We start from the raw sequence: 71,805 nt of genomic DNA on the forward strand, positions 1-71,805 counted from the left end.
TCCCTCTGGTTCCTCTTTAAGCTCAAACTCCTCAGTGTCAGAGGTTGTGGCAGCGTTTGGCTCTGGGGAAACAGGCTCATCTTCGGCCTGCTCATAAGCATCATTGTCACTTTCCAGATCTGAGAAGTCGTCTGAGTCGTGGCTTTGAGGTGGACTGGAGTTTAAACTCGATGGGGCTGATTCTTCTTCTAAAATCTCTTTGTCGTTGCTAATTCCCTCTGGTTCCTCTTCAAACTCAGCTCCCTCATAAATGTCCTCCACGTTGTCGTCAGCTTCCTCTGGATTGGCTTCAGGCTCAGACTCAGAAGCTCTGTCTGCGTTTGGCTCTGGGTAAACAGGCTCATCTTCGGCCCGCTCATAAGCATCATTTTCACTTTCCAGATCTGAGAAGTCGTCTGAGTCGTGGCTTTGAGGTTTTGGGCTGGAGTTAAACCTCGATGGGGCTGTTTCTTCTTCTAAAATCTCTTTGTCATCACTGATTCCCTCTGGTTCCTCAAACGCCTCAGAGTCAGACGTTGTGGCAGCGTTTGGCTCTGGAGAAACGGGCTCTTCTTCGGCCTCATCATTTTCACTGTCCAGATCTGAGTAGTCTTCGGCCCGCTCACAAGCGTCATTTTCACTTTCCAGGTCTGAGAAGTCGTCTGAGTCGTGGCTTTGAGGTTTTGGACTGGAGTTAAACCTCGATGGGGCTCTTTCTTCTTCTAAAATCTCTTTGTCGTTGCTAATTCCTTCTGGTTCCTCTTCAAACTCAGCTCCCTCATAAATGTCCTCCACGTTGTCGTCAGCTTCCTCTGGATTGGCTTCAGGCTCAGACTCAGAAGCTCTGTCTGCGTTTGGCTCTGGAGAAACGGGCTCATCTTCGGCCTCATCATTTTCACTGTCCAGGTCTGAGTAGTCTTCGGCCCGCTCATTAGCATCATTTTCACTTTCCAGACCTGAGAAGTCGTCCGAGTCGTGGCTTTGAGGTTTTGGACATGAGTTAAACCTCGATGGGGCTCTTTCTTCTTCTAAAATCTCTTTGTCGTTGCTAATTCCCTCTGGTTCCTCTTCAAACTCAGCTCCCTCATAAATGTCCTCCATGTTGTCGTCAGCTTCCTCTGGATTGGCTTCAGGCTCAGACTCAGAAGCTCTGTCTGCATTTGGCTCTGGAGAAATGGGCTCATCTTCGGCCTCATCATTTTCACTGTCCAGATCTGAGTAGTCTTCGGCCCGCTCATAAGCATCATTTTCACTTTCCAGATCCGAGTAGTCGTCTGAGTCGTGGCTTTGAGGTTTTGGGCTGGAGTTAAACTTCGATGGGGCTGTTTCTTCTTCCAAAATCTCTTTGTCATCACTGATTCCCTCTGGTTCCTCAAACGCCTCAGAGTCAGACGTTGTGGCAGCGTTTGGCTCTGGAGAAACGGGCTCTTCTTCGGCCTCATCATTTTCACTTTCCAGATCTGAGTAGTCGTCTGAGTCGTGGCTTTGAGGTTTTTGTGACGACAGTGGACTGGAGTTGAATGTTTCGTCATTTGTTTCTTTATCTTCATCGTCGCTAATTCCCTCTGGTTCCTCTTCGAACTCAAACTCCTCATTGTCAGAGGACGAGGCAGCGTCTGGCTCTGAAAACACGAGGCCATCTTCTGCTCCGTCATGAACATCGGAGTGGAGGTCGGAGTCTTCGTCAGAGTCAGGGATCTCCTCAGTTTCATCCTTGATTTCTTTCTCTCTGAGGCCGGACCTGAGAGCGGAGGTGGACGTGGAAGGTTCATCGGCGCCGCGTTCTGCGCCTGGAGTTTCTAGAAACCTTTGAGTGTGAAGAGAGTTGTCCTCGAGAGAGTCGTCATCAGATTCCGAGAAAGAGTAATCTTCCACAATATACTTAGACATAGAGCCTGTCTTCTTGTCTTTGGAGGTGTTGGCCGAAGGAAGGGCATCAGGGCGGCGGTTTGGAAGACGGCTGAAGTGTGGTGTGGATGGAGCCGACTCTGTTTCCGAATCTTCGCTGATCGGGCTGAGTCTGGGTTTGAAAGCAATATTTTTCCACCTTTTCGTGCTGGATGATGTTAATTTCATTGAAATCATGAGGGGTTTGAAGTCTTCTGTAAAGTCAGCTTCTTCTGCTGGGGGTTTGTGGTCGACGACAGATAAACTAGCTTCTGCAGACAGTTGTGTCATGGAGGTCGGGCTTTGTGCTTTTGCGTTCGTCACTTGAGTCAGGTTCCCGGGATCGTTGACATCAAAGTCAGCTCCTTCATTCAGCAGAAGCTGAACTATCTCCACGTGACCTTTTCGGAAGGCCAGATTCAGAGGGGTCAGTCCGTCCTGGTTGGAGGCGTTGATGTCCACGGGGCAGTTCAGGATCAGCTGTGCGACGGTCACAGACGGGAGGTTAGCGCTGAAATGTAGCGCTGTGTTTCCTTCTCCGTCTGCCAGGTGTGGCTCAGCGTGTTTCTCCAGGAGAATGCGGACACAGGCTTCGTGCTGACCTTGAACTGCTTTCATCAGTGGCGTTCTGCCTTCTCCGTCCAAAAGGTTCAGTTCTGCGCCAGAGTTAGCGAGGAACTGCACGATGTCGAAACAGCCGACAGCGCAGGCGACATGCAGCGCCGTCCGGAGCTGCTGATCCGTCTGGTTGATGTCGCTCCTCTGTTTGATCAGCTGTTTGACTTTAGCGAGGTCTCCCACTGATGCAGCTTTGTGGAGCTTCCCCAGGTCACTGTCCTTCAGGTCATAACCCGCGGGCCGTCCTGGGGCAACGTCACGGCCTCCAGACGAACCGCTCCTCTCCCTGCCACGCCTTCGGAAGTTAAAAATTTTCCTCACGGTCTCCATTTTGCAAACGGTGTGAGTTTATAGTGTTTAGCCGTGAAACACTAGTGTTTTACACGCGCTGACGCAAATATAAGCGTTTTCTGCGAAAGAACGACGTTCTCGAAGCACTAACGCTCAGAGAAGTTGAAAATGTGTCTGTTCGGCTCAACGCAGCTCTCAAAGTGCTGAGCTGGGTCTGACGTCGCTAAGGGCAACCAACAGAATGTCATGGAATCTGGCCCTATCGCTACGGAAACGGACCTGCATGTAGATGACATCATTCCGGACACGTCATTTGAAAGTTCGGGGGAGGGGCAAAGATAGATACAGACGGCATCTCTGGAATTGCCCATATATGGTCATGTTTGAAAACAGTTAAGGGGAAAACAATTTTGGAAAAAATCTAAATTTTCTCTAATTATTCAAAAACTACTGTAACAAATGCTGAATTATGAATATAGTTTCTACTAAATGAAGATACAAAGACTGGAGGAGCAAAGTGGTTCAACAGTCCATGAATACATAAAAAACTGGAGAATGCTAACATGATGCTACATGCTAGCATCGGGCTAATGTTAACAGTTAGCTAGTGCTAGCTACAACTGCCTTTTTTTCACTTCTACAGAGCAATCCACTGTGAGAAAATATCCATACGGGCCAGATTTACACTTGACTTTATTTATGTGATAAATAAGTTCATATTCCACCAGAAAATTGCTAAAAAGAGTGAAAAATTGCGTTTCCTAAAAGATTCTATTTTCCCCCTCGGCGAGGCCACGCCCCCTTCTACGACGAGATGCCGTCTGTATCTATGTTTAAAGTGCATATAACAGGTTTTAATGCTTTTGAACATATTATAACTTATTCAGATGAATAACATCAGCTCTAAGTTAATAATTAGCATTTTATTTCAGTGTGTTAGCATGTGTGCTAGCGTGTGTGCTAGCGTGTGTGTTAGCGTGTGTGTTAGCATGTGTGCTAGCGTGTGTGTTAGCGTGTATGATATTCCTTGTTTTCAGAAGACGCCCAGCCGTCCTTTGCCAAATGCTCATCAAAGACACACTCTCTGCCAGGGCTAATACGACTGCAGCCACTACGGGATGTAAACAAACCTACACACTGCTCCACTAAAGTCTCCCAAACAATCATCTGATGCATCTGCAGAAAACGTGACGGTGAATAAGCATCAGCAAACTTAAAAAAAAAAATAGCCCTTTGTTTAAAGTGTTACTTTGGATAATAAGTTTTTCATTTGTTCATAATAGTACATTTTATTGAACCTTAGCAACTTGTAAAGGCATTACCAAGTACAAATGTACCATAAACAAACCCTGTTTTTACTTTTTAAATGTAAAACACGCAGTTAAAGTTCAAAGGCTGAGAGAGAGACTGCTCTGACAATTAGAAAAGAGTCTGAAAATAGTCCTGACATCGAGCCCTCCAGGAATTACAGAAAACTACGACTAAACGACAGGAAACGTTTTGTACCGTTAATACCCTACAGAGAAAGTAAGTTACAGCAAGTGAGTGTTTATTTTAGACTATACTGTTCATCAGGAGTAGGGACTGGAGCAAATATCCTCTGGCCCCAAGATGATGATTTGAAGATTCGAAGAGTATATTTAGTATAGTATAGCACTAAATAAAACACTCAATCTAAAATGTTTGCTGTGTCCAAACTCATTCCTATAACTTTCCAAACATCCCAATTCTTCACAGGGACGAGTTTATCAAGGCTCAAATGTGGTAAAGTTTGCAAATTGCTCCATTATTGGAATGTCTTATGCTTCTGCCTGGGACACGTCTCACACACCAGGATGAAACAAACAATCCTTTTATTAGAAAAATATTAAAAAGACCAAATGCAATGTTGGAGTGAAATGTCATTTGGATTTTGGCTTAACATTTACTCAGACCTACTTATTATTATACTTTCACTCATGTCCTCTATTAATGGGAAACAGTGACACTGGGAATATGCTAGGCTACAATTGATTGTATTTTTTACTTAAACATGTAGCCTACCATGTTATTTAAGCTACATGTTTTAACTTTAAAGGAGCTATATCATGCTATTTTAGCCATTCCAAAGTTAAGTATAGGCATGTATATGATATATTGTACCTCTACCACTATGGAGCACTCATTTTTGTGATAAATATAAGTGTTTTCTGGAGGTATTTTTCAAACCCGTTAGACAAAACGCTTCGATTCAGTTAACTCCGCCCCCTCTCTCCGCTCATACAACTTTACCATAATATAAATAAACAACAATAAGTGAAAATGCTTCACGATGCAGTTATACGGAGTTGACATCTGCAACACAGCTTCATAAATGGCTAACACACATGCTAATATGCTAACACACAAGCTAATATGCTAACACACATGCTAATATACTAACACACAAGCTAACCCGCGTTTGGATTGACTCATCCTCTGGTCCATCGTTGTTTACATTATGGGACTCGCGTTGGTTACAAAAGTTAATCCACTTTGGTTCTGGTGAAGGTTCACCAAACATCCATCAGTGACAGTCACAGAAAAACAATATTTTGGTGAAAGTCGCTGAATTCCGGAGAAAAAAACAACTTCTGATGACGAGTGGCCTCTGCTTGAAAAAGGTTGAATAAAGTCCTCGTAGCCAAACGCGCTTCTTTTTCTCCGTGACATGATCGTTAGGTAAGAATAAAGAACAGGTGTGTCCAGTTATACCGAGCTCCATCTTCAGCTGCAGCGCAAACATGACTGATCTGTTCAGACGCTCAGAGGAAGTGTTTGTTTTGGCCTCAGCTGACCTGGAAGCACCTCGGGCACATCCTTTTTATTTATTTTTTCCCCTTCACTTTTTTTTTGTCTCTTTGTTTCTCTCTTACAACAGAAATAATGAAAAAGCTGTTTTACAAATTAAAATCAGGCCGTAAGCATAGAATTAAGACATTACATTACAGACGTCGAGCACTTCCGTTCCTCTGTTACGACACAACTGAACAGGTCAGTCGTTCACCAGGAGAGGGCGGAGCCTCAGAGAGCAGGATTCAGGAGGATTACTGAGAGCTGCGTGAATGAAGCCACAAACCACTCTGGGGGTGTTTTTGATAAGGAAATAGCATAACAACAGGGCTAAAAGCTCCAAAAAGTCGCTTTTGCATAATATAGGACCTTTAAACAAATCTGATGAACTTGTCTGTGGACACACTGCTCTGTATGAAGCTTTGGAATTGCAAAAAATAGTCACTTTAACAGCACCTTATACTGAACTAATGAGGCCAGACTGAAGATTTAGAGTTGGTTTAGAGCTGGCAAAAGCAAACAGTAGATTTACAAGATTAGCATGAGCTTTGATCTGCTTTGTTTTCAATGATAAATGCGCAAACGATCGCAAATGCGTCTAATTAAATATGCGCGAAAATGCGGACATAACGCCTCGTTTTCAGGGTCATTAACATGACAAAAGTGGGCAGAGTAAACGTGAATACAGACATTATCATCACTGTGGTTAGACTTACATGATGACAAAAAGGTCATGTTTACGTGTTGTAGCCTTTAGCCTGTTAGCAGCTATGCTAGCGCTAACAAACAAAGCTATAAATCTGGCGTCAGGACGGAGAGACTTTTGCAACATTCACCTCAGATGTAGCAACAAATAATCCATCAGAAAATGATTCCTGTTAATCCTGACTCAGAATAATGTCCATGAGGCAGATTTAGTCCAGTTTGTTACAACAGTAACTTGTGGCTCTGCATCTCTGTGGCGTCCAAGTGTCCGCTCCACTTTGTTTAGACTTAGTAAAAACATCTTCTTTTGGAGACGTGTGAATTTATGCTGGAGGTTCTTTATTTTTAGGAGCCACTGTTTATTTTAGATAATTTGAATAAACTGTTGCCCCAGTCAGGTCAGTGCATTTTTGTCTTTTTTTTTTAACATTTATATGGTTAGTCTGGTGTTATAAGTGATTTACCTCAGGTGCACTTTGCTCGGGTCAGACTGTTTTTAATGCAGGCTACTAGTTACCATGGACATGCACTAGCCTAGCACTAGCCTAGCACCACGAAACTCTTCAAATATAAGGAAATCAGCAACACTCTGGATAACTAGGAAATGAGGCCCTATGTCAAAAATGCTGAAATATCCCTTTAAGCAACTTTTGGCCACATGTGCGTCAAACACAACGTTTTCTTATTGACTGAACCAATGAACCTCCAACCCGCCGCCTTAAAGTGCATATGACACATAAGACAAAATTTTCGCAGATATGTAGTTAACACAATTGCTTTCAAGATTCATGTTAACATTTTCCCTAAATCTGGCAAAAAAACAACCTTTTTATTCCCAAAACAAAAAACACTTCCGCATTAGCCATGGAGCACCGGAAGTGACGTAGAACAAAACTGAAAATTGTTAACGGGGCTGAAATGCATTGAAGTCAATGGGATAATTTGTCGAAATAAACTGCAAACTGTCTCTCTCAGACAAACATTTAGTGAACCACAACTATCTCACCATGAACCTGGGACTAAATGTGACAGACTGAGGACCAACGAGAAGAACAAATGTTGAATTCTGACATTTAAAAAGGTCTTGATGCAATGAATGGAGATCAGTGCTGATAACGCAAAGAAGCTAGCAGGCTAAAGCTAACTAGCCCGCCGGCTGCTCGCAGATTCATTCAGGATCAGTTTCTTCACGTCACACCACTTTTATGTTGTGCTTTGCGTTAACGGGAGAGCGATTCACTCACGGTAGGGATGTACAATGACAGTGGCTGATAATAAACTTGGCCTCTACCAAAGCTAGCCACAGTAGCCATTACCAAAGCTAATCACAGGAGCCATTACCAAAGCTAACCACAGTAGCCATGACCAAAGCTAGCCACAGTAGCCATTACCAAAGCTAGCCACAGTAGCCATTACCAAAGCTAGCCACAGTAGCCATTACCAAAGCTAACCACAGTAGCCATTACCAAAGCTAACCACAGTAGCCATTACCAAAGCTAACCACAGTAGCCATTACCAAAGCTAACCACAGTAGCCATTACCGAAGCTAACCACATTAGCCATTACCAAAGCTAACCACAGTAGCCAATTCCAAAGCTAACCACATTAGCCATTGCCAAAGCTAACCACAGTAGCCATTACCAAAGCTAACAACAGTAACCATTACCAAAGCTAACCACAGTAGCCATTACCAAAGCTAACCACAGTAGCCATTACCGAAGCTAACCACACTAGCCATTACCAAAGCTAACCACAGTAGCCATTGCCAAAGCTAACCACAGTAGCCATTACCAAAGCTAACAACAGTAGCCACTGCCAAAGCTAACCACAGTAGCCATTACCAAAGCTAACCACAGTAGCCATTACCAAAGCTAACCACAGTAGCCATTACCAAAGCTAACCACAGTAGCCATTACCAAAGCTAACAACAGTAGCCATTACCAAAGCTAACCACAGTAGCCATGACCAAAGCTAGCCACAGTAGCCATTACCAAAGCTAGCCACAGTAGCCATTACCAAAGCTAACCACAGTAGCCATTACCAAAGCTAACCACAGTAGCCATTACCAAAGTTAACCACAGTAGCCATTACCAAAGCTAACCACAGTAGCCATTACCAAAGCTAACCACAGTAGCCATTACCAAAGCTAACCACAGTAGCCATTACCAAAGCTAACAACAGTAACCATTACCAAAGCTAACCACAGTAGCCATTACCGAAGCTAACCACATTAGCCATTACCAAAGCTAACCACAGTAGCCATTGCCAAAGCTAACCACAGTAGCCATTACCAAAGCTAACAACAGTAGCCATTGCCAAAGCTAACCACAGTAGCCATTACCAAAGCTAACAACAGTAGCCATTGCCAAAGCTAACCACAGTAGCCATTACCGAAGCTAACCACATTAGCCATTACCAAAGCTAACAACAGTAGCCATTGCCAAAGCTAACCACAGTAGCCATTACCGAAGCTAACCACATTAGCCATTACCAAAGCTAACAACAGTAGCCATTGCCAAAGCTAACCACAGTAGCCATTACCAAAGCTAACAACAGTAGCCATTACCAAAGCTAACCACAGTAGCCATTACCAAAGCTAACCACAGTAGCCATTACCAAAGCTAACCACAGTAGCCATTACCAAAGCTAACCACAGTAGCCATTACCGAAGCTAACCACATTAGCCATTACCAAAGCTAACCACAGTAGCCATTGCCAAAGGTAACCACAGTAGCCATTACCAAAGCTAACAACAGTAGCCATTGCCAAAGCTAACCACAGTAGCCATTACCAAAGCTAACCACAGTAGCCATTACCAAAGCTAACCACAGTAGCCATTACCAAAGCTAACCACAGTAGCAATTACCAAAGCTAACCACAGTAGCCATTACCAAAGCTAACCACAGTAGCCATTACCAAAGCTAACCACAGTAGCCATTACCAAAGCTAATCACAGTAGCCATTACCAAAGCTAACCACAGTAGCCATTACCAAAGCTAACCACAGTAGCCATTACCAAAGCTAGCCACAGTAGCCATTACCAAAGCTAATCACAGTAGCCATTACCAAAGCTAGCCACAGTAGCCATTACCAAAGCTAACCACAGTAGCCATTACCAAAGCTAACCACAGTAGCCATGACCAAAGCTAATCACAGTAGCCATTACCAAAGCTAATCACAGTAGCCATTACCAAAGCTAACCACAGTAGCCATTACCAAAGCTAACCACAGTAGCCATTACCAAAGCTAACCACAGTAGCCATTACCAAAGTTAACCACAGTAGCCATTACCAAAGCTAACCACAGTAGCCATTACCAAAGCTAACAACAGTATCCATTACCGAAGCTAACCACATTAGCCATTACCAAAGCTAACCACAGTAGCCATTGCCAAAGCTAACCACAGTAGCCATTACCGAAGCTAACCACAGTAGCCATTACCGAAGCTAACCACAGTAGCCATTACCAAAGCTAACCACAGTAGCCATTGCCAAAGCTAACCACAGTAGCCATTACCAAAGCTAGCCACAGTAGCCATTACCAAAGCTAACCACAGTAGCCATTGCCAAAGCTAACCACAGTAGCCATTACCAAAGCTAACCACAGGAGACGACATCCACGCGACTTACAAACGCGGTACAAAGGCTCACAAACACAAACCGATACATCAGGTCAAGTCAGTATATGAAATCACACGTAATCTGTGCCATAAACAGCAGGATTTGACTGTGGAAGTAAAAGCACCGTTAGCATCCGTTAGCTCCGTTAGCATGCAGCCGCACACGTCTGTAGCCTGATATTGAAAACATTGGTCGTGACCACAATTCTCTCTTTGAACCACTGCACACTGGAGACAAAGCAGCTCACGATTTTACAAACCCAACGTCATGCAACGTGACATCTAAAATCATAGACAAATCGCTCAGTGAACACCAGCCCTAACAAGTTAAGAAGCAAAGAAGCTAACCTCCACAAAACAGGTATCTTATACTTGTGCCACTTGTTGATTCACTAAACATGCAGAAAAACAAAAACTTACAGTACTCACCAAACGCAGACTCTTCCATTGTGTAAAAGCTTCAAAAGTCCTCAGAGTCTCCCATAAAGAATGTCCAGGTTTTGGAAAACATCTCCTCCTTAGCCACAGATTAGCCTCTGCTCCACACGCAGCTAAAGTCTCCATCCTGGTGTGGATACAGAAAAGCTTCTCCACTAGCGCACTAAACGAAAATATAACTCGACCTGTTAAGATGTTTCTGATTGAAATATATTTTATTTCAGTAAATATGACCTGAATATGACCATGAATAATTTGGAACAGTAGATCTGGAGTTTGTTATTATATTTATTTTGGAACAAAATACTGCTATCACTGAGAGATTTTTTCACAATCACATTTAAATGATCCTCGACCAGTTAAAGACTTGACAGTTTAGAAAATCAGAAAAATGTCATTTGCATAATAATGTGGTGCAGAGGCTGTTTTGTCATAGTTTGTCGTCGGTGAGGCACGTTCTTCAGGGGAGGAGTTTAAAAGAACTTTTCTTCCTCCTGTTCTTCTGGTCATGGACTGTATTATTAATTATTGATTATTGCTGTTGTTTGATGGATTGTTGTAGTGTTAGGGTTAAAAAAGAGAATAAATGAATTACATGAAAAATATGCAATAAGAACTAAAGGGAGAGAGTAAAGCCTTTATTGAAAACTACAGGAGAAACTGTTTTTGTTTGTTTGTTTGTTTGTTTTTGCTCGGGCCTAATAATAATAATAATAATAAAAAATAATAAAGATAATAATAAAAATAAACAGGAATGGGCTGAGACTTACTGTTTTTTTACATACTTTATTTATTTATATGTTTATTTGATAGGGACAGAACAAGAAGCATTGTTACAATAACCGATGCCATGCTCATAGGCCGTATAGCTAAAAGCTAGTTCGCAGACCTGGTCCCTAAGACTCAGAAACTACTCAGAAATCTGCGCTCTACAAGTCAGGGGCCGGATTGAATCATCTCGCGGGCCGGATTTGGCCCACGGGGCGACTGTTGGAGACCCCTGTAATAGCACATCATAAGTGATTATTTTTAACTGACTTTTTCAGCCGATGCTTGTCCTGAAATGTCTCTGTCTCACAACAGGTGAAACTGTTTTTGCAGCTGATCCGAAGTTCAGGCAGAACGGACGCAGAGTTGAAGCATTTCTGTGATTCTAATGAGTGACCGTGGGCCACATGAGCAGTGTCCACGTGGTTCCAGCAGGACAGTAAGATCAGTGCTGTCCTTCCTCTCCCTGATCTCTTACATCCACCATTAGCAGGTCTCACACACATGAAGAGACGGCTCAGGGTCTGGTGAAGGACGGAGAGTTCCAGATGGACAGACACTGTAGCATGTTACAAACATCATGTCCCGTGTAAATCCTCCCCCAAAGGAAACTCCAGTGCTGTAAGGGCGGAGCTTTGATCCTGTGAGCTGAAGGCAGAAACAACTCAATACAATTTAAACTACTTACAGACCGATTCCTTTCAGGCTCAGTCAAAACTAGTTTTAATTTGTATTTTGTGTTCGCCTTTAGCCTCAAGACAAAACCCAGCGTTTTGAACACAGAGGTTTCCTCCAGTGAAGTCATTACACGTCACCTAATGTTTTGAACCTGCTCCAGTCACATCCAAACCTTTACTTTCTGTCCTTCACCAGATCCCGAGCTGTGTCTTCATTTGTGTGAGACCTGCTAATCGTGGATGTGAAGGATCAAGGAGAGGAGGTACAGCGGCGATGATACTGTCCAGCTGGAAACCACAGGGGGCACAGTGCATGCAACCCTTTAAGACTAAAACATTTCTGTGATTCTACTCAATCACAGATATGCATGTAACCCTTTAAGACTAAAACATTTCTGTGATTCTACTCAATCACAGATATGCATGTAACCCTTTAAGACTAAAACATTTCTGTGATTCTACTCAATCACAGATATGCATGTAACCCTTTAAGACTAAAACATTTCTGTGATTCTACTCAATCACAGATATGGATGTAACCCTTTAAGACTAAAACATTTCTGTGATTCTACTCAATCACAGAAATGGCTGTAACCCTTTAAGACTGAACACATCTCTGTGATTCTACCCAATCACAGAAATGGCTTCCGTTCTGTCTGACCGGCTGTTTGAGGCGAGTGGATGGAACGTCGCCTCTCCTGTTTGATTCTCTGTTCTTTACATCGGCGGTCCTGTCCAGCTAGATTGCCGTGTTGGCGTGAGACTCCCCCACAGAAGAGTCCAGACCGCTGGTGGCGATCAGATACTTGGTGCGTTCGGTCAGCAGTTGGGTTTGGGCGTCCGTCAGGCGAGCGTTGCTCCGCTCCAGTCTGGCCGCCAGGGACTTGCGCAGCAGGCTCTCCTCGGAGTACATGCTCCTGTACCTGTCCAGCTCCGACCGGACTGCGAGGCCGTCCGTCGTGGCGGATCGAACGCGGGACACCTCGTTCTCCAGCTCCCGGATCCTCTGCTCCAGTCGGGACTGCATCGAGGCTGCGTTGTTGGCGTTGATCTGGTCTTGGGCTTTCTGAGAGGCCGCCTGGGTCTGGAGGAAGAGGTTGACCTGCTCCAGTTTGTGCTTGAGCTCGTCTCTGCTCCTTTCCTCGGTCAGAGAACGCTCTCTCTGTGCGAAGTCCGTCTGCCTCCTCAGCTCCTGCAGCTCGTTCAGACGCCTCTGCTCTGAGCATTTCAGAGACGACAGCTCCTCTCGCAGCTCGTCATTGTCCTTCACCAGTTGGCGGCGCTGGATAGTCTCTCGGTCCAGCAGCTCCTGAAGGTCCATGTTCATGATGAAGTCTCCCGTCTTGTCTTGGTCACGCAGCCTCTTCTCAGTCGTCTTCACCATCGTCTGCAGACAGTCCAGCTTCCTCTGCAGATCAGAGTTTGAGCTTATCTTTTGGCTCAGACTCGTTTCCACTTGCTTCAGACGGGTTTCCACTTGTTTCAGACGGGTTTCCCCTTGTTTCAGACGGGTTTCCGCATCGTTTTTCTGCTCTCTGATATTCAAAGCTTTTCTCTTTAACCTCTCATGCCGCATCTGCAGATCTGCCTCCTTTTCAGCAAAGCGCTTTTCCGCTTGCACACACTCATCTTCTCTCTGTGAGAGCTTCTGTTTGAGCTGGTCCAGGTCCTCGAGTGCACAGGCCTTCTGCTCCTCTAAAGTGCAGACCTGGTCCTGGAGCTCCTTCTGTGCATTCATCAGAACCTTTTCTTTGGCGTCGCGGTTGTCGTTGGCGTCCTGCAGTTGTCGCCGTAGCTCCGCGGCGTCGCTCTGGGAATGGGACAGTTTCACACAGAGGCCGCTCACTTCTTCATAATGGCGGGCGGCGTCAGCAGTGAGTCTGTCTTCAAGTCTTTGGCTTTTCTCCACCCACCGCTCGACCTCCTGTGCGCCTGCAGCCAAGCGAGCGCGAGAGAAGTCCACCTCTTTCTCCAGCGTCTCTCTGGCTTTCTTCTCGTGCTCAAACTTGTTTCTCATGAGGCCTAGGTGGGACTTGAGCGCCGCCAGCTGGTGTGTGCAGTCGATGGCGGTTTGGGAGAGGGCGTCGCTGTTGGCCTTGGCTTCTCTCTCGGCGTTTTGCAGCTGCTCTTTCAGGCTCTCGCTCTCCTCGAAAAGGAGTTTCTCTTTGAGGCTGCTGTTGGCCTGGAGCCGCTCCAGCTCTGCCGTCAGACTCCGGATCTGCTCTTGTAGTGTGGATGTCTTCTGCAGGAGGTCAGCGTTCTCCTCCTTCACCTCCTGCTGTTTGTGGAGCAGCTCGTCCTGGAGCGCCCGTGCACTGCGCTCGTGAGCCAGCAGCTTCTGCGTGGCGCCGTGCTCCTCCTCCAGCTGCTTCATGCTGACGACCAGAGTCCGCATTTCCAGCTCGCAGTTCCTCAAAGTGAATTCCATCTGTTGCTTCTCCTGGACCTGGAGCTGGTTCTGCTCCTCAGTCTTTTGGAGCTTGTCTTTCATGGCGTTGTGCGACGCTGTGACCTGGCGCCGGTTCTCCTGCTCCTGCTTCAGCTGGAGTTTGAGATGATCCACCTCCATCTGTAACTCCAGCTGAGCGCTCTGCAGCTCCGGCTTGATTCCGCTGACCTCATCCAGGGAGTTTTTCAGATCCGCTTTCTCCGTTTCCAGCTGCTTCACTTTGTTCGACAGGTAGCTGTTCTTGTTCTTCAGCTTCTGAACGGCACGCTCGTACCCACGGAAAACGTTCTGAACTTTCATCGTGCTCGCGGAGTCCAGAGAGCTCGAGTCCAGCTCCTGCATGAACGACTCCAGGTCGTCTGAGGCCGTGTCCGAGGACTGGGTCAAATCCTCCATGAAGTTCAGCTCCTCCAAACTCTGGTTTTCCTTCATCTCTCCATCGTCGCCGCAAAATGTCTCTTGTTCATCCTCTTGTCCAGATTCTGGCTCCTCTTGTGTTTGCTCATAAACCTCGCTGTCACTTTCCCAGCCTGAGTCGTATTCTGGGTGTTCATGGCTTTGAGGTTTTGGCGACAGTAGTGGACTGGCGTTTAAGCTCGATGGGGCTGATTCTTCTTCTAGAATCTCGTCCTCGTCCTCCACGTCGTCACTTAGACTCGAGTCTAAGTCGCTGTCAGTTTTTGAGCTACTTCCCTCTGGTTCCTCTTGCAGCTCAAACTCCTCAGAGTCAGAGGTTGTGGCAGCGTCTGGCTCTGCGATCATGTGTTCATATCCTGCTCCATCATAAACGTCATTGTCCTGGTCTGACTCGCAGTTTGGGTCTGCATGGATTTGAGGTTCTGGTGAGGGCAGTGGGCTGGAGTTGACGCTCACTGGTGGTGTGTTGTCAATTGTTTCCTTCTCTTCTAGAATCTCTTCATCGTCGCTAATTCCCTCTGGTTCCTCTTTAAGCTCAAACTCCTCAGTGTCAGAGGTTGTGGCAGCGTTTGGCTCTGGGGAAACAGGCTCATCTTCGGCCTGCTCATAAGCATCATTGTCACTTTCCAGATCTGAGAAGTCGTCTGAGTCGTGGCTTTGAGGTTTTGGGGACAACAGTGGACTGGAGTTTAAACTCGATGGGGCTGATTCTTCTAAAATCTCTTTGTCGTCGCTAATTCCCTCTGGTTCCTCTTCGAACTCAAACTCCTCAGTGTCAGATGTTCTGTCTGCGTTTGGCTCTGGATAAACAGGCTCATCTTCGGCCTGCTCATAAGCGTCATTGTCACTTTCCAGATCTGAGAAGTCGTCTGAGTCATGGCTTTGAGGTTTTTGGCTGAAGTTAAACCTCGATGGGGCTGTTTCTTCTTCCAAAATCTCTTTGTCGTTGCTAATTCCCTCTGGTTCCTCTTCAAACTCAGCGTCTGGCTCTGGGAATACGAGGTCATCTCGTGCTCCCTCATAAATGTCCTCCACGTTGTCGTCAGCTTCCTCTGGATTGGCTTCAGGCTCAGACTCAGAAGCTCTGTCTGCGTTTGGCTCTGGGGAAACAGGCTCATCTTCGGCTCGCTCATAAGCGTCATTTTCACTTTCCAGATCCGAGTAGTCGTCTGAGTCGTGGCTTTGAGGTTTTGGGCTGGAGTTAAACCTCGATGGGGCTGTTTCTTCTTCTAAAATCTCTTTGTCATCACTGATTCCCTCTGGTTCCTCAAACGCCTCAGAGTCAGAGGTTGTGGCAACGTTTGGCTCTGGAGAAATGGGCTCATCTTCGGCCTCATCATTTTCACTTTCCAGATCTGAGGAGTCTTCGGCCCGCTCATAAGCGTCATTTTCACTTTCCAGATCTGAGAAGTCGTCTGAGTCGTGGCTTTGAGGTTTTGGGCTGGAGTTAAACCTCGATGGGGCTGATTCTTCTTCTAAAATCTCTTTGTCGTTGCTAATTCCCTCTGGTTCCTCTTCAAACTCAGCTCCCTCATAAATGTCCTCCATGTTGTCGTCAGCTTCCTCTGGATTGGCTTCAGGCTCAGACTCAGAAGCTCTGTCTGCGTTTGGCTCTGGGTAAACAGGCTCATCTTCGGCTCGCTCATAAACGTCATTTTCACTTTCCAGATCTGAGTAGTCATCTGAGTCGTGGCTTTGAGGTTTTGGACTGGAGTTAAACCTCGATGGGGCTGTTTCTTCTTCTAAAATCTCTTTGTCATCACTGATTCCCTCTGGTTCCTCAAACGCCTCAGAGTCAGAGGTTGTGGCAACGTTTGGCTCTGGAGAAATGGGCTCATCTTCGGCCTCATCATTTTCACTTTCCAGGTCTGAGTAGTCTTCGGCCTCATCATTTTCACTTTCCAGATCTGAGAAGTCGTCTGAGTCGTGGCTTTGAGGTTTTGGACATGAGTTAAACCTCGATGGGGCTGATTCTTCTTCTAAAATCTCTTTGTCGTTGCTAATTCCCTCTGGTTCCTCTTCAAACTCAGCTCCCTCATAAATGTCCTCCACGTTGTCGTCAGCTTCCTCTGGATTGGCTTCAGGCTCAGACTCAGAAGCTCTGTGTGCGTTTGGCTCTGGAGAAATGGGCTCTTCTTCGGCCTCATCATTTTCACTTTCCAGATCTGAGTAGTCGTCTGAGTCGTGGCTCTGAGGTTTTTGTGACGACAGTGGACTGGAGTTGAATGTTTCGTCATTTGTTTCTTTGTCTTCATCGTCGCTAATTCCCTCTGGTTCCTCTTCGAACTCAAACTCCTCATTGTCAGAGGACGAGGCAGCGTCTGGCTCTGAGAACACGAGGCCATCTTCTGCTCCGTCATGAACATCGGAGTGGAGGTCGGAGTCTTCGTCAGAGTCAGGGATCTCCTCAGTTTCATCCTTGTCCGTCGAGATTTCTTTCTCTCTGAGGCCGGACCTGAGAGCGGAGGTGGACGTGGAAGGTTCATCGGCGCCGCGTTCTGCGCCTGGAGTTTCTAGAAACCTTTGAGTGTGAAGAGAGTTGTCCTCGAGAGAGTCGTCATCAGATTCGACGACAGATAAACTAGCTTCTGCAGACAGTTGTGTCATGGAGGTCGGGCTTTGTGCTTTTGCGTTCGTCACTTGAGTCAGGTTCCCGGGATCGTTGACATCAAAGTCAGCTCCTTCATTCAGCAGAAGCTGAACTATCTCCACGTGACCTTTTCGGAAGGCCAGATTCAGAGGGGTCAGTCCGTCCTGGTTGGAGGCGTTGATGTCCACGGGGCAGTTCAGGAGCAGCTGTGTGAGGGTCACAGACGGGAGGCTAGCGCTGAGATGTAGCGCTGTGTTTCCTTCTCCGTCTGCCAGGTCTGGCTCAGCGTGGTTCTCCAGGAGAACGCGGACACAGGCTTCGTGCTGACCTTGAACTGCTTTCATCAGTGGCGTTCTGCCTTCTCCGTCCAAAAGGTTCAGTTCTGCGCCAGAGTTAGCGAGAAACTGCACGATGTCGAAACAGCCGACAGCGCAGGCGACATGCAGCGCCGTCCGGAGCTGCTTATCCGTCTGGTTGATGTCGCTCCTCTGTTTGATCAGCTGTTTGACTTTAGCGAGGTCTCCCACTGATGCAGCTTTGTGGAGCTTCCCCAGGTCTCTGTCCTTAAGGTCATAACCCGCGGGCCGTCCTGGGGCAACGTCACGGCCTCCAGACGAACCGCTCCTCTCCCTGCCACGCCTTCGGAAGTTAAAAATGTTCCTCACGGTCTCCATTTTGCAAACGGTGTGAGTTTATAGTGTTTAGCCGTGAAACACTAGTGTTTTACACGCGCTGACAGTCAAATATAAGCGTTTTCTGTGAAAGAACGACGTTCTCGAAGCACTAACGCTCAGAGAAGTTGAAAATGTGTCTGTTCGGCTCAACGCAGCTCTCAAAGTGCTGAGCTGGGTCTGACGTCGCTAAGGGCAACCAACAGAATGTCATGGAATCTGGCCCTATCGCTACGGAAACGGACCTGCATGTAGATGACATCATTCCGGACACGTCATTTGAAAGTTCGGGGGAGGGGCAAAGATAGATACAGACGGCATCTCTGGAATTGCCCATATATGGTCATGTTTGAAAACAGTTAAAGGGGAAAACAATTTTGAAAAAAATCTAAATTTTCTCTAATTATTCAAAAACTACTTTAACAAATGCTGAATTATGAATATAGTTTCTACTAAATGAAGATACAAAGACATGGGGAGGAGCAAAGTGGTTCAACAGTCCATAAATACATAAAAAACTGGAGAATGCTAACATGATGCTACATGCTAGCATCGGGCTAATGTTAACAGTTAGCTAGTGCTAGCTACAACTGCCTTTTTTTCACTTCTACAGAGCAATGCACTGTGAGAAAATATCCATACGGGCCAGATTTACACTTGACTTTATTTGTATGTGATAAATAAGTTCATATTCCACCAGAAAATGGCTAAAAAGAGTGAAAAATTGTGTTTTCCGCTCGGCGAGGCCACGCCCCCTTCTATGACGAGATGCCGTCTGTATCTATGTTTAACGTGCATATAACAGGTTTTAATGCTTTTGAACATATTATAACTTATTCAGATGAATAACATCAGCTCTAAGTTAATAATTATCATTTTATTTCAGTGTAGCAGAAATTTGAATGAGGAAATGTTGGCCAGAAAAGTTATATTTATTAGAATTTTTAAGCTGCTGACAGGAAGTGACATCGATAAAGGTACAGTTTGACTCATTTCCCATTGACATAACATGTCAAGGCAACAGTTTAAATTGTTGACAACTATCTGTGTCACTTCCTGTCAGTGTCCAATGAGGAAGTGAAACTATAAACATCAAAAAATAAGATAAGATAAGATAAGATAAACCTTTATTGATCTCACAAAGGAGAAATTCACTTGTTACAGTTACTTGAACCGCGTTCAAGAAGAAAAATGTTAAACTAAAGAAAACTATTATTATTATTCTTGCAAAATCTTAAATATAATTGACTCTGTGGTCGGGATGGGACGGTGTGAGGTTCCCACAGTGTGATAACCGTGACAGAAAATACCGTATAGTAGTTTAAGGAAGGAAGGAAGGAAGGTTAACCAAAGGTGTACCGTGAAATTGCGTGTTTTACATTTAAAAAGTAAAAACAGGGTTTGTTTATGGTACATTTGTACTTGTTAATGCCTTTACAAGTTGCTAAGGATCAATAAAATGTACTATTATGAACAAATGAAGAACTTATTATCCAAAGTAACACTTTAAACAAAGGGCTATTTTTTTTTGTTGAAGTTTGCTGATGCTTAATCACCGTCACGTTTTCTGCAGATGCATCAGATGATTGTTTGGGAGACTTTAGTGGAGCAGTGTGTAGGTTTGTTTACATCCCGTAGTGGCTGCAGTCGTATTAGCCCTGGCAGAGAGTGTGTCTTTGATGAGCATTTGGCAAAGCACGGCTGGGCGTCTTCTGAAAACAAGGAATATCATACACGCTAACACACACGCTAGCACACATGCTAACACACATGCTAACACACACGCTAGCACACATGCTAACACACATGCTAGCACAACACGCTAGCACACATGCTAACACAACACGCTAGCACACATGCTAACACACACATGCTAGCACAACACGCTAGCACACATGCTAACACACATGCTAACACAACACGCTAGCACACACGCTAGCACACACGCTAACACACACATGCTAACACACACGCGCTAGCACACACGCTAACACACACATGCTAACACTCATGCTAGCACACACGCTAACACACACACGCTAACACACATGCTAACAAACATGCTAACACACACACTAACACACACACGCTAACACTCATGCTAACACACACATGCTAACACTCATGCTAACACACGCTAACACACACACGCTAACACACATGCTAACAAACATGCTAACACACATGCTAGCAAACATGCTAACACACACACACGCTGACACACATGCTAGCACACACGCTAACACACACACGCTAACACTCATGCTAACAAACATGCTAACATACACACACGCTTACACACATGCTAGCACACACGCTAACACACACACGCTAACACTCATGCTAACACACATGCTAACACACATGCTAACACACATGCTAGCACACGCTAATACACACACGCTAACACACATGCTAACAAACATGCTAACACACATGCTAGCAAACATGCTAACACACACGCTAACACTCATGCTAACAAACACACTAACACACACACGCTAACACACATGCTAACAAACATGCTAACACACATGCTAACACACACGCTAAAACACATGCTAACACACACGCTAACACACATGCTAGCACAAACGCTAACACACACACGCTAACACACATGCTAACAAACATGCTAACACACATGCTAACACACACGCTAAAACACATGCTAACACACACGCTAACACAAACTCTCGTGGGTTGTCGCGTTGGTCTTTGGAAGAAACCAAACCGTTTGGACAATTCTTTTTGTTTTGGTTTGTGTGTGTGTGTATTCGCTGTGAGTTCCGTTGTCATTTCCTACCAGAAGTCTGTGTATATTTGGGGTTTTTCTATTTTTTCCCCCCCATTGTTTCTGTTATGCAAATACTTTGTTTAAATCACTATTCAATATATGGCGCCTGCACCAGTTTGGCTTTACCCCAATCCAAAAGCTTCTGGAAAAAACCTGTGAAAAAAGCAACAAAACTGAGACGAAAACAATGATGGAAATGTGACAAAAAAGTGACGAAAAATGGATGAAAAAGTGGCAAAAATGTCACAAAAATGTGAAAGAAATGGACAAAAAATTGATGAAAAAATGTGACAAAAAAATAACAAAAATGTGACAAAAATGTGATTAAAAAATGACAAAAAATTATGACAAAATGTGACAAAAAATGACAAAAATGTGACAAAAAAATTGATTGAAATGTGACAAAAAAAATGACAAACATGTGATAAAAATGTGATAAAAAATGGATGAAAAAAAAAAGACAAAATTGTGACAAAATGCTACAAAAAAATAACCAAAATGTGATAAAAAATTGACGGAAAAAATGACAAAAATGAGTTGAATACCCAACAAAAAAAAGATGGAAGACAAATCAGATCACGTGAGGAAAAAGATCCTCTCGGTTCAGGCGGGAGTTAAGAGGTTAATACTCCTCAGCGAGTTCAAAACCCGCTACACTTTTCACACAGGTTGGACACTGCTGGTTAATGCTGAATCCAATGTAATGTTTTTTTAATGGAATATAATAATAACTGGATCTTAACTCAAGAGGAATTAGACTAAACTGGGCCTAAACTGGGACCGTTTTGAGCCCACAGACTGTGTTTAGTTGAAAGCCTCTCGTGTTTTATCTGAGGAGCAGCCGTGGTTTCCTTATAAAGGCCTGTGTCAGTCCTAACAGTGGACAGAGTGTTTTCATTAAACAAACACGTCACGCTTTAGGGCTGGAGTTTCTCAGTGAAATCTCAGACGTGAATAAACATAAAGGTCTGATATAAGTCTGAAAACACTGCACAGCGTCACGCGGGGCCGAGGGGGGGCCGAGCAGGGGCCGAGCGGGTCAAAACCATCACATTCATCTGTCTCTTTAGGCTTTGGAGAAAGTCTGGTGAACATAAGCCGACCCATAAGGCTTCTTCAAATGGAGGACTATGCAGTTTTGAGTCTTCGTCTTCATCATTAATTTCCCCGAGTGGCCTAATATTTGTGCCATTTGTTTTCCCACTCTTCATCAATAATGCTTACTATGAGCTAGAGCTGCTCGACTATTGAAAAAATAATCACGATTATTATGGTCATAATTGAAATCACGATTATTCAAACGACTATTTCTTGCCTTTAAAGAAAAGTCTATCTTTGTTTTATTTATTTATTTATTAATCAAATCACTATGCTGAATACTTTATGTTTAATGAACAGTCATAAAAGTACAAATGATTTCAAGAATGATCCATATATATATATATACATATATATACATATATATTATATCTTTCAAATACAGAGATAATTTTTTGGTCACTGAAAACCAGTCTCTGACCCCCCCCTCACTGCTGCTCAGAGAACCTGGAACAGAAGCTGCTCTCCTCTCACTTAACTTGTTAATAAAAGAAGTTGTGGAAAGAGCAAACCAACCATTTTCTGATCTTTGCTGAGTGAAACATCCCACATAAACAAACGGGAAACATGGCGTGTTTCCGTCGGACACGTAAATGCCTCTCACGTAATAAAGCTCCATAAACAGACAGAAGCTCCGTTACAACCTGAAAATATGAAAATCTCCACGAATATTTCACCAATCTGAGCGAAACAAAAGTGCTGTGATGCCGATCGTCCCCAAGCCTGAAGAGCCACATCTGAGGCATCAATGTGAAGATCTCCACATGGTGGAAGTTGGTGGGGACATGTCCCCATGGTCCCCAAGCAAACCTACGCCCATGCTTTCACTTTCACTTTGACGCGGATTGTTTGTTTTCCGGTGTAAAAAGTGAGGTTTGACGGAGCGTTGTTTTCGACGGGATCTGTCATAAATCAAACCCGAAAGAAGACTAGCTCACACCGATCAGTGAGTTTAGGCTCGGACGAGAAACCTTACAGGACGTGACGGTGAGTTTATTAAAATACCGGAGGGTCTCACACACACAACACATGCTGCTTGCCTTGTTTTTTCTCTCTCCGTTCGGACCAGCTCCACTCCTCTGCTGCCTGCCCTCCAGTTTGTTTTCTTCATGCCTTATGGATTACTTTATGTCCGTAAGGTTCATGATTTCCCCATAAATGCTGTTATATTGAGGCGCATTGAGCCCACGCGCATGGGGAGTGACTGAGCTGCTGCGGATCTGACATACCGTATTCATCCAGTCTCTCTTTGTGAAGTGGACTTCTGTCCAGCTCAGCAACAACAACAACTTCCAGACGCTCATCCCCTTCTTTGATTCGGTGATTGTCTGTCAGACTTCTGTCTGCCTTTATGTTTTCACTGCCCAAGGTGGCAGGCTGCAGAACTCAGTTCCGGACCACTTTACCCCTGGTAGTAGTAGTAGTAATAGTAGTAGTTGTAGTAGTGCTGTTTTCTCGTCCACAGATGCATACACTGAGGGTCGTGGTGTTGGGAGATAGTGAGGCAGAAAAGAAGATGTTGTTGATCTCCTACACCGTGATCACCGAGCCTCTGCCTCTGGTAAGAAAACAAAACTAACGGTCTGCATTTTACAAACAGGAGGTGGAAAGAGTTAGCTTTTCTGATTTAACCTTAGCTGTTAACAAAAGCTCACAGGTCAGCAATATTAGACTCACCAATCCCCAAATTAGATTTCATGTTTTTCCATTTTTGTATTTAGTATTTAGTTTAAAATAAATATTTATATCTAATGTTAGTCTGGGTTTTCATGGAATCAAAAGTCCATTTGCAAATTTCCATAAAAATGTTCAAATAGGCTCAGTCCAAAAGGAAGCCACGCCCTAAACAGTGGATCGACACAAAACAGGCAGGACTTAAACAGGCAGGACATCAAAGTCTGCAAGACATTTTCAAATTGACGAGATGTTTTTAACCCTAATCTCATCCTATGTACAATTTTGTACATTTTGCAAGATTTTTTTTTTCATCAATGACCATTTTGTCTGTGTTGCAGCTTGAGACGTGGCTTTCTGCAGAAAATGTTCTTTTGAGCCAAATTTTCCGAATCCAGTGTTTGATTTTCTCTCATGTGTTGTATATTGGAGACTTGCATTTCCCACGCCTTAAAACAGCCATAACATTTATACTTTTCAATATTTTTTTCCACTTCTTTTTGCATAAATCACATGAACTACTCGAAGCTTTTCCAAAACTACCAAACATGCCAAAATGAAACAAAAACAAAAGCTCCAGGAACATATTTTTATTTGTGTTTACTAAAGAGAAATGTTGATTGAACTGTGTAAAACAACATTCACCAACTCTAAGACACCAGTGAATCAGGCTCAATCCAAGGTGAAATTTGCAGTTCTCAAGCTGAAGTCACTGAGGTGGTGAGAAAGCTCCTCGGTGGCTCCGGGGGTGGATGAGATTCGCCCTGAGTACCTTAAGTCTCTGGATGTTGTAGGACTGTCTTGGCTGACACGTGTCTGCAACATCGCGTGGCGGTCGGGGACAGCGCCCCTGGATTGGCAGACCGGGGTGGTGGTCCCTCTCTTTAAGAAGGGGGATCGGAGGGTGTGTTCCAATTACAGAGGAATCACCCTCCTCAGCCTCCCCGGTAAGGTCTACTCCGGGGTGCTGGAGAGGAGGATCCGGCCGATAGTTGAACCTCGGATCCAGGAGGAACAATGCGGTTTTCGTCCTGGTCGTGGCACACTGGACCAGCTCTATACCCTTCATCGGGTACTCGAGGGTTCGTGGGAGTTCGCCCAACCAGTCCACATGTGTTTTGTGGATCTGGAGAAAGCGTTCGACCGCGTCCCTCGTGGTGCCCTGTGGGGGGTGCTCCGGGAGTATGGGGTCCGGGGCCCTTGTGGTGCCCTGTGGGGGGTGCTCCGGGAGTATGGGGTCCGGGGCCCTCGTGGTGCCCTGTGGGGGGTGCTCCGGGAGTATGGGGTCCGGGGCCCGGACTGTTCATTACTTTTATGGACAGAATTTCTAGGCGCAGCCAGGGGCCGGAGGGCGTCCGGTTTGGGAGCCTCAGGATCTCATCTCTGCTGTTTGCGGATGATGTTGTTCTGTTGGACCTTCCCCCTTCGGGTCGGTGGGGAGTCCTTGCCTCAAGTGGAGGAGTTCAAGTATCTCGGGATCTTGTTCACGAGTGAGGGACGGAAGGAGCGTGAGATCGATAGACGGATCGGTGCGGCGTCTGCAGTGATGCGGTCGCTGTATCGGTCTGTCGTGGTGAAGAGGGAGCTGAGTCTGGGCAAAGCTTGTGGGTTTGACTGAAAGGGCAAGATCGCGAACACAAGCGGCCGAAATGAGTTTCCTTCTCAGGGTGGCTTAGGGTGAGGAGCTCAGTTACCCGGGAGGAGTCCGGAGTAGAGTCGCTGCTCCTTCACGTCGAAAGGAGAAGCTGAGGTGCCTAGGGCATCTGTTCCAGATACCTCCTGGTCGTCATTTACTTATTGAGTTATATTTTTTATTTTTATATTTTTTATAAAAACAAAAAACAAAACAAAAGAATACAAAAAACACCATGAGTGTCTCTGTGCCACTGCTTCCTGGTTCTAGTGTTCCTGGTCTGGGCTGAGCATCTGCGTTCAGACCCGTGGCGTGGAGGAGCATGTCGATGCATTGTGCAACACTGAATCAAAGTCTGCCCATAATATTAACGCTGCAGCCTTGTTTCTAAATGACCAATGAAATGTGGTAATGCAATTGAACCTGTTAAAACTGTTTTCCAGAGCTGTTTAGTTAAAAGCAGTGTACAGTGTCCGGCACCTCCTCACCTGGTGTAGGATCTGAGCACCGTGCGCTCATGTTCAGATTTATAAAAGCCAAAACAGTACAGCTCACATACACCAGTTTGATAAATGAGAGCCATTGAAGCAAAACAACCAATGTAATGTGCAGATAAACATAAAGTCCAAACAAGTGTCAGCAGCAGGTGGTGATCAAAAATGAATTAAAGTCTAAGCTTTTCTTTGTGTTGACAGGTGTTCGATAACTTTTCAGTGACGCTGATGATCAGAGGAGAACCTTACACGATGATGCTCATTGACACCACAGGTCAGAACCACTGAGAGACAAGGGCTGTAGAAACTCACTTCTCTAAAAAACAAAAAACAAAGAGTGTGATCAAGTATGTTAGATTCGAGCTTTACATCATTTCAATTTTCCAGGCAAAAAAATGATAAAATGTCCAGAAAATAACCCACGTTGTTTTTCACGGCTCAAAGTGAACCTTCGGGGGCTTGTCACAAAAAATAATTGTGAGATGGTGCCAGCTGAGTTGTTTTTAATTCATGGTTTTATTTGTGTAATTTTAAATGCAAGTTCGATGAAGGTTCTTGAGTCATCGTCTGTACTAGTTGAAGTGTCGAACGTTTCGCCTCTTCATCCAAAAGGCTTTGTCAGCAGCACAAAGTTTCAGCTCAGCCCACAGCCCAGATAAAGACCACAGGGAGGAGTTCAGCTCGGCTCAGTGCCCTCCCTCTATGAACATCTTTGTAGTTCTAAGTCCTAACGACCTAAATCACTCCTAAGTTTCAGTCTGAACGACCCTAATCTCAGTTGATCTCTGCTTATTACCTGCCTGTTGACCTGGGCTGAGTTGCAGCCTCAGTAACGTGACAGAGCCCTCCTGGTCTGGCACGGAGCAAATTGTTGTACGCTGGAGAAAGATGATTTAGTGTTGCTGACAAAGCCTTCTGGATGAAGAGGCGAAAACGTTTCAACCTCAGAGTACAGAGGATGACTCAAGAACCTTCATAGAAGATTGACAACTCCTGTACGACTGAGAGCCTACATAGACATTTTAAATGCATGGTGTTATCCCCCCCCCCCACCTCCACTTCACCCCAAGCCCTATTCCAGCATTTAAAGCTCATTGAACTCGGTAAACCAGACGATAAACCAGTCTGAGCGTGGCTGAAGTTGGCAGGCGCTGTTTTTCGGCTCAGGCTCTGCTCCATCTGTTTCTATGGGTGGAGATCTGGGGGATGTCTGGTAACCACAGAGGCCAATTGTACAACTTTATTCTGGTAGTGCCTCCTGCTGTAGTGAAGGGAACCTGATCTTTGGTTTGTGCAGGTACAGAGGAATACACACGTTTGCGCCAACTCAATTACCCTCGGACCGACGTGTTCCTCGTCTGCTTCTCCGTGGTCTCGCCGTCCTCCTACGAGAACGTCAGAAAGACGGTCTGAACAACTCACTTTTACATTTACATTAAAGATCACACACCAGATAAAGAAACTGTCTCCCAAATGACTGAGAACTAGAAATGAGTAAACGCAGTGCTTTAAGTGGGCCGGTATGCACCGGTAGGCAGTACCGCCACCTCTCCGTGCGCCAAGAATGTGTTTTTAGCGTCCCGGTACGTTCATTTGCACATCTGTTTTAATCCTTTGGCTGCCCCACCGCTTTTCAGAGTGCGCTTCCTACTTCGTCCCACCGTGAGCAGAGACTACATTACCCAGACACCCCTGAGTTGTATGAGTGAAGAGCGCGGTGCGTCGCTGTCGCCGCTGTCAACAACATGGTGCTCGTCCACACAAACAAGCGGATCGCGGAGAGGGTTTGTGAAACGCAAACATCGCTGCTCAGTTAAAATACAATGAACACTTCTGCTCTCCTGCTTCAGAGGAGTAAAAGAACAAGGTTGGCTGCGTTGGCCGACCCCAGCTGTGCCGCGGTCACTGAGGTTCTCACAAGTGGCGACTAGGGCTGGGTACTGTTAAATGACTGAAAAGCTCCGGTAGGGGGCGGTATCGAAAAACCTTTTTTTTTCCGGTGCTAATTTTCGGTACTTTTTCTCTCCAAACGTCAATAAATGATCCACAGTGAGTCTAAAAAAGCCTGAACTCATGAGCAGCTTCAGCACAAATGCAGAAGCAAAACTGTAACTTACTCACACTTCAGTCATTATCAGAGATGGCAGAGCCGCGTCTGAGCCAGGACTAAACCAGGACTAAACCAGGACTAAACCAGGACTAAACCAGGACTAAACCAGGACTAAACCAGGACTAAACCAGGACTAAACCAGGACTTACAGTAAACTGGTTAAAAACCAGGACTAAACCAGGATTGAACAAGAAACTAGACTCTTAGACAAAGAGAAAAGCAGTGACAGCACGAAACACATTAGCTTTACCTTTAGCTTTAGCTTTAGCCGCAGAGCCTGAAGTTTCTGCTGTTGTTTAAACTCCAGCTGCACCGGAGCGTTTGGATCAAAGATTGTTTGTGGAAAAGGTGAGGCTCACTCTGCATTAGCCATGTTTGGAACAGTTATGGTGCTTTGTCAGTGACAGAGTGAGCGCTCTCACTATGTAACAGATCTGTGACGTGTGAGGAGCTTTCACTGTCCAACAGCTCAGTGAGTTTAGAAAAGTTTATCTTCAGTAAACGGTCCTGATGTGGATCTGGTCTGTTCCTGCAGCTCAGGAGGGAATAATGTCCGAACTCTCTTTTTATCACGGCTTTAGTGGGAATTCTGCTCAAAACATGAAGTTCCAGGCGACGCTGCTGCTCCTGTTTTCTGATGTGCCGTGTTTGTGCCGCTGTGCTGTTTGTCCTCCTGAACGATACTTTTCCTGCACATTATTTTAACTCAATTAAAATAACAAAGGTATCGAAAAAAGTACTGTTAAGGCACCGGTACCGAAAAGCAGGTATTGTTAAAGTAGTGGTATCGAAAAAAACTAACGGTACCCAGCCCTAGTGGCGACGAGCATGAGAGCCATGTGCCCCGTCTGGCCTCGTAGATGCGATAAAAACAAAACAAAGCGGTAAATATGGATTGAAACAAACTGAGATGAGATGGGCTGCAGACAGAACGGAGCCTGACAAGCTGCAATGTCAGCACAGGACATGGAAGTGTGGAACACTTTGGAAAGCACAGACAATAGTCTTTAAGAATCACCTCTGTCACAGAGCTTCAGAGACACCCACCTGTAAGAGTTCAGCTCAAACAGTCTGGGCCAGATCTTGTGGCGGCGCACGGGGCGGCGCAGGCTCTTGGCGAATGATTTTCCGAGTGGCGGCGCTATATGTGCCATTCGCCTCCGCCACCTGTGAGGGGGCGTCTCAAGAGGAGGTGACTGCACTGCATATTGCGCTGTCTTACGTTCTTTCTTAAGCCTTAGGCTCTCACAGGTCAAACTAAAAACTTTATTTACCCCATCGTGAGCTAAACCATGTTCACGTCTCCAGAGAAAAAGAGCTACAGCGTCCGCTGTGGCGCGGATCGGCCGTACTTGGCGTGAACGCGAAGCAAAACAAAAGCACATGTTCACCCCACACAACCACACAACCACTCTCCTGGACGCGGAGTCGATCTGGTTGGAGGAAAATGTGTGTCTCCACCCACTTAAATGCGCTAAGTCTGGAGCGGCAAGATCACAAAGTGCTGCTACTGAGGCAAAATGTCACGCCATCGTCTCCGTTTTGATGCACAAGATCGGGCCCAATGTCTTCTAATGGTAAGACTGGGCTTTCATTACTGTTGTTTATTATGTAGATGGGCGTTCACAAAGCTTATTTTCTTTGCACTGGGCTGTCATCATGAGTTGTTTATTTGAGCAGATCTGACTAATTATTGTGAATACATGATGTAAATGATACAGTCCCGCGTTATTACAACATCATTTATACTTGCCTGTCCTGCCAGACACTCCTCCTTTCTGTTCAAAAGAAGAACCGTCTGGACAGCTCCTCGCAGCCAATCATTTCACCATTTTACCCACATCGGTCCAATCACGCACCGAGAGGCGGGACTTCATTCCCCAAGAGGCGGAAGCCGTCACCGCACTCGACCAAAACAACAGAGATGGCGTGCGCGGCGAGTGACGATGTTTTCTTCTGCTCTTTCGTCTGTTTTAAATAATTTGGAAAAAAACATAATCCACTTGTCAACACTTGTCGCTGCGACGTATCTAGCGTTGCTCTGATTGGTTGATGCCATCTGTCAATCACGCCCACCGGGATATCGATCATACTTGCTTCTTTGAAATATCTATGAAAAAGCATGTAGTTTGGCAGGACAGGCAACATTTTATACTGTAATAACGCTGTAAAAATAATAAAGAAAAGAAGGAAAAACATAACATATTATATATAGGCCTATTTTTTTTAATCTTTTTGTCCACTTAAAGCACTGAGTCCTCTTTTACACTTTATAACCTGGAGTTTGTTCTCACTTTAGGACATGATCAAACACATTTATAAACCTGACTCTTCTGTCTCTGTCCCTCACACGCAGGAGAAAATAAAACATGTGAAAGCGAAAGAAAACGGGCCCAGCTTCAAAGCAACAGGAGTTTACAGCTTGTTGCCAAAGTAGTTATTCATTAACCTCTTAACTCCCGCCTGAACCGAGAGGATCTTTTTCCTCACGTCATCAGATTTTTTTCCATCATTTTTTTGTGGGTATTCAACTCATTTTTGTCACATTTTTGTCTTTTTTTTTTAATCACATTTTTGTCTTTTTTTTGTCACATTTTTGTCATTTTTACGTCAATTTTTTATCAAATTTTTGTCATTTTTCGTCACATTTTTGTCAAATTCTTATCACATTTTTGTCATTTTTTGTCACATTTTTGTCATTTTTTTGTCACCTTTTGTCTCCAGTGGGTCACGGAGATCAGGCGTCATTGCCCCAACACCCCGTTCTTGCTCGTGGGCACAATGACCGACCTCAGAGACGACCGCAGCGTCCTGGAGGAACTGGCTAAGCACAAACAGCGCCCCCTACGGCCAGAGGATGGAGAGAGACTCGCCCGAGAGCTGGGAGCAGTGAAATACATGGAGTGTTCGGCGAAAACCAAGGTCTGACGGCAGAGTGGTTAGCCTCCTGTCTGCTCCCGTGTCATGGGTTTGACTCCCGATCTTAATTTCATCTGTCTTTGTGTGTGTTTTGCAGGAGGGCGTGAAGGAAGTGTTTAGGGAGGCTGTTTCAGCCCTTCTTGGGGAAGACGAAGAAACAAAGAAGAAGAAAAAGTGTGTCCTGCAATAGACATAAACTCAATATCTCAGTTTCATAAGCAAATATTACTTTTTTGGAGAATGGCGTTTTCACATAATTTTACTCCTCACAGTTCTTTACTGTGGAATAACAGGTCAATACTTCACACTTAGAATGGTTTAATAAGGGGATCTTATTTGTAACAGATATAATGGATACCAATGGTGTTATATTGGATTACAAGAGTTTTATGAACCGGTTTAATGTCAATTGTACCTCTAGAAATTATCAAAAAATCTGTAATCTGTGCCTGCAGCGTTGATCCAGCTGATCCAGAATACTTTGGCCCACTCTTATGTTACTCCAGCTTTACCAAGTTTATTAATTGATGGGAATAAAATAGAAGACAAGAAATGCACTAATACGATTGTTACAGATGTTTCTAAATCTAAACTATTCCATGATTTCCACAGAAACACATCAGTAGATAAGTTCAGGATGTTGGCCTTCTCTAAATATATCAAATGGCCGATTCCACCCAAAGTTAAAGAAACACATTTTAAAATCTCGCACAGGATTTTCTTCATAAAAGATTTAAATTTGACTTGGTCAGTTGTGCCTTCAGTAATTTCCCTGAAGAGACCGTAGAGCATCTGTTCTTCTTGTGTCCAATAACGAGTCGTTTCTGGAGTGATGTTAGAGATTGGCTATCTCTTAAAGCAGTACTAAGTAACGTGTTTACCTTAATAAATCCTTCCCGTAGTCCCTGTGGGGGTAATACAAGTGTTTATGGGATGATTGGAGGGTCTTTCATCTCCCCTGGTGTCTCTGGACAGAAAACCATATTTGCAACTTGACTGCCACCGGTCCGGAGAAAGCAATACACACTAATGTAATCACGAAGAAGAAGCTAACAGGCTAACGGGCAAAGCTAACTGCGGGCTAACGTCACTTTAAACAGTATTTACAGCCAAGTTTGAGTGAAAATAAATATTTCTATTGTATAATTGGATGCACAGTAACCCTCTCTCCCTTCGCCTTTCCTGTCAGCGTAGTATTTACTCTCCAAGACAATTAATAAGTTAAAAAATCGTAACTTGCTACGACACCTGCAGTTGCGCTTAAGACCTCTAGGGGGAAGAGTTACTTAGTACTGCTTTAAAATCTTGAATATCCCCAATTTTAAAGGTGAATATATTTTATATTTTTTTGAAGGTATAGAAAATTCTGTCACTGATATTGTTAATACTGTTTTCCTCCTTGCAAAATACCACACACATTGTTGTAAATGGAGAGACACTCACCCTCACCCTGTTTCAATCACTTTGGCTGTATCCGAATGTCCACACTATCCCCTATATAGTGACTATATGGTGCTCACGCCATGTTGTCGGGGTGTCCGAATGTCCAGAGAGAAAAAAGTAGTGCACTCGAAATTTCCCACAATGCATCTGGAAAAGTAGTGCGCATCGATGGTCACTAAACGGGTCAATATAGACCACAATGCATTGCGAGAGTCAGAGAAGAGCCTGACAGAGACAGGTCTGTGAACTAAACAACACGACTGAAGTAAATCAGCTGTTTCAGTCGTGTGTTTGTATTTCTCAGGAATAAACGACCTAAATATAAACGGTTACGGTGAAAAGATGCTAACGTTAGCTGCTAACCTTTAGCTCGAGCTGTTAAATGACCGAGAGCTTCCTCTCGAATAATCCAAGCCATTCACGTAAAATCCATGTGAAGTAAAAGCGTATCTGACTCGTATTAATCCATAAATATTCCACTGTCTCATGAGTCTGGTTGGTCTTTATCGCAGAAATACTTTATTCCCGGAGTTTCGCGAACTTTTAGCAGATGTCGTCACTCAATCTGCTGGCGCTTCGGACACCGGGCTCTGACCGACTTTCGGGTCTCTGAGCTCACGCTGGGGTGACTTTTTTTTTTTTTTTTTTTGCTTTTTTGTGATGATAGTAACGCCTGTAAAAGTGCCAAAACAGTCGTTCTCTTTCATAAAATAAACGTTTGTACCAATAAATAAATTCAGATAAAAAAACTAAAAAAAAACATCTGCAGCCGCAGCGCGCGTGACGTCACGCAGCGCTGAGAAAGTAGTGGCTTGTGTCCGAATCGCCAACAGAATCATAGTCGACTATATAGTGCGGGCCTATGTAGTGAATGAGGGGTCAGGGACTAGGGTGGACATTCGGATACAGCCTTTATGAATGATTTCAAACTGGATTTTTCCTCATTAAGCCTTATTAAGTCCAGCTCCATTAAGAAAATAGTATCTGACACGTCCAAATACCTTTTATTTTAAAATTGACATGCTCCAATGTTTTTTATTTTTGTGCCTTACATCTCTGTAAAGTTCTTAAAAATGTTCACCCTTCATTTTACTCGTATTTTGTACCTCGACGAGATTTTGTATTTTGAAATTGTTAATAAAAAATAAAACATAAACTCAACATGTAAATGAGGATTCATGTTTTTTTGGTTTCCTTTATCATCACATTATCATACCATACCATGCTTTGAGATTTGTGTCTAGTTTTGTCCTTAGCGTCGCCGGTCTTTCCCACACTCAGCTTATTCATTCACAAATACTGACATGTTTGGTATCCACGCGTAGCACAAAAGGCTGTGACCGAGATGACGCCGTAATCCAAATATGGTCATGTCATTTCCTTAACTTAAAGGGATATTTCAGGATGTTTGACATAGGGCCTCATTTCCTTGTTATAGAGTGTTGCTGATTTCTGGAGATGTTTTTTTTTGTAATTCATGCAGTTCTTGAAGAGTTTTGTGGCGCTAGGCTAGTGCTAGGCTAGTGCATGTCTATGGTATCAGCTAGCCTGCATTAAAAACAGTCTGACCCGCTCCACAGAGCACCTGAGGCAAATCACTGATAACACCAGACTAACCATATGAATGTCTGTGGAGCGGGTCACACTGTTTTTAACCTCTTACCCTCCGCCTTAACCGAGCGCAGTTTCTCCAGTTCGGCTTTTCCCAAATCTAACAAGTTCTCACCTGGCGCTTACAGCATATTGGCCAGAGAAATGCCTCAAAGCCAAGACATACAAATCAGATCCTTTTCCGCGCATTGCTGCCTCGTTGTTGTCACTTTTTCACATTCTTTTTCATCTCATATTTGCCAGAGTTTGACACATTTTTGTTGGTTTTTTGTCACATTTTTATTTATTTTTTGTCACATTTTTTATTTATTTTTTTGTCACATTTTTATTTATTTTTTGTCACATTTTTATTTATTTTTTGTCACATTTTTTATTTATTTTTTTGTCACATTTTTATTTATTTTTTGTCACATTTTTATTTATTTTTTGTCACATTTTTTATTTATTTTTTTGTCACATTTTTATTTATTTTTTGTCACATTTTTATTTATTTTTTGTCACATTTTTTATTTATTTTTTTGTCACATTTTTATTTATTTTTTGTCACATTTTTATTTATTTTTTGTCACATTTTTATTTGTTTTTTGTCACATTTTTATTTATTTTTTGTCACATTTTTTATTTATTTTTTGGTCACATTTTTTATTGGATTTTTTTTTTTACACTTTTCCCAATAAGCCTTTACATTTGGGTAAAACCAAACTGGAGAGAAAGTGCTCTGTTCAGGTGGAAGGTAAGAGGTTAATGCAGCTAGCTGATACCATAGACATGCACTAGCCTAGCGCCACGAAGCTCTTCAAACATAAGAACTGATTGAATTACAAAAAATACATATATCCCTTTAAAGGAACAGGCCACCGATTTTTCCATACTGAGATATGTTCTTACCTGAGCTTAGACAAGTTCACGTGTACCCGTCTGGTTTATGTGTGTGCGCTCAGTCACGCAAAACGACCAAAGATGTTGTTAGCATTTAGCCTCTCCCAGTATATTCCTACAGCTCCAAACGGGGGCTAAGTTACGAGTGACCGAGCTCTTCCACGGGCACAAAGACCAGACAGGTACGGATCAACTCGTCTAAGCTCAGGTAAGAACAGATCAGTGTGGAAAACGGTGGACTAAACCGAACTTTCATTCCTACAGAAAACACTTCAGTACTTTCACTGATATTGGAGTAATATTTGATCGGTACTTTTACTCAAGTCACGATCCAAGTCCTTTAACAAAATATTGCCGTCTGTTTTGTGCAACACATAACGGCCAAAAGCAAATCTACATCAGAAAGATAAAAAAGAGAGTTCCCAAACGGTGGAATTTGTTGAATGGCATTTTATTCTTTTCTTGTAAAAACAAACCATGTAAAAATAAAAGGTGTCGATGTCACGATGAAGTCCGACAAAAACAAACGTGTGTGGAGTTTGGTTTCTCCGAGGAGGACGATGGTAATAAATACAGTCTTTATTTCTGAACATGCAACGCGCCGCGACCCTCCGGCGGCGAGCGGGAATGTGGAGCGGGAAACGCTCGCCGGGACTGAACAGGCCACGGCGTCCAGGGGGCGGGGCTCGGGGGGCGGGGCTCAGGTGGAGTAATCCTGGAAAAGATCAGGGACAGAAGTTAGACACAAACACAGAGGTGGCCGATATATCGTCAGCAAGATCATATCGAAGTTTACAATGTGGAATTTAGCTCCAATGCCAGGGAATGGGGGGGCGGGGAGTAAAAAACAAAACTAAAAGAGGGGGGTGACAAATAGAGAAAGAAATGGTGGGAAAATTGTTGGGGAAAATGTGGGAAAAATAAGAAAGAAATTTGGAAAAAATAATGAAAAAAATAAAGAAAAAATTAATGAAAAACAAAGGAAAAAAATTAGGAAAAAATGAATAAAATTCTAAAATAATTGGGAAATATTGGGAGGAAAATGTGGGAAAAATAAGTAAAAAACATTGAGAAAAAATAAAAAAATTAAGAACAAAATTAGGAAACATTGAAAAAAAATCAAAGAGAAATTGGGAAATAGTCGGGGGGAAACTGGGGAGAAATTAGAAAGAATTAAGGGAAAAAAGACAAGGGACAAAACTTTGAAAAAATAATCAAAACATGGGGCGGGGATTAATTAAGGAAAAACAAAGGAAAAAAATGACAAAAATAAAAAATAATAATAAAAAATAATAATAATTGGGAAATAGTGGGAGGAAAATGTGGGAAAAATAAGTTAAAAATTTGGAAAAAAATGTAATAAAATTAAGAACAAAATTAGGAAACATTGAAAAAAAAAAAAGAGAAATTGGGAAATAGTCGGGGGGAAACTGGGGAGAAATTAGGAAGAAATACGGGACAAAACTTTGAAAAAAATAATCAAAACATTGGGGGGAAAAAATAATTAAGGAAAAAAAAAATTCACAAAAAAAATAAAAAAATAAAAAATAATAATTGGGAAATAGTGGGAGGAAAATGTGGGAAAAATAAGTACAAATTTTGGAAAAATAAAGAGAAATTGTGAAATACTGGGGGAAAACTAGGAAAACTTTGGGGGAAAAATGAGGGACAAAAATTAGAAGAAATAAGGAAAAAAAACTAGGGAAAAAATTAGAGAAAAATGAAGGAAAAGCGGGGGAAAAAAAGGGAAATAGTGGGAGGAACAGTGGGGAAAAATGAAGAAAAAAAAAAGACAAGAAGAAAAAAATTGGGGGGATACATAGGGAATAAAGAAAAATGTATGAAGATGTTTTCAGCACATCTGTGCATATTTCTGATGGTTTGCAAAAATGTTGAGATAAAAATTTAAATGGAACGACAAAATAGAAAAATGTTGACATTTTTGGGGGATAAACTGTAGCTGAATGTGATTTAAGCCCTAATATTTGTATTTTTGACAAAGTTTACTATTACTATTTTGATTTGATTCCAGTTACACTTTAACCTGAAGCTTGTTAGTTACTGGAAATGTTTTGTCCATTAAATCTTGACTCCCACCTGAACCGAGGATCTTTTTCCTCACGTCAGATTTTTTTCCCATCATTTTTTTGTTGGGTTTTCAACTCATTTTTGTAACTTTTTTGTCATTTTATTCTCATTTTTTGTCACACTTTTGTCATTTTTTGGTCAAATTTTTATCACATTTTTGTTTTTCATTTGTCATATTTGTGTCACTTTTTTGTGTAATTTTTTTGTTATTTTTTGTCTATTTTTTGTCAATTTTTTGTCATTTTTTGTCATTTTTGTCATTTTTTTGTCAAATTTTTGTCCTTTTTTGTCAAATTTTTATCACATTTTTGTCATTTTTTGTGACATTTTTGTCATTTTTTCATCAATTTTTCGTCACTTTTTTGTCAATGTTTTCTCACATTTTTGTCACATTTCCATCATTGTTTTTGTCTCAGTTTTGTTGCTATTTTTGCTTTTTTCCAGAAGCTTTTGGTCTGGGGTAAAGCCCAACTGGAGAAAATATGCTCGGTTAAGGGGTTAAATCTTGACTCACCGCTCTCGGCTTCTTGTTCACCTTCATGTCAAACCTGCAACAGAAAAAAAAAAGTTATTTCAAGTCGACTTTGGCGACTCGTGGCCGACGTGCGGGAAACAAACAAACAAACGTAAAACTCCAAAACACCACAGAAAACCACAGAAAAATGGCGCCTAGATCTACGCAAACCTTTTGAAGAAGGATCTTTCGAAACAATCCTGCTTCAAAAAACGCAAACTGGCTTAAAAGAAACAATCGTGTGTGAATGGATGAATAAGCAGCTGGGGTCAGGCACATGGTTTCACCCCGAACACGAGCCGTCATGCAAAACAAAAAAAAAACAAACCAAAGCAAAGCACAGAGCAAGAGAAACCCGGACTTACTCGAAGTCATAATCAAACATGGCGGACGGGCTGTGGAGAGCAGAGGATTATGGGAAAGAGAGAGGGGTTAGTTCAGTGTCACAGGTTTAATACGGTAAAGCTACTGTGGTTCAGAGGGGACGTCCGGTTAATGTGGGTTAGGACGAGGAGGAGGAGGTGCTCAGGAGGGAAAAAGTCAGAAAAGCTGCGGAATCAGTTTAATGTTTCAGGAGGTGAGAAAGAGCCGGACCGGACTGTACAGGTGTTTGGGGTCAGGAGTGGGAACCTCACGAGTCAATACGATTCCCAACATCTGGCTCCTGATAACAATAACCTCACGATATGCCAATATTAAGACGTTTCTATGATTAACATTTGTTTCCGTGGCCGTTGTTCCTCTTTCTCTGCTTAGATCAGTGAATAAGTGACCCTGGTGTCAGTGGGATCGCTTCATATACATTTAACCCCTTAACTCCCACCTGAACCGAGCACCTTTTTCTCCAGTTTGGCTTTACCCCAGTCCAAAAGCTTCTGGGAAAAAGGTGAGAAAATAGCGACAAAACTGAGAGGAAAGCAAGGATGGAAATGTGACAAAAAAGTGAGAAAACATTGATGAAAAAGTGGCAAAAATGTCACAAGAAATTGACAAAAAATGGACGAAAAAATGACAGAAATGTGACAAAAAATGACATAAAAAAATGATAAAAATGTGATAAAAATGTGACAAAAAATGTGACAAAAATTTTACTAAAAAAATTCAAAACTGTTACAAAAAATGACAAAAACAATGACAAAAATGTGAAGAAAAACAATGGACGAAAAAAATGACAAATAAAGTTACAAAAGTGAGTTGAATACCCAACAAAAAAATGATGGAAAAAAAAATCTGATGTTAAGAGGTTAAGGCGAGACACTGCAGGTGAATAGGGGAAAATAAATAAATGTAGAGATGTCAATTTGAAACTTTTGCTGAACATCACAGATATAAATATGAGAAAAAAATGTACTGCACTTTTTCTGTCATTTTATGTTTTCACATAAAAATAAGGCATTTTGAGCATTAAAATGGCCAAAACTGCCTTTATTTGGGCAACGAAACCAAAATAATGAATTGAGCCAGATTAAAATGTTATGGTTTTATTTTATTGACATTAGTAACTAAGATTTTTTCAGAGGGGATTTTGGATATTTTGTTTAGTTTTTCTGTTTTTTTAAAGTTTTTTTGTTTGTTTCAAAGCTGAATAAATCAGGTTAGGAATTAAATATTGAAAAAACCTTCTAAATCTTGTTGTGTCTCAGCCTGTAAAGTTTGGAGTCTGTGGGAGCTTCTATAAGGGCTCAGGCTCTGCCCGAGTGCGGCTTCTCTCATTCAGAGAAAACCAGCCCTGAAGTTTTGTAGCGAGTGCTCATGCTCGGCCCGTTCTTCCGCATTTCCGCTCCAGCGTCTCGTAGGAGGAAAAATACCATATTTGGGTGAAAGCGTCATCACGGGGCCCCTTAGCAGGACACGTGGATGTCAAATCTGTCAATATTTATGAATGAAAACCCGCGGGAAAGACGGCCTTTCTACTTCCGGGTCGCCCCCACCTTGCAGACAAAACATCATAAAATAAACATCATCATTTTTATATCTGACATGAAAACTAAGATGTAAAGGGAGGAAAATAGATACAAATCTCCACTTCCACCACTGCGTGAAAAAGCAATACTTTCACCTGCCGTGTCTGGCCTTAAATATGAAAGAGTCTCGTCCTGTTTCTAAAAGGAACACATTAACCGGTTACAAAAACTATCATGAAAAGTATTGTATTTATGTGACGTGTTTGGTCCTCGACTGCTCTGACTGACCCGACTCTGCAGCTTCATTAATATGCATGAGGTCGTTCATTAATGTCAATGACGTCATCAAAAGTACTGATATCGTTCATTGGTTTAAGAGCCTTGTGCTTCTGTCTCTTCCAAAACAAACACTTTGGTGATTTTTGTGGCTAAAATGTTCACTCAAAGCAGCAAAGAGCGTCTGTGCAGATCTGGTTATAACCAAGTTACTTTAGGGGAGAGGTGACGGTAAACTACAACCGTATTTATTATACAGCTCTTCACAACGTGAGTAGAAGCTCCGTTGATTTGAATGGGATTTCCCAACGTTCTACAGGTCATTATTTTCTGATAAAGGACCTCTGAGAAAAATAATGACGCTGCCCATGGCAACGGAGTTGGTGCTTTCATATCACTCCTCACGTACGTAGCAGCGACACTATATCTGTCCCGTCACTGAGAGAGAAGTCGGGAATCGCTCGTGAAGTTAGCGTGAGTCTGACTTTCAACTTACCCAGAGATTCACCACCATTCCTCCAACTGCGCCTTCAACTAAGTAGCTAGGCTAGCTGCTAGCCGTGCTGCTTCTAGCCTAGCCAAACGTTGCCGAGCAACGCGCAAACTTTTGGGAACTATTTGTCGCGGAAGTCATTAAATAAACCGGGCGAAACAAAACCCCTCCGCTTCGCGTCAGGGCCCGGTTCGCCCTGTCGGTGCTTATTTTCCCGATAATGACCAGCGTTCTATACATTATCCCTTACATATATATATATATATATATATATATACACTGCTCACAAAAACTTAGGGCACACTCAAAAAACACATCCTAGATGTCAATCAATTCGATTTTTCGGATGAAAATCTTTATTCATAGTGTAGGGCAATGTGTTGAGAACAAAATAACATAAGAATGACAAATGGAAATCAAATTCTCTGGATCCAAAATTCTAGTCAAAATCAAAGTGACAAATCAGGTCACTGGTTGATCCAAATTCTGTAGAAATTCCTCCAAACGAGTCTGTATCATCCTCAGTAGTGTGTGTTCTCCACGTGCCTGAATGCACTCCCTACAACGCCTGGGCAGCTCCTGATGAGACCACGGATGTCCTCCTGAGGGATCTCCTCCCAGACCTGGATTAGAGCGTCAGTCAGCTCCTGGACAGTCTGTGGTGCGACGTGGCGTTGATGGATGGACCGACACATGATGTCCCAGATGTATCTATTGGATTTAAGTCTGGGGAACGGGCAGGCCAGTCCAGAACATCAATACCTTCATCATGCAGGACCTGCTGACACACTCTTGCCACATGTGGCCTGGCATTATCAGGCATCAGAAGGAACCCAGGGCCCACAGCACCAGCATATGGTCTTACAATAGGTCTGAGGATCTCATCCCGGTCCCCAATGCCAGTCAGGGAACCTCTGGCTCGCACCAATCAGTCAATCGCTGTGTTCTCGGGCAAATGCCAATCGGGCTGCACGGTGTTGGGCAGTAAGCACCGGCCCAACGCCCTCATACCCCCCTCATACCACCCTCATACCCCCCTCATACCCCCCTCATACCCCCCTCATACCACCCTCATGGAGTCGGTTTCTGAGCGTTTGAGGACCAACATGCACATTTGTGGCCCTCTGGAGGTCATTTTGTAGGGCTCGGGCAGTGCTTCTCCTGTTTCTCCGTGCATAAATGAGAAGATAGCGGTCCTGCTGCTGGGTTGTTGACCTCGGTCGGCCCCCCCCAGGTCTCCTGGTGTACTGGCCTGTCTCCTGGTATCTCCTCCATGCTCTGGACACTGCGCTGGGAGACACAGCAAACCTTCTTGCCACAGCACTAATGGACGTGCCATTTTGGATGAGCATCACTCCCTGAGCAGCTTCTGTGGGTTGTAGATGCTCCTCATGATACCTCTAGTGGTGAGAACACTGGACAAATGCAGAGTGTGCCCTAAGTTTTTGTGAGCAGTGTATATATTAATGTTTAATGTTTCTGACTTTAAGTTGATTTGGTCAATATTTCTTTTGGTGCCAGTTGGTTTAAACAAGGGGTGTCAAACTTTTTTCATTGAGGGCCGGATTTTGATGCTTTACCCCAATCCAAAAGCTTCTGGAAAAAAGGTGTGAAAATAGCGACAGAACTGAGACAAAAACAATGATGATGTGACAAAAAAATGACAAAAAAGTGACGGAAAAATGACAAAAAAACGACAAAAAAAATGACATTAAAAAAGACAAAAAAGTGACAAAAATGTGACAAAAATGTGACGCAAAAAAGTAAAAAAAGAAGAAAAAAAAGAAAAAAAATGTGACAAAAATGTGACGCAAAAAGACAAAAAAATGACAAAAAAAAATTACGAAAAAATGACAAAAATGTGACAAAAAAAATGACAAAAAAGTTACAATAATGAGTTGAATTCCCCAAAAAGATGGAATCAAAATCTGAAAACGTGAGGAAAAAGATCCATTTAGATGAGTTTTGTAGATCTTAGCTTTCAAATGAGGCGTTACACTGGCCTACAGGATTTGGGTAAAGCTAAACAGGAGAAAATGATCTCGGTTCAGGCGGGAGTTAAGAGGTTAAAGCAATTTGAAAAGGAGTTTTAAGCATAAAAATGTCAGTCTGCAGCTTCTCCTACTCGATATTGCTACCGGATAGAACCAGGCTGAGGTTATATGTGCTTGCATGTGTCTGTTCGCACCTGTGCCTGTTCTTGTTCTTCCTCTTCTTGTGGGAGTTGTGATGGCCGCCCGTGGAGGAGGACGAGGCTTTCTGAGGCTTCAGGTCCTGCAGCGCCGAGTCCAGCTCCTCAGTGTCGTCCTGACTGGGCTCGTTCTCCTGGTTCTGGAGGTCCGGGGAGGTGTCGCTCTCCGTCCCGCTGCCCGCCTCACCTGCGGAAAAGTATTTGTATTTGGAACGGTGTTTGTGGTGACGTTTATAATACAAAAGTAATGCCATGTTTTTTACCAAATACCGTAAATTCTCTAATACTGGCCTGTATTCCATTAGCGGCCGGGTCTCTAACAGAGGCCGGGTTCGAGGCTGACGGAGGCATATTAAGGCAGGTCTCTAAAACAGGCCGGGGCTTTTATTAGAAACTATAGTGGTAGAAATATTCCCCATGTTAGGAATTTGTCTCATACTCGTGTAAATGAAAACTCACGTGCAGGAAGTAACAAACGGGAACCCGGGCCGAGGGGGACGCTGCGGAGGAGCTGATCCGAGCGTAACTTTGACACAGATTTAGCCACTTTTCAAACCTCCTGTGACCATATTTGGAAACAGGGAAACAAATGTTGTGTGACCCTCCAGGGTTTTAATAAAGTCTCCATCGCGTCTTCAAAGCACGTCCAGCTGCTCCGTGTGCAGGTCAGTCCCACGCCTCAAAATAACTCCTCCCATCAGCGCGAGCGTCTCGTCTTCTCTCGGGTCAGTCTCATGATCGATCACAAACACAAACACTCCGTCTAAACTCGCCTTTTACACAAGAAAACAACAAATAATCCGGTCCAGTAAAAACGAAACAGAAACCTGCAGTGACACTGATGTCAAAGCTCCGCTAACAGCAACGAAACACTTCCTGTTGTCCCGACAAAATAAAAGGCGTCAATGTTCCAGCCGCTGGGAAAGGGTTTGAAATGTTCATTAATAAATGAACCTAATATTTTAGGTGCAAATGGACACAAATCTTGTTTTTCTTCATTTTCCTGGTCGTCCGTTTTGCCCAAATAGAAATAAAGGCCTGTCTCTAATTGTGGCCTGGTTCCAATAAAGGCCTGGTCCCAGATGTGCTTGAGTAAATAAAGGCCCCGGCCTGTATTAGAGCATTTACGGTACTATATATTTAATGACTAGAGCTACTTACGCTTCTCGTTCATGTGATCAGGAATCCCCCCGAGGGCGCACACGGCCTGGAAAATGTGTGAAGGCAAATTACTGGATGCTTCACATAAACAGACACAGAACTGAAAAAATATATTTTACTCACGGCGACGGAGGTGACTGAGGATTTGCTGAAAAGACGCTCGGCTTCCTTGAATTTCCGATTCCTTCTGTCGGTTTTGCTGTTGGAGTTTCTGGGCACAGACACATCTGCGTCAGTGTTTACAGTTCACAGACTTCCTGGGCGGCAGAATACTCACTTCTGATTGGTCAGGTATCGGTCCCAGCCTCTGATGATGTTTCCGTACATCTGAGTGTCCTCCAGGTAACTGCCCTCGAACGCATAGATCTGTCTTTCCAAGTTCACCAGAGTTTCCTGCACAGAAGACGTTCAACACTTTACAAAACTCAACAGCCTTCACTGCCTTCTGCTAAAATAACACAACACTTGGACAGAACCAGAGAAGATGCACAATAGTTTCAGGACATTCTTCACAAAAACTACAGTCAATTTCTTAAAAGTATACAACGTGTATACAAGAATAAACAGAGTATGCCGGGGGTATGATATAATTGTACAATTATACAGTTACAAATATATTGTATTTTGAGCAAATACTGATCAGAATCTTCATATATGAGAGAGAATCGTATAAAAAGTGTAAAGTTGGGTTTCTGCTTAGAATATTTACATTTGTGAATTTAAAATTTGGACAAAAAGATAGGTAAATTAATAACAAAATAAAAGTCTTCATTGTTTTGCTTTCTGAAGAAACAAAAAACAACATTTTCCCATTTCATTGTAAAGTCCTGGTATAGATGTTCAATTATAAAACTGCAGAGAAGTCCTTCCAGAAGTTTTTATTCATATTTGTTTTTTATTTTTTTCATTTTTTTTTAAGCTACTTCAAACTTTTTTAAAAATGTTTATTTATTTATTTGTGTTTTTTTTTAGTGAGTTTGAGTTTTTTTTAATTAATTAATTATTGTTTTATTTTTTTATATTTTTTATTTTATGTATTTATTGAAAAGTATGTGAATATACCGAGTACAGAGTGTGCCAGGGGGTAACAGAGTTGTACAATACAATTATTCAGTTACAAATATATTGTATTTTGAGCAAATACTGACTGCCTTTTTGTTATCAGAAACTTCCAAAATAGTTTTTATTCATATTTTCTGAGGCTTTTCTTCTAAAGTGACGCACTAATTCCACATATCGCGAGAACATTCTACCGGGCGGATTGCTAACGCGATTTAGCATTTTGCTCTCACCAAAAATCACCAAATTAAACCACAGATCGCGTCTTTAGAGAGGCTTTAACACATCTACACCATTATAATAATTTATTCATAGGCACAAATTCAATTTAAATAAAAGCTGTTGCTTATAAAACACCTAAAACGGACAACGGAAATGCTATTGTTGTTAGCCGCGATTAGCATCGTTAGCATAGCCCGGGCCTTCATTCAGCGGCGCACGTTAGCGGCTTTATCTCACGTTTCTCGTTCCTTTGCTGATAATTAGCTTTAGTTTTTATAATTATATGAACTTACGGCCAGTTCTTGCTTCCTCTTGACCAGGTCCGCCAGCTCCCGCCGGGTGTCCGGGATCTGGGGCGGTGTGGCTTTAGCGTGCATCGCCATGACTGCGGGAAGGATGGAGCTGTGGAACAAAACCAGCGGAGCGGCGGGGCATGAGCGGGGCTGACGGCCGGAGACTGAGGCGGGGAGGCCGGGAGAGGGCGCTGCTGGACCGGGGCAGGAGCGGGGCTGACGGCCGGAGACTGAGGCGGGGAGGCCGGGAGAGGGCGCTGCTGGACCGGGGCATGAGCGGGGCTGACGGCCGGAGACTGAGGCGGGGAGGCCGGGAGAGGGCGCTGCTGGACCGGGGCAGGAGCGGGGCTGACGGCCGGAGACTGAGGCGGGGAGGCCGGGAGAGGGCGCTGCTGGACCGGGGAAATCCCCAGCTGACTACAGTTTGTCCAGTTTCCTACTATTCAAATAGAAAAGCATCTTAAAAATATCGTAGCATGAGGATGAAAACGCAACAATAAACCTACATCAGGGGTCGGCAAGTTTGTGTCGTGGAGGCCGATTTTCATCATCGCCAAAACACCCAAGGGCCGAACCTCAACATGGTAGCCTAAAGTAAATCACTATTTTCTGCAAATGCCAATGTTTTATATCAGTGGTATAAAGTGGCAGGGCTTTGGGATCCACCATTACCCTCGGATGACAAGCCGAAATAATTGTAATTTGTCATATATTGTAGAAAATATCGTATTTTCCACGCACGTTTTTGTTGAACAAGCAGTAGTTCTCGCATTTTAAGAGTACTTTAACAGGTATTTAATCTCTTTTTTGTATGTTAATATTTCTCAAAATCATCTTGACCAAAAAAGTTACAAAAAAATAACAAAAATTTGACCCAAAATGACAAAAAAAACAAAAACAAATGACAAAAATGTGACAAAAAAGTTACAAAAATGAGTTGAATACCCAACAACAAAATGATGGGAAAAAAAATCTGATGACGTGAGGAAAAAGATCCTCTCGGTTCAGGCGGGAGTTAAGAGGTTAAAAAGCGGGAGTTCTGCTTTTGTTTGGTTACAATCTCAAACACTTATCACCGGTTCACAGTTTGTTTGTTAAAAAACGCAGTTTAAACTAAAAATTGGTGAAAAAGTGGCAAAAATGTCACAAAAATGTCACAAAAATTGATAAAAATGTGACCAAAAAATGACCAAAATGTAGCAAAAAAAATGACAAAAGATGGATAAAAAATTGACAAAAAAAAGAAAAAAAAATGATACAAATTTGACAAAAAAATAACAAAAAATTGACCCAAAAGGACAAAAAAATGAAAAAAAAAAGTAATTAAAAAAATGGACGAAAAAAAAAAAAAAAAAAAAAAGTGACAAAAAAAGTGATAACAATTTGACAAAAAAAATACAAAAAATTGACCCAAAATGACAACCAAAAAAATGATTAAAATGTGATTAAAAATGGACGAAAAAATGACAAAAATGACAAAAAGTTTTACAAAAAAGTTACAAAAATGAGTTGAATACCCAACAACAAAATGATGGGAAAAAAATCTGATGACGTGAGGAAAAAGATCCTCTCGGTTCAGGCGGAGGTTAAGAGGTTAACAATATCGGAGCCGTGGAGCTTTCCCCAATCAACAAAACAAACTCATTAAACCTCCTACTTTCATATTTCCGTCATAACATAATCCGATGAACCACGTGGTACAATATTCGTGTCATTTATTTCAACAAAAAGCAGAAGTTCATTGAGAGCTCAGTGTCCAGCAGGAGGCGCAGTTTGACCGCGCGCGGGTTCGCGGCCTGTGCGTCAAAAAATCACGTCCTCCCTGTTTTCGCGTTACCATGGCAACGCGAGCGTCCGCCCCAAAAAGTTTAACGTTTCGGACTTTTAACGAGGAAAATCTTCACTTTTACGAGGCCTTTAACGCACCATGGGAAACGAGTGCAGAGGTAACACACACACACACACACACACACACACACACACACACACACACACACACACACACACACACACACACACACACACACACACACACACACACACACACACACACACACACACACACACACACACACACACACACACACACACAAATCTAAGAACTTTATTTACTGTGTTTAACCCCTTAACTCCCACCTGAACTGAGCACATTTTCTCCAGTTTGGCTTTACCCCAATCCAAAAGCTTCTGAAAAAAAGGTGAGAAAATAGCGACAGAACTGAGACAAAAACAATGATGAAGATGTGACAAAAAAGTGAAAAAAATGGACGAAAATGGACAAAAAATGACAAAAATGTGACAAAAAATTGACAAAAAATTATGAAATCTATTTTCTATTTTATCTTCTCTTTTCCTTCTTTTCTTTTCTTCCTCTTCTTTGTTTCTCCTAATTCTTCTTCTACTACATTCTTCCTCTTTTCTTTTTTCCCTTCCTTTTCTTTTCTCCTCCTTCCTCTTCTCTTTTCCTTCATCTACTTTATCTTCTTTTCCTTTCTCTTCCTTCTTTTCTCTTCTTCCTCTTCTCTTGTGTTTCTCCTTCTTCTTCTTCTTCTTTTTCTTCTTCTTTTTCTTCTTCTTCTACCACAACTACATCTTCTTCTTCGTCATCTTTTCTTTTTTCCATTTCTCTTCTTCTCTTCTCCTTCTACTTCATCTACCTTATCTTCTAGCAACAGAACTGAGACGAAAACAATGATGATGTGACAAATAAGTGACAAAAAATTGACAAAAAATGACAAAAAATGTACGAAAAAATGACGAAAAAATGCTGATTAAGTGGCAAAAATGTCACAAAAAAAGGGACAAACAATTTTACAAAAAATGATGAAAAAATGATGAAAAAATGATGAACATGTGACAAAAAAGTGACGAAAAATCGACAAAAAAACGGACAAAACATTGACAAATCATTGACAAAAAAATGAAAAAAAAAATGAAAAAATGACAAAAATGTGACAAAAAATGGACAAAAAATGACGGAAAATTATGAAAACGTGACACAAAATTGACACAAAATTGACACAAAATTGACACAAAATTACCAAAAAATTATGAAAATGTGGCAAAAATGTCACAAAAAAGGACAAAAAAATTTACAAAAAATGATGAAAAAATGATGAAGATGTGACACAAAATTGAAAAAAATTGACACAAAATTGACAAAAAAGGACAAAAAAAACGACGAAAAATTGACAAAAAATTGACAAAAAAATATCAAAAAGTGGCAAAAATGTCACAAAAATGGATAAAAAATTTGACAAAAAATGACCCAAAAAATTATAAAGAAATGATGAAAAAATGATGAACATGTGAAAAAAAAAGTGACAAAAAATTTACTATTTGACAAAAAATTACCCAAAAATTCTGACGACGTGAGGAAAAAGATCCATTCAGATGAGTTTTGTAGATCTTAGCTTTCAAATGAGCTGTTACACTGGCCTACAGGATTTGGGTAAAGCTGAACTGGAGAAGATGCTCTCAGTTCAGGCGGGAGTTAAGATGTTTTAATGTAACGTGGAAATGAACAGATTCGTCGGATCGCGTGGTTTCAATCCCGTCCAGACACAAAACTGCGGCTGCGATGAGTAACTCTGAGAAGAAAGGCTTTTCCTCTCAGGCCAAGAGGTTCACGTCGCACAGACCGGTACGAGCGTCTTTATCTTTAACATCAGAAACTTTACATATTTCACAACAAACTACACTTTGTTTTGGATGTTTTTTTAGGCAGAAATCCCAGGCCCGGGCAGATACTTCTCCAGCTCAGAGGTCACATGTCCATCCTTCTCCACCAGAGGAACTTCTGGATTCATACCGTCCAAAGAAGTCAGAAAACTTTATTTATATTCAATACAGAGCTGTCTCATCCTCATGTTTCCTCACAGAACTGTCTCACCCTCATGTTTCCTCTCACAGAACTGTCTCACCCTCATGTTTCCTCCCACAGAGCTGTCTCACCCTCATGTTTCCTCTCAGAGAACTGTCTCACCCTCATGTTTCCTCCCACAGAACTGTCTCACCCTCATGTTTCCTCTCACAGAACTGTCTCACCCTCATGTTTCCTCTCACAGAGCTGTCCCACCCTCATGTTTCCTCTCACAGAACTGTCTCACCCTCATGTTTCCTCCCACAGAACTGTCTCACCCTCATGTTTCCTCTCACAGAGCTGTCCCACCCTCATGTTTCCTCTCACAGAACTGTCTCACCCTCATGTTTCCTCCCACAGAACTGTCTCACCCTCATGTTTCCTCCCACAGAACTGTCTCACCCTCATGTTTCCTCTCACAGAACTTTTGTAATTTTGTTGTCATTTTTTTGTCCATTTTTTGTCTTTTTTGTCATTTTATTTTATTTATTTTTTTTGTCAAATTTTATTTATTTTTATTTATTCATTAATTTATTTTATTTTTTTTTGTCATTTTTTTTTTTGTCAATTTGTTGTCAATTTTTCTTTTCATTTTTTGTCATTTTTCTGTCATTTTTTTCAAATTTTTTTTCATTTTTTTTCATTTTTTGTCGGTTTTTTTATTCATTTTTTGTCCATTTTTTTCATTTTTTTGTTTCCTTTTTTTTCCTTTTTTTTCCTTTTTGTCAATTTTTGTCATTTTTTGTCATTTCTTTTGTCATTTTTTTTTCTTTTTCTGTCATTTTTTTTGTCATTTTTTTCATTTTTTGTCTTTTTTTTATTTTTTGTCAATTTTTTTTCCTTTTTTTTTCCTTTTTTTCCTTTTTTTCCTTTTTTGTCAATTTGTTGTCAATTTTTTTCATTTTTTCTTTTCATTTTTTGTCAATTTTTTGTAATTTTTTTCATTGATTTTTTTCATTGTTTTTTTGTCATTTATGTTTATTTTTTGTCATTTTTTGACATTTTTTTGTGTCTTTTTTTCATTTTTTTCATTTTTTTTGGTAATTTTTGTCAATTTTTGTCAATTTTTTGTCTCATGTTTCCTCCCACAGAACTGTCTCACCCTCATGTTTCCTCTCACAGAACTGTCTCACCCTCATGTTTCCTCTCACAGAACTGTCTCACCCTCATGTTTCCTCTCACAGAACTGTCTCACCCTCATGTTTCCTCCCACAGAACTGTCTCACCCTCATGTTTCCTCTCACAGAACTGTCTCACCCTCATGTTTCCTCTCACAGAACTGTCTCACCCTCATGTTTCCTCTCACAGAACTGTCTCACCCTCATGTTTTTTAGTCAATTTTTGTCATTTTTTTTGTCATTTTTTTTTTTCAATTTTTCGTCAAATTTTCGTCAAATTTTTGTAGAATTTTGTGTCATTTTTTTTTGTCAATTTTTTGTCAATTTTGTGTCAATTTTTTTGTAATTTTTTGGTAATTTTTTTTGTCATTTTTTGTCCTTTTTTGTCAAATTTGTGTCAATTTTTTGTCCAATTTTTGTCTTTTTTTTCCAATTTTTTCTCAAATTTTTGTCATTTTTTTTGTCATTTTTTTTTGTCATTTTTAGTCATTTTTTGGTCAAATTTTCTCACCCTCATGTTTCCTCCCACAGAACTGTCTCACCCTCATGTTTCCTCCCACAGAACTGTCTCTCCCTCATGTTTCCTCCCACAGAACTGTCTCTCCCTCATGTTTCCTCTCACAGAACTGTCTCACCCTCATGTTTCCTCCCACAGAACTGTCTCTCCCTCATGTTTCCTCTCACAGAACTGTCTCACCCTCATGTTTCCTCCCACAGAACTGTCTCACCCTCATGTTTCCTCTCACAGAACTGTCTCACCCTCATGTCTCCTCTCACAGAACTGTCTCTCCCTCATGTTTCCTCCCACAGAACTGTCTCACCCTCATGTTTCCTCCCACAGAACTGTCTCTCCCTCATGTTTCCTCCCACAGAACTGTCTCTCCCTCATGTTTCCTCTCACAGAACTGTCTCACCCTCATGTTTCCTCCCACAGAACTGTCTCTCCCTCATGTTTCCTCTCACAGAACTGTCTCACCCTCATGTTTCCTCCCACAGAACTGTCTCTCCCTCATGTTTCCTCCCACAGAACTGTCTCACCCTCATGTTTCCTCCCACAGAACTGTCTCACCCTCATGTTTCCTCCCACAGAACTGTCTCACCCTCATGTTTCCTCTCACAGAACTGTCTCACCCTCATGTTTCCTCTCACAGAACTGTCTCACCCTCATGTTTCCTCCCACAGAACTGTCTCACCCTCATGTTTCCTCCCACAGAACTGTCTCACCCTCATGTTTCCTCTCACAGAACTGTCTCACCCTCATGTTTCCTCCCACAGAACTGTCTCACCCTCATGTTTCCTCTCACAGAACTTTTGTAATTTTTTTGTAATTTTTTTGTAATTTTTTTGTCAATTTTTTGTCATTTTTTGGTCTTTTTTTTCAATTTTTGTCATTTTTTGTCATTTTATTTATTTTTTTATTTATTTTTTTATTAATTTATTTTATTTATTTTTTCATTTTTTGTAATTTTTTGTCGTTTTTTTTTGAAATTTTTGTCAATTTTTTTTTCATTTTTTTCATTTTTTGTCTTTTTTTTGGTCATTTTTTTGTAATTTTTTTGTCATTTTTTGTCATTTTTTGTGTCATTTTTTGTGTCATTTTTTGTGTCATTTTTTGTCATTTTTGTCAAATTTTTGTCATTCCTCTCACAGAACTTTTGTAAAAAAAAAACATTTTTTGTCAATTTTTTGTCTTTTTTGTGTCATTTTTTGTCATTTATTTTTCTTTTTTGTCATTTTTTGTCATTTTTTTGTCATTTTTTCTTTTTTTTTTCATTTTTTTTTCTTTTTTTTTTTCATTTTTTTTTCATTTTTTTTCCATTTTTTGTGTCATTTTTGTGTCATTTTTTGTAAATTTTTTGTCTCATGTTTCCTCACAGAACTGTCTCACCCTCATGTTTCCTCCCACAGAACTGTCTCACCCTCATGTTTCCTCTCACAGAACTGTCTCACCCTCATGTTTCCTCCCACAGAACTGTCTCATCCTCATGTTTCCTCTCACAGAACTGTCTCACCCTCATGTTTCCTCTCACAGAACTGTCTCACCCTCATGTTTCCTCTCACAGAGCTGTCTCACCCTCATGTTTCCTCTCACAGAGCTGTCTCACCCTCATGTTTCCTCTCACAGAACTGTCTCACCCTCATGTTTCCTCTCACAGAGCTGTCTCACCCTCATGTTTCCTCTCACAGAACTGTCTCACCCTCATGTTTCCTCCCACAGAACTGTCTCACTCTCATGTTTCCTCTCACAGAACTGTCTCACTCTCATGTTTCCTCTCACAGAACTGTCTCACCCTCATGTTTCCTCTCACAGAACTGTCTCACCCTCATGTTTCCTCCCACAGAACTGTCTCACCCTCATGTTTCCTCCCACAGAACTGTCTCACCCTCATGTCTCCTACAGGCTCCCACAGAGCTGTCTCACCCTCAGAGGCACGTCCCGGGACCAAACGTCTACCACCTGGGCCGGTCTTTAATAAACAGGTACGACTTTAACTCCGGAGTGTCCAGGGTTTTCCGGACTCCAGTGGCCGTGAAGTCGGACAAACCCCAGAACAGGAACCCGGCTCCAAACCAGTACTACGTGAGTCCAACCTTTACTACTACTATTACTACTACTACTACTATTACTACTACTACTACTACTACTACTGCTACTACTACCCGGACTGAGGAGAACCCTGGACCAGCTCTGATTCAGACCCTCCATCAGGGGCTCGAGGGTTCATGGGAGTTCTCCTCCGTCCACATGGGCATCTCCTTTTCTTCTTCTTCTTCTTCTACTACTACTACATCTTCTTCTTCTTCATCTTTTATTTTTTCCTTTTCTCTTCTCCTTCATCTACCTCATGTTCTTCTTTGTCTTGTCTTCCATCTTCTCCTTCGTTTCCCCTTCTCTTATCTTCTTCTGCACTTCTTCCTCGTTTCTTTTTCCTTTTCTCTTTTTCTACTTCATTTACAACATCTTTTCTTTTTTCCATTTCTCTTCTTCTCCTTCCTCTTCTCTTTTCCTTCTTTTGTCTTCTTCCTCTTCTTTGTTTCTCCTAATTCTTCTTCTACTACTACTACATCTTCTTCCTCTTCATCTTTTCTTATTTCCATTTCTCTTCTTCTCTTCTTTTCTCTTCTCCTCCTTCCTCTTCTTCTCTTCTTCTACTTCATCTGCTTCATCTAGATTATCTTCTTTTCCCCTCTATTCTCTTCTTCCTCTTCTCCTTCTCTTCTTCCTCTGCATCTTTTCATTTTTCCCTTTCTCTTCTCCGTCCTCTTCTTCTCTTCTTCTACTTTATCCTTTTCTTCTACTTTCTCTTCTTCCTCTTCTCCTTCATTTCTCCTTATTCTTCTACTACTACTACATCTTCTTCCTCTTCATCTCTTCTTTTTTCCTTTCTCTTCTCCTTCCTCTACTTCTTCTCTTCTCCTTTTTCTCCTTTATCTTTCTCTTCTTTTCTCTTTTCATTTGTTTCTCCTTCTCTTCTTCTTCACATAGAGCTCACTGTCTCACTGTTTCTAGATCCAACATGGCGTCAGTAGAAGATTTTTTTCCATTTCTCTTCTTCTCTTCTTTTCTCTTCTCCTTCTACTTCATCTACCTTATCTTCTTCTTTGTCTTTTCTCTTCTCCTCCTTCCTCTTCTTCTACTTTATCTGCTTCATCTAGATTATCTTCTTCCTCTTCTCCTTCTCTTCTTCCTCTTCTTCTTCACATAGAGCTCACTGTCTCACTGTTTCTAGATCCAACATGGCGTCAGTATATTTGTTTCCATTTCACTTCTTCTCTTCTTTTCTTTTCTCTTCTCCTTTTACTTCTACTTCATCTACCTTATCTTCTTCTTCGTCTTTTCCTTTTTCTTTTTCTCTTCTCCTCCTTCCTCTTCGTCTACTTTATCTTCTTTCACTTTTGCTTCTTTTCTCTTCTTCTTCTCCTTCGTTTCTCCTTCTCCTCTTCTTCTTCTTCTTCACATAGAGCTCACTGTCTCACTGTTCCTAGATCCAAAATGGCGTCAGTAGAAGATTCGGTGCGTCCGGTTCCTCATCCTTCGTCTCCAGAACGAAGCGAGAGCCGCACTCCGTCCTCACAGACCTGCCGTCGCCCTGTAATGACCCCGCCCTCTGATCTCGCCGTGTTTTTCCCGCCATGACACGTCGCCATGACACTGACGCCGTTCTCGCCGCCACAGGTCAATACCACGTGGACGACGATTTCCAGCGCGTTTCCACGACCGTGCTGTCCCCGTTCAGATCGAAAACTCAGAGATTAACGGGACCCAAGGACAACCACGTCCCGGGACCCGGCGCCTACAGCCCCCACCGGACCCCCCCACCGGCGAGGAGGCCCGGCCCGCGGTGAGTGGTACCACACGGAGGCGCTGATGTGAGTCGTGAAGGTTCTGAACGTTATTTTTATATTTTATATTTTATAACCAGAGCTTGTAAAACTGCCATAGGTTGTTTATTACATCAAAGCTGCGGCCGTGAAATTCACAAAGCCTTTAACCCCTTAAGTCCCGCCTGAACCGAGCACATTTTCTCCAGTTTGGCTTTACCCCAATCTAAAAGCTTCTGGAAAAAAGGTGTGAAAATAGCAACAGAACTGAGACGAAAACAATGATGGAAATGTGACAAAAAAGTGATGGAAAATTTATGAAAAAGTGCCAAAAAATTACAAAAAAATTATAAAAAATTGACGAAAATGTGATTAAAAAAATGACAAAAAAATGACAAAAAAAGAACAAAAATGTGACCAAAAAAATGACAAAAAAAAATGAAAAAAAAGACAAAAATTTGACAAAATTTGACAAAAAAATGACAAAAAAATGACCAAAAAATGACCAAAAAATGACCAAAAAATGACCAAAAAAATGACAAAATGTGACAAAAAATGACCAAAAAATTGACAAAAATGTGACAAAATTTGACCATAAAAGAACAAAAAATTACAAAAAATTGATAAAAATGTGACAAAAAATTACAAAAAAAGAACAAAAATGTGACAAAAAAATGACAAAAAAATGACAAAAAAATGCGACAAAAAAATGCGACAAAAAAATTTACAAAAAAATGACAAAAAAATGTCAAAAAATGACAAAAAATGACAAAAATGTGACAAAAAAATATTACAAAAAATTGATAAAAATGTGATAAGAAATGACAAAAAAAGAACAAAAATGTGACAAAAATCTGATAAAAATGTGACAAAAAAATTACAAAAAATTGAAAAAAATGTGACAAAAAATTAAAAAAAAATGACAAAAAAATGACAAAAAAAATGACAATAAAAATGACAAAAATGTGACAAAATGTGACAAAAAAATAATCCCGTGTCCCAGGCGGAGGAGCGTCCTGACCATCTCCGCTCCTCCTCTGCTGATGCCGAAGCCTCCGCCGCCGCCGGGCCCGGGACATTACCACGTGACCACCGGCGCCCCCTGCAGACAGAGAGGTCCCACCGCCGCCTTCGCCTCCAAGTGTGAGCGGATCACACGGGCGCGCAGGACGGACGACCCCGGGCCAGGTGACAACTGGGACAAACTCATCTAAATGGTCAAATTGTTTTGTCAATTTTTGTTGTTGTTTATTTGTTGTTTTTTTGTCATTTCTTTGTCATTTTTTTGTCATTTCTTTGTCATTTCTTTGTCATTTCTTTGTCATTTTTTTGTCATTTCTTTGTCATTTCTTTGTCATTTTTTTGTCATTTCTTTGTCATTTTTTTGTCATTTCTTTGTCATTTCTTTGTCATTTTTTTGTCATTTCTTTGTCATTTCTTTGTCATTTTTTTGTCATTTCTTTGTCATTTTTTTGTCATTTTTTTGTTCTTTTTTTGTCATTTTTTCGGTCATTTTTTTGTCATTTCTTTGTCATTTCTTTGTCATTTCTTTGTCATTTATTTGTCATTTTTTTGTCATTTCTTTGTCATTTCTTTGTCATTTTTTTGTCATTTCTTTGTCATTTTTTTGTCATTTCTTTGTCATTTTTTTGTCATTTCTTTGTCATTTCTTTGTCATTTTTTGTCATTTTTTTGTCATTTCTTGTCATTTCTTTGTCATTTTTTTGTCATTTCTTTGTCATTTCTTTGTCATTTCTTTGTCATTTTTTTGTCATTTCTTTGTCATTTTTTTGGTCATTTTTTGGTCATTTTTTCTTCGTCTGTAATGTTTTCTTTTCCCGTGATTTCCAGGTTTCTACGACCCGTACGTGAGATCGAAGGAGTCGTTCTTCTACAGCGACTCCAGGATCTGGCTTCCCGTCTGAGAGAGCGGCCTCATGGGACACCTCTGCGGATATATGTGAAAAACGTGCAATTATATGATGAAATATATGTATATAAAGTGTGTTTCTTTATGTAGCAATAACATGACACAGATGACACACAAACACGTTAGAGCTTTGAAATGTAACTATGGTTCTATGAATCCCGGAAGATCATCTTGCACTTCCTGGTCTGAGAGGAGGTTCAGGTGTCGTCAGGCAGGCGGCATGACTCCTGTTTAAACCTCTGACCACCCGCCTGAACCAAATGCATTCTGTCCTCTTTGGCCAATATATAGGTCTGTGTAACACCTCGTTTGAAAGCTAACCTAACGTTGTTGCTGTGTTGTGTCACCTTTTTTATGTTTTTTTTTTTTTTCACATTTTGATTGAATTTTTGTCACATTTTTGTTGTTTTTTTGTCACATTTTTGTAGAATTTTTGTCGAATCTTTGTAATTTTTTTGTTGAATTTTTGTTGTTTTTTTGTTGAATTTTTGTCACATTTTTGTCATTTTTTGTCGAATTTTTATAATTTTTTTGTTGAATTTTTGTCACTTTTTATTGAATTTTTGTCACATTTTTGTTGATTTTTTGGTTGAATTTTTGTCACTTTTTATTGAATTTTTGTCACATTTGTGTAATTTTTTTATTGAATTTTTGTCACTTTTTTGTTGAATTTTTGTCACTTTTTATTGAATTTTTGTCACATTTTTGTTGATTTTTTGTCAGTTTTTGTTAAATTTTTGTTGAATTTTTGTCACATCTTTGTTGAATTTTTGTCACATTTTTGTCGAATTTTTGTAATTTTTTGGTTGAATTTTTGTCACTTTTTATTGAATTTTTGTCACTTTTTTGTTGAATTTTTGTCACATTTTTGTTGCGTTTACATCCTTGTTTTCGTCTCATTTTTTGTGGCTGTTTTGGTGTTTTTTTCCCCCAAGAAGCTTTTTGATTAGGGTAAAGCCAAACTGGATGAAATGGGATCCGTTCAGGTGGGAGTTAAGAGGTTAACATGTCTAATAACATATGACTTTTTTTTTGTATTTATCTGTCCTGTAGTGACTGTCCTGCCTTGTATTTTATTGAACTGACTGACTATTTACATCTGTCCAGGGACTACGGATGAAACGTCATTAATGTACAGCGTCCCTGCCAAATAAATAAAAAAAACACATAGAAAATAAACTGAAACTAAACCATAAAGAGTCACACAAAGTCATGGTAAGTCTGATATTTTCTCATCACTGTGGTTGGAGCTGCTGTAGGTCTGACCCGTAATGTCCAGATTCTGTGCCGTGATTCAGCAGCTGTCGGTCCATTCACTCATGTAACAGCTGAGAGACAGGGCGCTTCCCCACCTGCTGCAGAGGGGGGGGACAGGGGGGGGGCAGGGTGGGTCAGATGTTTGCAATATGACCCAGACGGCACGCGGGGGCCGAGAGCGTTAGCATGACTACGGCTCTAACGATCAAGTCATTACCACCAGTTTGACCGTTCAGATGATCCAGATCTTTGACCCGGTGCCTCATGGGCCACGGCGTCTTCAGAACAAAACACGCTCTGGATCCAGGCTTTAAAGCAGTGTTTGGGAGGTGCAAAGTCTCCATTAGAATCTGTGTTTAAAGTGTCCTCTGACAGAGTCCCACCTGAACCGAGCACATTTTCTGAAGTTTTGGTTTTACCCCAATCCAAAAGCTTCTGGAAAAAAGCTGTGGAAATAGCAACAGAACTGAGACGAAAACAATGACGGAAATGTGACAAAAAAGTGAGAAAACATTGACAGAAAAGTGACGAAGAATTGATGAAAAAATGACGGAAAAAATGACGAAAAAATTGACAAAAAATGTGACAAAAAAATGGACAAAAATATGACAAAATGTGACAAAAAAATTACAAAGATGTGATAAAAAAGACAAAAAATGGACAAAAAAATGACCAAAAAAATGACAAAATGTGATAAAAAAGACAAAACATTTACAAAATATTTACAAAAAAAAATGACAAAATGTGACAAAAAATGACCCCAAAAAAAGACAAAAATATGACAAAAAATGACAAAAATGTGACAAAAAAGACAAAAAATTGATTAAAAATTTACAAAAAAAATGACAAAATGTGACAAAAAATTACAAAAATTTGATTACATTTTTTACAAAAAAATGACAAAAAAATGACAAAAAATGTGTGTTTGGGAGGTGCAAAGTCTCCATTGGAATCTGTATTTAAAGTGTCTTTTGGAGTCTCCCCTGGCCACCTGCAGTAATGTCAGCTCCATGAGGACCAAAGAGAAGACTTTCCTCCATTGGCACATGCCAGTCGGACACCTCTGTCTCAGGAAGGCATGGGCAAACTAAGGCCCGGGGGCCAGATGTGGCCCGCCTAGCCCTTCAATCCGGCCCTAAAACATGAACGAGCCTGATGTGCATCTAAGGAGGAGAAACACCAACGTCATTGACATTAAGATAAAGCAGAACTGCCTCTACTTTGTTGTTCTTTTCATGTGTTCAGACGATTACAGTCTGACTGGTCTGACTCTCAAGGAAAGTTAAAATCCAGATCTGGTTCAAGGTTCAAGGTTCAACTTTATTACTGTCCCGAAGGAAGTTATAATGCAGCAGGAGTCCACACATAGTAAAGCAAAAACAAACAAGAAAACACAGTGAGACAACACTTGTGTTTGGGACAAAGATCACACAGTCACAGCATCCTCAGTCCGGCTCTGGAGCTGAGAGACCTTCAGCAGATGATTGAATAAAGCCTCATTTGCAGCAGCTTCACTGAGCAACATATGATCATTTACCTTCGCAACAGCCTCTGGAATAAAAGAGGCCCTGGCCCGACGAGGTCCAGTACAGGGCATCCTGAGCCTGCGTCTGGAGGGGAGGAGGTTAAACTCCTTAAAGAGCGGATGGTCCGGACACTCCATTATCTGTTGGGCTTTACGTACAACCCTCTGGCTGTAAAGGTCATGTAAAGGTCATGTAAAGGTCATGTAAAGGTCATGTACAGGTCATGTAAAGGTCATGTAAAGGTCATGTAAAGGTCATGTAAAGGTCATGTACAGGTCATGTAAAGGTCATGCAGCTGAGTCTGCTGTGCACCAATGATCGTACCTGCTACTCTGACCAACTTCATCAAACAATTTTTGTTGGTCACAGAAAGAGCCCCAAACCAAGATGTTCAAACTGATTCGAATGGAGGAACCTGGCTGAACGGAGGAACCTGCATTCTGGAATCTGAGGCCTGGACGGTCTGTGATCTTGGCCCGTCTGCTGAGGGATCCTTCGGCCCCGGGTCTCTATAGCCTGTCCGTCCATGGGAGTGGATCTCTCCTTCTGTGGTTCTCCCCAAGGTTTCTCTTTTCTCCTGCCGGGTTTTTGAGTTTTTCCTTGCCGTGCTGGAGAGTCTAAGGACGGGGGACGCCCACGCCGCTCATCGCTACCTTTGGACATTATTTTTGCCTGGATTCACCTGAACTTTTAATTGTTATATTTATTGCTGTGTTTTATTGCCTTGATGTTTGTTGCAGCCCTGTGAGGCGACTTCTGTTGTGATATTGGGCTATACAAAACCATTAAACTTGAAACTTGAAACTTAAACGAGGTAAAAGATCGTCATGAGGACGTTACAAACTCTAAATGAATTCATTTTTCTTAAAAAGAAGAGTCTTTGCTGCACCTTTCTGCAGACGGCGTCAGTGTTAGACTCAAAGTCCTTGTCAATAATAGTCCCGAGGTGCTTGTATTCGGAGACTATTTCAACCGGTTTTCCCTGGATCACAGTGTTGGTCTCCAGGGGCGGACTGGCCACATGTCCATTCTGGAAGAGCACAGAAGGGCCACCGCTTCAACCGAGCTTTACCCAAATCTAAAAGCTAAAAAGAAAAGCATCAAAATAGCGAGAAAAAGAGGACGAAAACACAGACAAAAACACAACAAAAAATGATGGAAAAAATAATTTAAAAAACAACAAAAATATGACGAAAATGCAGCGACAACGTGACGAAACGTTTCCATCACTTTTGTAGGTCTTAGCTTTCAAATGAGGCGTTACATTGTTGATCTCCAGTCGAGAAGCTTTTAGATTTGGGTAAAGCCCAGTATAAAAGAACATGAATCTAAAAGGAATTCCGTGGAGTATGGTGCACCACAAGGTTACATTTTGGGACCAATATTATTTATTATTTATATTAATGATTTTGCTTCTGTTTCTACGACCACCTTTCCCGCTCTTTTTGCTGATGATACCAATAAAAAATAATACAAATAAAAAGCCGAACTGGGGAAAATGCACTCGTGTCAAGGCAGGAGGTAAAAGGTTAAAATATGTATTTGTGGAAGTGTCACAATTACTATAATTTGGGCCAGGCTGGTCAGAGTCCAGGGCTGTTTTTCAGTCCCAGTCCGGCCCTGTTGGTCGACCCATCGTTCAATCAATGACAAATAAACTCTTTTTGGCCCTAATATTTATTATCAGTTCATAGTTGACCTTTTCTCTTGTTTTTTACTCTGCGATAATCGTATTTCATTGTCTTTTCTTGTTTGTTGCAGCTCATGTACAACATGTTTTCCTCAGTTCAAGCTTCATCTTTTGTTTCAGTGACAGGCCTAAGCACAGGGCTCCATGAAGCCGCAGTAGGAGTTGTAGTAGTTGTTGTAGTTGTTGTAGTAGTTGTAGTAGTTGTAGTAGTAGCAGTGATACCCAGTGCCCGTGTCGTGTGGAGCTCCATGTGTTCCGTATGAAAACATTTGCAGCTGATCACGGCAGTTGTTGGAGCAGAATCTCTCCGACAGCCGTGGGTTAAATCTGGAGTCTGACGGCAGAGCTGCGCCCGAAACCCCGAAACCACCAGTGGGCGGGGCTTTACGGCTCGCTGGGGTTTACGAGGCGTTCAGGGGCAGCGCCGTAGATGATGTGATGGAACAGCGTCGCTCGGCCCAGGTTTGATTCTCTTCATCCTCTTTATCCGGGTCCACACCTCCTCCTGCTGCTGTTCTGGGCTGATCCGGAGGCCACACCGGCTCAGAGACGTGTCCTGGGCCTCGTCTCAATGGGACAGAACACCTGGTGAAGGAGGAACCAGGAGTTAAAACTGTAACTGAGTAACACAGAAAGATCATGTTCATGTAGTAATAAAGAACATATGAGTCACATTCTTCTGCAGTTTAACCCCTTAACTCCCACCTGAACCGAGCACATTTTCTCCAGTTTGGCTTTACCCCAATCCAAAAGCTTCTGGAAAAAAAAGGTGTGGAAATAGCGACAGAACTGAGACGAAAACAATGACGGAAATGTGACAAAAAAAAGTGAGAAAACTTTGACAGAAAAGTGACGAAAAATGTATGAAAAAGTGGCAAAAATGTCACAAAAATGTCACAAGAAATTGACAAAAAATGTAAGAAAAAATTACAAAAATGTGACAAAAAAAATAACAAAAATATGACAAAAAAATAACAAAAATGTGACAAAAAATGACAAAAATCTGATAAAAATTTGACAAAATGACAAAAAAAATTGACAAAAATGTGAGAAAACATTGACAGAAAAATGACGAAAAATTAATGAAAAAGTGGCAAAATGTCACAAGAAATTGACAAAAAATAACCAAAATGTGATAAAAAATTGACAAAAAAATCACAAAAAATGGACAAAAAATGACAAAAAATTGACAATAATGTGATAAAAATTTGACCAAAAAAAATAAAAAAAATTGACAAAAAATGACAAAAAAAATGTGACACAAATGTGATGAAAAATTTATGAAAAAATGACAAAAAAGTTACACAAATGAGTTGAATACCCAACAAAAAAATGATGGAAAAAAAATCTGATGACGTGAGGAAAAAGATCCTCTCGGTTCAGGCGGGAGTTAAGAGGTTAAGAGAAGAACCAAATAAACATCTTCACCAGTCGGTCTGTGGTTCAGCGCCTGCAGCGCCAGTGTGAGGCCCGACAGCAGCTCCATTATCCGGGCCAGTCCCGACACGCTCCGTCTGAGGATGGGGACTTCCTCTGGGGTATTTTTACTCTTCCGTTGTGGCCACTTCCACAAAACAATGCACGATATCCACTTTCAGAGCTAAAATAATAGAACATTTATTTTTGTTCTGTAATATCTTCATCCATATAAGGTCATTTCCTTTGTGGGAGTCAGTTTGGAGAAGTTGTTTAATTTTTTTTTTGCCTTAATCTCTTAACCTCCACCTGAACTGAGCACTTTTTCTACAGTTTGACAAATGAGCAACGGAAACGAGGATGAAAAGCAATGAAAATGTGACAAAAAAGTCAGGTTTGTCGGCCTTAGCTTTCAAATGACACATTACTGTTGCTCTCCGGTCAAGAAGCTTTTAGATTTGGTTAAAGCCGAACTGGAGAAAATGCACTCGGTTAACCTCTTAACTCCCACCTGAACGGATCCTATTTTCTCCAGTTTGGCTTTACCCTAATCAAAAAGCTTCTTGGGGAAAGAGCACCAAAACAGCCAAAAAAATGAGAAGAAACAAGGATGTAAACGCGACAAAAATGTGACAAAAACTCAACAAAAAAGTGACAAAAATTCAGCAAAAATGTGACAAAAATTCAACAAAAAAGTGACAAAAATGTGACAAAAATGTGACAAAAATTCAACAAAAAAGTGACAAAAACTCAACAAAAAAATGACAAAAATTCAACAAAAATTCAACAAAAAAATGACAAAAATTCAACAAAAATGTGACAAAAATTCAACAAAAATGCAACAAAAAAATGACAAAAATTCAACAAAAAAGTGACAAAAACTCAACAAAAAAATGACAAAAATTCAACATAAATTCAACAAAAAAATGACAAAAATTCAACAAAAATGTGACAAAAATTCAACAAAAATGTGACAAAAATTCAACAAAAATGCAACAAAAAAATGACAAAAATTCAACAAAAAATCAACAAAAATTCAGCAAAAAAAATGTGACAAAAATTCAACAAAAAAGTGACAAAAATTCTACAAAAATTCTACAAAAAATCAACAAAAATTCAACAAAAAAATGACAAAAATTCAACAAAAATTAAACAAAAATTCAACAAAAAAATGACAAAAATTCAACAAAAATGTGACAAAAATTCAACAAAAATGTGACAAAAATTCAACAAAAAAATGACAAAAATTCAACAAAAATGTGACAAAAATTCAACAAAAATGCAACAAAAAAATGACAAAAATTCTACAAAAATTCAACAAAAAATCAACAAAAATTCAACAAAAAAATGACAAAAATTCAACAAAAATTCAACAAAAATTCAGCAAAAAAATGACAAAAATTCAACAAAAAATGTCACAAAAAAAAAAAAAAAAAGGAAAAAAAAACATACAAAAGGTGACCCAACACAGCAACAACGCGAGGAAAAAGATCAGTTTTGTGGGTCTTAGCTTTCAAATGAGGTGTTACACAGGCCTATATAACAGCCAAAGAGGACAGAATGCATTTGGTTTAGGCGGGTGGTAAGAGGTTATTGTGCTTCATCCTTCTCTGTCACATGTTTCTCAAAGTGCTTCATAAAGTCATTATTCATTCCCTCCACACTCGATGGCAGTAAGTTACTACTGCAGCCACAGCCGCCTTGGGGCAGACTGACCATTTACCATCCATGCATTTTGTTCCGCTTTATCCGGGGCCGGGTCATTTCGGCCGCTTGAATCCGCGATCTCGTCCTTTCGGTCATTACCCAGATCACATGACCACAGGTGAGGGCGGGAACATTTACCACGTGGCTATAATGTGCTGTTTATGTCCTCTTATGTCAGTGCCCTCTGCTGGACACGTGTGGAATTATTTCCTTTTTAAAACAAATTTAAGCTGCCCCCTAGTGGCTGGAGTGAGCAGACTGGTTATTTATTTAAAAATCCATAACTTAAGGAATGGGATAGAGACTTACGAGGAATTCATGCTCCTCAAAGGGTCACATTAACCCCTTAACTCCCGACTGAACCGAGCACATTTTCTCCAGTTTGGCTTTACCCCAATCCAAAAGCTTCTGGAAAGAAGCTGTGAAAATAGCAACAAAACTGAGACAAAAACAATTATGTAAATGTGACAAAAAAGTGACGAAAAATTGATGAGAAAGTGGCAAAAATGTCACAAAAATGTCACAAGAAATTGAAAAAAATGGACGAAAAAATGACCCAAAAAATGACAAAAATGTGACAAAAAATACAAAAAAAATGAAAAAAATGTGACAAAAAATGACAAAAAAATGTGACCAAAAAAGTACAAAAATATTATTAAAATTTGACAAAAAAATACAAAAATGTGATAAAAAATTGACAAAAAAATGACAAAAAAATGACAAAAAATGTGACAAAAATGTGACAAAAAATGACCAAAAAACTGAGACGAAAACAATGATGGAAATGGGACAAAAAAGTGATGAAAAATGTATGAAAAAGTGGCAAAATGGTCACAAAAATGTCACAAGAAATGACAAAAATGTGATTAAAAAAATACAAAAAATTGATAAAAATTGACCAAAAAATACAAAAAATTGACAAAAATGTGATTAAAAAAAATGACAAAAAAATGACAAAAAATGACAAAAAAAGACAAAAAAATGACAAAAAAATGACAAAAATTAGTTGAATACCCAACAAAAAAATGATGGAAAAAAAATCTAATGACGTGAGGAAAAAGATCCTCTCGGTTCAGACGGGAGTTAAGAGGTTAAATAGTCTTGTGCGCCGCATGTGGGCCGGATGTGGGCCGCATGTGGGCCGCATGTGGGCCGTATGTGGGCCGCATGTGGCCGCATTATCAGATATAAATGCCAACGCCATTGGAACGAGCAGAAATCGTGCACCTAAGATCAGACACATTCTCGTGAAATGAGACAAAATAATCTGAATTTAGAGAAAAAGGATCTTGTTCCTTTGACAGTAAAAGGTTTTCTCTGATCTTAGACTCTCTTCAGTGACTTCCTGAAGATCTTTATTCTTTTTCCAGTGTGTCGACATTATTCTGTGTGTTCTGCCCCTCCTGAGTGTTTCTGTCGAGCCGATGTCGCCAGTGAATCGCTCCATTGTGAGATTATCTTATCTTAAAATCTCATTATTTTCCTCCTGAAGCTTCTAATGAGCGAGATCATGACCTACTTAAGCTCAGCTCCATCGTGATCAGAACCAGTGTTTTTCCACCACTGTGTCGTCAGATGTTGTCTGGTGTCCCTCAGGAAATTATCCAGTTTCACCTATAGTTGTTTATTTTTTAAACAAATTCATTATTATCCACAAACACTGTACGGTTTTGGAATGTCTGTGCTGTCGAGTGATCTGCAGAGTCACCATGTAATGCTCTTCCATATCAGGCAGTTCATTTCTGTGAGACCAGAGAGTTAGTGATGCATCGAGGCCTTGTGGCGAGACTATATGCCGTTCCTCTTCAAGACACTGTGATGAACGACTGAATAAAGGCGACAGAGCAGTGATCATTTCGTCGACTAAAATATTTAGTCTTAATTTTAGTCAAAGTGATGTTTTTGTGACTAAAATTGGACTAAAACTAAATTAAAAGTTTCTCATGAGACTAAAACTGTGACTAAAATGTCCAGATATTTTAGTCGACTAAAATAAGACTAAATAAAAATGAAAAGGAGAGACTGAAATCATCCAAACTTCTATTGACCGTCTGAAAGAACCTCAGATCATGGAAATCCTCTGTTAAAGGATCAACTCTGAGCTTTGTTAATGTGGAGCAGAAACATGAAGCAGAGGAACAACATTGAATATGATTATAATGAATATTATCAATGCAAAGTCGACTAAATTTGTCTTAAATTTAGTCGACTAAATTGACATGCAATTTTAGTCGACAAAACTAGACTAAAATTGAAAAGATTTTTTCGACTAAATCTCGACTAAAATTAAAATGAAGCCTAGGCATTAATTTAACCTGAGAGACTAATTCCAGCATCAACAAACCTCCAGCCAGTGATCGCCTCCGTGAGGCCACACCTCCACCTCAGCCCATCAGCGTTGGAGCCGCTCCTCCGTGGCTCCAATCATCGCCCTCGGTCCTGCTTTTCAGCCTCCAGCAATCATGGATCATTCGCTTTCCAGCTGTGCTGCGACCCACCTCCGCCCCACCTCCACCTCCTCCGCCTTCAGCTTCTACCTGCTGCATCTTCACGGGTCTCCACACCACCACCAGTGTCCAACTCTAAGCATTCGTCCATTCGGACATCAATGCAAACATCGATGTTACTGCCGCTTTTGTCTGTCTGAGTCTATCCAGGTTGAATTACATTTTAGTCAAAAGACTAAAACTAAAACTAAATTAAAATATGTTGTCAAAATTAACACTGTTACAGAGTTACATTTTTAACATTTTCTGCTGTTTTTTTCAATGAAGAAAATGTGCCTTGGCTCAAAAAAGGCTGAAAATCACTGATCAGAAGCACCTAAATAAAACATCCGGACCTTAAAGCAGCGGCTCCACATGGGCTTCAGGAGCGACTCGCCGGAGGAGGTGAACGTATATACAGAGTCACTTATGGGTAAAATATGCATGACCCACTTCACTGTGAGGAAACATCAGCGACGTGAAGAAAACACGGATCAAAGGTGCATTTTATAGGGACTATAAGGAGTTTAAAAATGTTAAAATTATGTATTTTCCTCCCCCTACATGTTCCTCCATGTCCTAATGTGTAGAATGAGCTCAGACCTGTTCACCACAACTGCCTCTAAAATCCTGCACGGTCACTCAAAAATGTATCACTTCGGCCCGAATTGCCGTCATGCACGAGCTTAATATAGAAGCTGCAGTTACACATATGGCCTGAGGTGGCAGTAGTGAGTATAAAATGGCCAACTTGCTTCCAGCCCCTTTAAGCTGAGGGACGTCTCGGATCGTGATTATGAAGGTTTATTATGAGGCTCAGAGGAAACTGAGGGACGAGGTGAAGAAAAGCCACAAACTGGAAACAAAAGGAGAGATTTCAGACCAGACTGAGTCAGTTTTGTGCTTCGATATTACCCTGGATTTGAACAGAGTCATGTATCGAGAGCGTAAATCTGTAGATCCAAGCTCTGATGCTGATGGTCCAGGGACGGCAAAAGGAAATGTGTCCAGTGAGCGACAAGAAGGCGATGAAATCAAAGCGTCAAAAAAGTGACGACAAAACAGCAACAGCACAAGGAAACAGATACATTTAGATCAGTTTTGTAGGTCTTAGCTTTCAAATGTGACTGGTGGACTTCTGCGTTGTGTAACTTTTGGAGGCGTCTCCGTTTAATCTGTAAAAAATACAATCAGCATTAAGTGCCGCTAACAAGATCCAGCCCAAACTGAAGGGGAGGAGACAATGGACAATATACCATGGTCTGGGTGAATACTGGATTCTGATTGGCTGGTGCATTATTTTGGTATAACCGCACACGTAGTCCGGTAGTTAAATCACTGGGATGTCACTCCGCTGTGGCGTCGCCATAGCAACGCATGACACAGCTGAATCAGATAAAGGCGTAATTAGTGACTGACAGGAACGTATGAGATGGATTTTGTGTTAATTTCAACGTTATTGGCCAAAACAAAGCGTTTGCTAAATGTTTGTAGAGGAGAGTGAGCACTAGGTTAGCTACTTTTAATAACATATGAGCTTTACATTTCTATTGAAAACGGTTAAGGCTATTCATCATTTTCAGGCGTACATAAAATGATCCTGCATTGAAGCATATTTGTCTGGATTAGTAAAGTCAAACATAAAAGTTTAAAAGTGATGTTGTGTCGTTGAGCCTGACTGAGATCCTCGTAATAGCTGCGGAGAATGACTCGCTCTGAGACCAGCCTTCAGTGACCGGCTAATAACCCACACAAAATAGTCCCGTAGTCTGGCAGATTTAGTGAGTTTAGTCAATGAAAAACACATTTATTATAAATGTTAGGTTTGTGGGACCCTGGTATAAGCGGATTAAACAACGAGGAGCCGCGTTAGACGTTATAAAGCAGGAGGAACAACACTGTGTCGGGCGTTAGAACCGTCTAACGCGGCTCCGAGGTGTTTAATCCTTACATATTAGCAACTCCTTTGCCAACAACCATGTGTTAATGAGGCTTTGTTACAGTATGTATAAAGCGAGCCAACCATCTCGCCGCATTTCTTCACATGAATAAATTAAAACATCGGGGTCTGGACGAAGCTCAATATCAACGTAAATACAAATTAAATATGTTCCCAGAGGAAAATAAATGCAAAATATTGACAAACGGACTCTTAAAACATTGGATTAGGGGCATCTCAAAAGTCAACGAAGAAGAAACAAAAACATAGAAGAAGTGACTGGAGTCTGGAGAAAACTCAAGTAAACAAAAGGACCATTCTGTGTAATTATACTGTTATTACTTATGAGTGGGCTGCCCAAATTCTCCTTCATTTTGCCACAGTTTTCTCCCACATTTCTTGACATTGTAGAAGAAACTACGGAGCCCCGGAGGAGACATGAGACAAAACAAATTGGGGGTGTGAAAAAAAATAAAAATAAGAAATATTTAAAAAAAATGTTTTACACCACAAATTACCTCGAGGGAATGAGATAATTATCTCGAGGTAAAAAACAAAAAAAAGACCCCGGGATAATTATCACATTCACGCAAGATTATTTCGTTCCCCTAAGATTTGTATAGAAGCCCGTGTCCGCCATGTTAAAAAATAAAAACCCAACGGGAAGTCGAAATTAAGAGATTTAAATTCATAATTTTGTGTTTAAAACACAAAATTTCGAGTTTAAATCTCGAAATGACAACTTTTAAAACTCCGAATTTTGAGTTTTTCAGATCCGTGATCATAGACGGCGGGACAGCGGAACCACTGGTGCAGATGTAAACAAACAGTCATGGAGGATTAGCTTCATCGTGTTGTGAACCGGAGCTACAGCAACTCTGGGACTTTTACAAAGACACAGAAGTGTTTATTTTACCTCAACACCCAGGATTAAAAGCAGTGACAAGAAAACGTATTAAAAATGTCTGTATCTGTTTAGGCCTTGATGATGCAGGACATTCCCAAAGCTAATGCTACGATCGTAGCATCATGAACTTCGATGAACTTCGGATGATCATGATCATGTGAAAATGTGGGTCCATAGGACATGGCAGAGGCAAAGAGGCACGAGTTTGCCCCAAAATAGCAGTTGTTTTTCAGGCATTTAAACTCGTAATTTCGAGATTTAAACTCAACTAAACACAAAATTATGACTTTAAATCTCGTAATTTCGACTTCCTGTTGGGCTTTTATTTTTTAACATGGCGGAAACGGGCTTCCATAGATTTGAGGCGTAAAAACATCAACTAAGAAAATCTTTTGTTTGAAAAAAAAAAAAAAAAACTTTTTATACACCACAAATTATCTCGGGGTAAAGAAGCTTTTTATATATATTTTTTACCCCGAGATAATTATCTTGTTCCCCTGAGATAATTTGTGGTGTAAAAAAAACCACTTTCATTTGTTTTGTCTGATGTCACTCCCAGGGCTCCGTAAACCTGATATTGTATTTGTTCTTTTCTGGTTTGATATAAATATCTTACTATCGGCATCAAAGGAAGTATCGTTCAAGTATCGATATCGTTAAAGTAGCCTAACAGCGCCCTCTCCATAATCCCGTGTCATGATCGTGAGCGGCTCCGTTATTCCACGGGCTCGTGCGTAACCGCAGCAGATCCAGCTGCTCCCAGTCGTCTCCTCCGGACGCACCATTCAACACGTTACACTTTAGGAACATTTCCTCTGTGTCAAACCGAGCTGTGGAAACACCGCGGCAGAAACACGGAGTGCGCGTGAGGAGACCGTGACGCGCGTGCGGAGCTGCGGGAGCCGTCACTGCGGCGCAGGCTGAGGTTCACCGGGACTGACGCCGGTGGTTCGGTCCTTCCTTCTGTCCGACATGCGGTCTGTCCCGTCTCCGTCAGAGTCAAGTCACGGCCGAAGCGCAGCGGGAACAGACGCAGCGCGGGTTTCAGAATAAAGGCCATGCAGCAGATCTCACGCAGATACAACGTGGTTACGCTGCGTGGTTTTAACCCCTTAACTCCCGCCTGAACCGAGAGCATTTTCAACAGTTTGGCTTTACCCCAATCCAAAAGCTTCTGGAAAAAAGCAACAAAACTCAGACGAAAACAATGATGGAAATGTGACAAAAAAGCGACAGAAAATGGATGAAAAAGTGGCAAAAATGTGACAAAAATGTCAAAAAGAAATTGACAAAAAAATTGACGAAAAATGGATGAAAAATTGACGACCTCTTCCCAATATCAGATTTGCAAAGGGAAGAGGCAGGGGTCAAACATCTCAAAAGTCAACGAAGAAGAAACAAAAACATAGAATAAGTGGCTGGAGTGTATCAAACGCCAGGTCTGGACAGGGGCGGACTGGCCATGTGTCCATTCTGGAGGAGAACTGGCTCTAAGGCCACCGGTCTGGCCTCTCAATTTTAACCTCTTACCCCCCACCTTATCCGAGCTTTACCCAAATCTAACAGCTTAAAAGAGAAGCATTGAAATAGCGATGAAAACGAGGGTGAAAAGCAACAGAAATGTGACAAAAAAATCACAAAAATGTGACAAAAAAATGACAAAAAATGTGATCAAAATGGACAAAAATAATAATAAAAAAAGACAAAAATTTGACAAAAAATGACGAAAAAAAATGACGAAAAATGAAAGAAATTTGATTAAAAAAATTACAAAAAATTGACACAAATGTGATGAAAAATTGACGAAATATGACAATTTAAAAAAAAAAAAAATGACAAAAATGTGACAAAAAGTGACAAAAAAAAGAAAAAAAATTGACAAAAAATGACCAAAAATGTAACACAAATGTGCTACAATTTTTTTTTTACAAAAATGTGATAAAAATTTGATGAAAATAAATAAATAAAAATGACAGAGAAATGGTAAATGGTCTCAACTTATAAAGTGCTTTTCCACCTACATTAGGCACTCAAAGCGCTTTATAGCAAGGATCCACTCACCCATTCATACTCTCATTCACACACCAGAGTACGCAGACACTGGGGGCAATGTGGGTGAAGTGTCTTGCCCGACGACACGACAGTGTGCACTCTCAGGAGGTGGGATTCGAACCCCCGACCTTCCGATCACGAGACGACCCGCTCTACCGTCTGCGCCACTGTCGCCAATGACCAACATGTGACAAAAAATTGATAAAAAATTGACGAAAAAATGTGACAAAAAATGACAATAAAGTTACAAAAATGTGATGATTACCCAACAAAAAAATGGAAAAAAAAAGTGATGCCGTGAGGAAAAAGATCCTCTCGGTTCAGGCGGGAGTTAAGAGGTTAAACACCGCCGGACAGTAAAGAAGGCTTTGATTTTGAAAGGTCAGACCGGAAGTCCAGCTCGCTCTCGCTCTTCTCCTCCCGTCGCCTCTGACGCTTTTCATTCTCAGTAGATTTTTTCCTCCGCGTTTGGATTTGTCCCGCTCTGACAATAACAGCCTTTTCCTCCACAAAGCCGCGCGCGCTCCCCGATCTCCCTCCTCTCGCGCCGGATCCCCCCCGGTCCACGCGCTGATCCGCACCGTCTCAGCCTCGGCCGCGGCTCCTCACTCTCTCTCAGGGCGTGTGTGTTATTGAGGGGAGAGAGGGAGGGAGAGGGGGGGGGCAGCGCGAGCCGAGCGAGCCCGGACTTCGGTGCTCGATTCCCGGGGCTCGAGCCAGAGGAATGACCGCGGCTGGAGCCTGACACGATGGACACGATGGATTACAACGAGCTGGGGAACCGCCTGGAGGAGAAGCTGACGCTGCACGACA

General features: G+C 41.5%; 4 protein-coding genes across 5 annotated transcripts in view; 3 read left to right on the top strand and 1 right to left on the bottom strand.

Annotated features, from left to right (window-relative positions):
• Positions 1-23,280: 23,280 nt before the first annotated feature.
• LOC306973515 (cell division control protein 42 homolog) lies at positions 23,281-30,835 on the top strand (the record flags this gene model as incomplete). The annotated part of the gene is made up of 5 exons (XM_079570439.1): positions 23,281-23,376; positions 25,818-25,890; positions 26,905-27,023; positions 30,451-30,648; positions 30,743-30,835. 5 exons carry the CDS (start codon positions 23,281-23,283, stop codon positions 30,833-30,835), a joined length of 579 nt encoding a protein of 192 aa, XP_079426565.1.
• Positions 30,836-35,209: 4,374 nt separating this feature from the next.
• On the bottom strand, positions 35,210-44,934 carry meaf6 (MYST/Esa1-associated factor 6). Of its 2 annotated transcripts, XM_079571072.1 has the most exons (8): positions 44,780-44,934; positions 43,483-43,598; positions 43,329-43,416; positions 43,206-43,251; positions 42,042-42,231; positions 37,546-37,575; positions 37,181-37,214; positions 35,269-35,293 (listed from the first exon to the last, which is right to left on the bottom strand). In XM_079571072.1, the coding sequence occupies exons 1-8, from the start codon at positions 44,867-44,869 to the stop codon at positions 35,279-35,281; spliced, it is 609 nt and encodes a 202-aa protein (XP_079427198.1). In that variant the 5' UTR covers positions 44,870-44,934; the 3' UTR covers positions 35,269-35,278. The 2 variants fall into 2 exon arrangements, with proteins under 2 accessions (XP_079427199.1, XP_079427198.1); XM_079571073.1 differs by lacking the exon at positions 37,546-37,575 and having other exon boundaries at positions 35,210-35,293.
• Positions 44,935-46,666: 1,732 nt separating this feature from the next.
• stpg1 (sperm-tail PG-rich repeat containing 1) lies at positions 46,667-56,007 on the top strand (the record flags this gene model as incomplete). The annotated part of the gene is made up of 8 exons (XM_079571025.1): positions 46,667-46,725; positions 48,307-48,422; positions 48,503-48,601; positions 52,161-52,340; positions 53,747-53,852; positions 53,937-54,102; positions 55,086-55,270; positions 55,934-56,007. The coding sequence occupies exons 1-8, from the start codon at positions 46,707-46,709 to the stop codon at positions 56,005-56,007; spliced, it is 945 nt and encodes a 314-aa protein (XP_079427151.1). The 5' UTR covers positions 46,667-46,706.
• A 15,734-nt stretch (positions 56,008-71,741) lies between these two features.
• The window catches only part of LOC306973516 (uncharacterized protein), a gene marked incomplete at its 5' end in the record, with an annotated part of 18,493 nt that continues 18,429 nt past the window's right edge, over positions 71,742-71,805 (top strand). The window contains one exon of the mRNA XM_079570440.1: positions 71,742-71,805. This exon is cut by the window's right edge and continues 25 nt beyond it. Within this exon, the coding sequence (XP_079426566.1) occupies positions 71,742-71,805 (64 nt within the window).

This window comes from Gobius niger (assembly GCF_951799975.1).
Source record: "Gobius niger genome assembly, chromosome: 14".
NCBI classification, from domain to species: domain Eukaryota; kingdom Metazoa; phylum Chordata; class Actinopteri; order Gobiiformes; family Gobiidae; genus Gobius; species Gobius niger.

What these genes read in the sequence shown, in the direction of transcription:
- meaf6 (XM_079571072.1), bottom strand. Translation starts at nt 44,869, where the DNA reads ATGGCGATGCACGCTAAAGCCACACCGCCCCAGATCCCGGACACCCGG. An exon ending in AAGAACAAGAACAGGCACAG is followed by an intron (nt 37,576 to 42,041) that starts GTGCGAACAGAC and finishes TGCTCTCCACAG; the next exon opens with CCCGTCCGCCATGTTTGATT. An exon ending in ATGTTTGATTATGACTTCGA is followed by an intron (nt 37,215 to 37,545) that starts GTAAGTCCGGGT and finishes TTTCTGTTGCAG; the next exon opens with GTTTGACATGAAGGTGAACA.